The sequence below is a fragment of the Pleurodeles waltl genome, chromosome 5 (genome assembly GCF_031143425.1).
Source record: "Pleurodeles waltl isolate 20211129_DDA chromosome 5, aPleWal1.hap1.20221129, whole genome shotgun sequence".
NCBI classification, from domain to species: Eukaryota; Metazoa; Chordata; class Amphibia; order Caudata; family Salamandridae; genus Pleurodeles; species Pleurodeles waltl.
In genome coordinates this window covers 450,928,491-451,000,579 of record NC_090444.1, presented here as the reverse complement: position 1 = coordinate 451,000,579, position 72,089 = coordinate 450,928,491, and positions in this window count along the sequence as shown.

The following is a 72,089-nucleotide window of genomic DNA, read 5'->3' as shown; positions in this document are numbered from 1 at the left end:
CTCATTCCTGGAAGGTGTATGGTGGCACAACATCTAGACTTTAAACTGGATTCAATTGGTGTCATGTCTGCTCTGTCTTGGGGGATCTCATACAGGCAAGAAAATGCTGTGCTAGTGTGCTATGTGTAAGTAAGTGGTTTAATAATTGAAGTAGATAGTAGTCTACACAACTTTAGAGTTCTGGGCAAAGGTTTCAATAATTTTAACCTAGACTCAACCCATGGTAGCTATGGCACAGAGAAGGGTTAACTTATAGGGAATATGTAAATCATTTAGAATTACCTAAAAAGTTGAAATGCTGAAAAACACTTATAGAACAATCTCATAAACAAAATGACACAAAAATGACAAAAATCAAATAAGGATAAAAGAGATATGAATTTTGAAGATTTAGGAGAAAAAGTGCCCTGAAGTGCCCTGAAAAAGACAGATGCAAGCTAGATGTCCACGGTTGAAAATGACCTAGGTGCTATTTCAGATTGACCATGATGAAGCGCTAGTCTTTAGATTAAAAAAAATACCTTGCAACTCATTCCTCAAAATGGAAGTCAAAGTCTTTCAGCGGGCAAGGTTGCAGGCTGTATCTAGTAAAACCCTTGAGAAGTCAGACAGCCAGTGGACAAGGTCCTGCTCAAGCAATGGGCTTTGATGAGAAACTCTTTGAGAGTTAAAACTCCCAATTCCATTCAAGGGAAGTTCTCTAATTTGTCAGATTTTACCCCTAAACCCCGTCAAGATTTTAACCCCCATAAGTAGGCCCTCATTATGACATTGGTGGTAAGTACCGCTTACCGCCATGCTGACTGCCACCAACATACCGCCGCCGCAGCGGACTACTGCTACACATATTATGACCCACACATAGCAATCTGTCACTACACAGCCACACACACAAGTCCGCCAGCCCAAAGGTCAGTGATAACCTGGCGGTAGCAAAACCCACACCGTTACACCAACGGAACTACGCCCACAGCTTTATGACCCAATAATCACCACGGTGAACATTCAATGGTAGTAAACCATTGGAGCTACATACCACTGCGCTCAAAATACACACACACATTCAGAACAGCACTACATTGGACAATTTGAATACCACACACTTGACACCCATACACACACCACACCCACACACCCACACCACTATAAAACACACACCCACATTGCCCACAACTCTTTACAACTAAAAACAATTGCCAAAAGGGAGATAGCAAGGCCACAGACAAGACCACAGCCACTCACCACCATCACCTATACACCATCCACGCACCATACATCACACACCCCAACACATCACCCTACATACCCTCAACACCACCACTCACACTACACCCATGGCACCATAACGATACCCCTGGCTCTCAGAGGAGGAGCAAACGGTAATGGTGGAGGAAATCCTCCAGATAGAGCCAAAGCTATTCGGATCACAGGTCAAGCAGACCTCCATTGCAAGGAAGATGGAGCTATGGCAGACAATCATGGACAGGCTCAACGCCGGTGGACAATACCCCAGAACAAGGGATGGAATCAGGAAGAGGTGGAACGACCTACGGGGGAAGGTGCGTTCCACAGCAGCAAGACACCAACTAGCTGTACAGAAGATTGGCAGTGGACCCCCACCTCCTCCCCTACAACTAACAACATGGGAGGAGCAAGTCTTGGCAATCATGTATCCTGAGGGCCTGACAGGAGTGGGAGGAGGACTGGACTCTGGTAAGCCAACTCTCTATTACTATCCCCCCTACCTGCATGCCATCACAAACCCCTACCTTTACCCTCACTCTCATCACTCCACCACCTCACACACAAATCCCACCATCACAACCCACCCCTCCCATTACCAAGCCCTGCATGTAACAACAGTGCAGGGACCCCCATCACAGACCTACATAAACACCCATCACAAAAGTATGCACACTAGAGTGAATCACCTAGCCCACCAAATAACTACTCACACAAGGCAAAGCTGACAGGGCAATAACAACCATTCAGGACAACACACCCATGCACAAGATGACACACTGAAACAATAACACTGCATTTACATCCCCACAGGTTCCTCACCCAACGTCACCGCACAAAAACATCCAGTCCCCCCCAGAAGAGGCCCACAGTGATGACAGCAGCTCTGGATGCCTGGGTCTGGAAGAACAACCTGGCCCATCAGGGATCTCTGGTCAGTTGGTAACCCAGGCACAGTCCCATACCACCACAGAGCCTCCCCCTCAGGAAACACTAGCACAACACCCAACCAGCGGGCTCATACCTCTGTCCTCAGGACACGTCAATCAGCAGTGTGTCCACCACTACAGGGACCCTAGGCCACCCCACACACACAGGACAATTAGGGACCTGGGGTCAGTGGCAGTGGGCACACGGTTCAGGGGACAGAGGCACAGGACAACAGGGAATCTGGGAGGACTGCTGTGTGACAGGGGGAGGACAGGCCCATGGAACCGACTCTCCAGGAGGCACTCACCAACATCCTGGGAGCAAACAACCATTCCCAGGAGATGATGGGCCAGATACTGGACAAATTGCATGAGTCCCAGCGGCTGCAAGAGGGACAGTACCTGGGGATAAGGGAGGACTTGAAGGACATCAACACCACCCTGGTCACCAATGCCGGGGTGCTGGCTGACATGGCCAACACCATGAGGGAGGCAGTGGCACACCACCGGGCCCCTGACACTAGCCAAACTGATGAACAGCCTTCCACCTCTGCTGCCGCTAGTGGACAGGAGGCCCTGCCACAGGAACAACAGACCACCAGCAACCCACCACCTGCAGAAGGAGAACCACCCCGCAAACGGTCCCTGTGATCCAGGCAGAAGCCAGAGTCCATTGCCAAGACCCCTGCCAGGAAATAAGACTCTCCTGATTGTTACCTTTGTGTACCACTTTGTCACCCTGTCCACCATGAACTGCCATTGCTCCACTTCATATGCCCCCTTGGGCAATGCACCTGTGATACAAATAGACTGGACTCTATCCTGGATATTTCTCCACCATCACCCCAGCGCATTGCATATCCCCCTCTACTTATTAGCACTTAAATAAACACCATTTGAATAAATACAAATATGGAGTCTGTTGTTTAACAAGTTTTAAAGACTGCAATACAACTGTACAGTAATTAATACATAGGAATGACCTGTAGTTGGCTGCAGTCAACACACCAGGAGCGATAGTGGGGCACAAATATCTGCAAATAGAGATGCCAAAGGGTACAGTAAGTGGCCATAGAAGTGGGGAAATCAGCCTACCATTGACAATGTCAAACACAAAACTGGCAATGTAGAGTGAAATTTCAGTGTCTTACCTGTGTGTCATTGTAAGCATTGTTCTGTTGTCCTCATCCTCATCCTCTGCCTCCTCATCTTCACTGTCCACAGGGTCCACCACTGCCACATGCCCATTTCCAGCCTCATCCTCCTGCAGAAAAGGCTCCTGGCGACGTAAGGCAAGGTTGTGCAACATACAGCATCCCACGATGATCTGGCAGACCTTCTTGGGTGAGTAGTACAGGGATCCACCTGTTAGATGGAGGCAACAAAACCTGGCCTTCAGGAGGCCATATGTCCTTTCAATTATTCTTCATGTTCGCCCATATGCCTCATTGTAACATTCCTCTGCCCTTGTCCTGGGATTCCTCACAGGGGTCAGTAGCCATGCGAGGTTGTGGTAACCAGAGTCACCTGCAAATTTCGAGGGACAATTTTTAGACACACACTAACCATTAGGGTCCACACCATACCCATACACCAACACCTACTGGGTGGGATCCAGGGCTTACCTATTAGCCACACCCGGTGCCTCTGGAGTTGAGCCATCACATATGGGATGCTGCTATTCCTCAGGATAAAGGCATCATGCACAGACACAGGATACTTTGCATTGACATGGGAGATGTACTGGTCCGCCAGGCACACTATCTGCACATTCATAGAGTGAAAGCTCTTTCAATTTCTGAACACCTGTTTATTTCTCCGGGAGGGGGCAAATGTTATATGTGTACCATCTATTGCCCCAATTATGTTGGGGATATGTCCCATTGCATAGAAGTCAGCTTTCACTGTGGCCAAATCCTCCACCTGGGGTAAAACGATGTAGCTGCGCCATTGTTTAATCAGGGCAGACAACTCTCTGTTCAGCACTATTGAGAACATTGGCTGAGACATTCCTGCTGCCAAGCACACTGTTTCTTGGAAGGAGCCAGTCACCAGGAAATGGAGCACTGATAGCACTTGCACAAGAGGGGGGATCCCGGTGGGTTGACGGATAGCAGATATCAGTCAGGCTCCAATTGAGCACACAACTCTGTGATTGTGGCCCTGTCAAGCCCATAGGTGAGGATAATGTGCCTGTCTTCCATTGTTGCCAAGTCCACCAGGGGCCTGTACATGGGAGGATGCCTCCATCTCCTATTCATCCACAGCGGTTGCAATCTAGGGGGCAAACGGTGAGCAGCTGGTCAGTATTCCATTTTTCCAAACACTACACTGCATTGCATGTTGTGAATGTAACTGTATATTGTTGTATAGGCCCAAATGGTGCCTATGTGTACTGTGACGCAGTTAGGTGCCATGGCCTGCCCCCCACGGAATGGCATCCGCCTGTTGTGTATGGAGGGACATGTGGAAATGAGGTAATTCCGCTGACGTACTGCACCGTTGCGGGAGGTGGTCAAGAATCTCCATGCAACTCCTCATTGGATACCATTGGGCCCTATGGGTTACAGTGGCCAATGGTGATGTACGCCGGCGGTGACGTTACGCACCGTCGTGGACGTGACTGCCATTTATTATCTGTTCACTTACTTGCTACCTGACCTTCAACAGGAGAGGACCTACACTGCAAGTGCTGCTATGACATGTGTCTGGAACCGACCATGGCTCATGTCACGGGGGAGAGGGCCCCTGCCTTCACTGCTGTGGAGTTGGAGAGACTGGTGGATGGGTTCCTACCCTAAGTACCAAATGCTGTATGGGCCTCCAGACCAACAGGTGAGTACACTGTGAGCACGATGCATGGGGCATGAATGCATGGAGTGGTGTTTGTGAAGGCCTCATGTAGGGGGGGGTTGGTAGAAGGGCACTGGGCAGCATGCTGCATGTATGGTGGGCCAGGTCTGTACGTAAGGGGATGTGAGGGCTATTGTGGGCCATGAGTGTAACAGGCTGGATGGTCTGACTAATACCTTTTCCTATGTGTATTTTTCTGCAGGTCAGCGCCCATCAAAAACAGGGTATATGGCGTGCCATCGCCAAGGACGTGCAGATCCTGGGGGTCTACGGCAGGCGGGGCACCCACTGTCGCAAATGGTGGGAGGACCTGAGACGCTGGGCACGGAAGATGGCCGAGACCAAGCTGGGGATGGCCTCCCAACGAGGAAGGGTTGCCCTCATACTGGCGATGGCCTATCCGCAGCTGGATGGGCGCTAGGGGGCAACACAGCAGCCACAAAGGGGTGAGTACTTTGTCTCAATATACTACCTGCGTGTGGTGGGATGGCATCCGGGTGGGGGATGTGGGCCTGTCGGTGCCCCTAAGCCAGGCCGGACATTGCATTGTAGGGCCCATGTTGGGCAGGTCTGATATACACCTTTTCCAACAAAGCTAGTAGGCATCCACTACTGGGTAGGTGTCTGTGGGCCTCTCATATGCTGCAATTGGCGTTAGGGATCCCTGTCCATTGGCTGGTGACTAGCATTGTGACTGTTAGTGCATTGCCTAGTGCATAGGGCTGTTCCCTGTGTGTGTGTGTCATGTACACCAACTGTGGTGTTGTTGCCGCCATTGACCAACGGTATCCTTTGTCTCTCCCTCCCTTTTTGTTTTGTCACCCTGTCCTTATGTGCATTAGCATCATCTGGCGGAGGAGCAGAGGCACCGCCGACGGTGAGAGCTGCATCCCACAGGGCCCATGAGGCCAAATCCACCGAAGGTGAGGGCACCAGTGGGAGTGAGGGGAGGGGAGCACCACGGCGGAGACAGGAGGGGACTGTCTGACAGTGATACCTTCAATGATGGAAACTCCTCTGTGCCCACCCCAACAACAGGTACGGCCACCACCCCCGTACCAGATCTGCCCTCCCAGCAGCCCCTCAGTGTGCTTCCTGTGCCCGCTCACCCAGGAGGGTGGGCATCTCCTTCGCCCCAGGCACCTCAGGCCCTGCCCCAGTTAGCCCTGCTGCCCTGAGTGAGGAGGCTATTGACCTCCTGAGATCCATCTCTGTTGGGCAGTCAACCATTGTGAATGCCATTCAGGGGCTGGCAGCCCATTTGCAACAAACAAATGCATTCCTGGTGGGCATTCCCTCTGGTATGTCAGACCAACAGAGATCAATCCAGGCTCTGGCCTCCTCCCTGATGGTAGCCATTGTCCCTGTTTCTAGCCTCCACCCTCCAACTTCCTCTGCCCAGTCCCATTCCCATCAACCCCAACTTTTCCCAAGCACACAGGGAGACCCGCATGGACCCAGGACAACACACAAGAGTGGCACAGGCAAACACAGGCACCACACATCATCCCACAGGCACTCACACAAACACCATCCAGATGCAGACATACCAACATCCACTGCTTCCACTGAGTCCCCCTCCTCCTCCTCGTCCACCTCCCTCCCAGTCGCGTCTACACTCACACCAGCATGCACTACATCCTCATCCACTACGACCATCACGCCTCTCACTACACGTCCCTCACTGGCAGTCACCACCACCACATCCATGCACACGTCCCCTGTGTCCTCTCCCACTGTGACTGTGCCCCCTTCTCCCAAAGTACACAAACGCAAGCACTCAGACACCCAACAGCCATCCACCTAAAAACAGCATCCAGCCCATGCACCTGCATCCACACACAGCAGACACCTCCTACAACCACTTCCTCTTCCTCCACTCCCAAACCTTCACCCTCTTCTCACCCTATTGTCCCTAAGAAGCTTTACCTCTCCACCCTTGACCTCTTCCCTACCACTCCCCCGTCCTTCACATCAGGCCAGGGTGGTCAGAACCCAGGTGAGCACCTCAGCCACCCAGTCCAGTCCACAGCCACAGTAGTGTTTACAGCTACTGCAGGTGGGAGAGGATCCCGGGCACCAGGCAGCAACACTGACAGGGTGCCTGAACCAGGTGCATCAAGGAAGGGCAAGGAGTCACCACCAGCAGCGTCTAGGAAGGGCAAGGAGACACCATCAGCAGCATCTAGGAAGGGCAAGGAGGCACCACCAGCAGCGTCTAGGAAGGGCAAGGAGGCCCCACCAGCTGCAGGAGGGAAGGGCAAGGGGAACTCCCCGTCGGCTGACAGGAAGGGCAAGTGGCCTGCACCAGCAGGCAGGAAAGACAGGAGGCCTGGTGCTGGGACTCATTCGGAGCCCCCACCAACCATCGTGGTTCAGCCATCCGAGGCTGCAGGGGAAGGGCTGGAGCATCCCCCCACCACTGCCAGCACCGCCACCAGCACCAGTGCCAGCAGCCCCAGTGGGCAGACGTCCGAGGCTGCAAGGGATGGACTGGAGCCTCCCCCCACCACTGCCAGCCCGACACCAGCACCACCACTGCCACCACTGAGCAGCTGTCACTGCTGGCTGACAGTATGTAGTCCTGCATCCATGGGCTGTTGTGCGGCCTGGCCCCTGCAAATCCTGTGGGTCTGACACCCAGGTGAGAGACTGTGACCTTGCACTCCCCAAGATCTGCATCACAGGGCACAATGCCCCCTCCAGAACCAGTGGAGAAGCCATCCACTCACCCCATCCTTCCCAGGATGAAGCACACTGGGCACAATGTCCCCCTCCAGAACGAGTGGAAGAACCCATCCACTCACCCCATCCTTCCCAGGATGAAGCACACAGGACACAAATGCCCCCTCCCGAACCAGTGGAGAAGCCATCCACTCACCCCATCTTTCCCAGGATGAAGCACACTGGGCACAATGCCCCCCTTCAGAACCAGTGGAAGAACCCACCCACTCACCCCATCCATCCCAGGATGAAGCACACTGGGCACAATACCCCCTCCAGAACCAGTGGATAAGCCATCCACTCACCCTATCCTTCCCAGGATGAAGCACACCGGGCACAATGCCCCCTCCAGAACCAGTGGATAAGCCATCCACTAGAGAGACTGTGGCCTTGCACTCCCCAGGACCAAGGAGTGGGGCAACCACCCACTTGAGAGGCTGTGGCCTTGCACTCCCCAGGACCAAGCAGTGGGCATACCACCCACTTGAGAGACTGTGGCCTTGCACTCCCCAGGACCAAGCAGTAGGAAAACCACCCACTTGAGCGACTGTGGCCTTGCACTCCCCAGGACCAAGCAGTGGGCATGTAGCCCCCTCCAGGACCAGTGGTGTTGTACCATCTTCGGGCTTAGGTGCCCCCCATTCCCCATCCACCTATGGTGCCTGTGTATTTTTTACCTGATGTCCCTTCAGTGTTCTCTCCGTGTTGTTGCAGGAGTGAGGTGGGGCATTGGCCCATGTGATGTGGCCCTGTGGCCCACGGACATTGAAGACTGGGCAGTGTCCCTACTTTTGTAAAAATGTATATACAGTTGGATTTTGATGCACTTATTCACACTGTTTTATCATATTACACTCACTTTCTTCCAATCATTTTGTCCTTGCATTATTCCTAGGGGTCTGGGGTGGATATGTAATGGGTGTGCATCTGATTGTGTGTATGGTGTTGGTGTTGGGGATGGGGTTGTGGGTGTTGTGTGTGTGTGTGTCACTCTCTTTTTCCTCCCCCCTTCCTTGTGTGCTAGGCGGCAGTACTCACTGAGGTCGTCTTCGCTGGCGTTGCTGCTCATAATGCAGGAAAAGGCGAACGAACATCGGAAATATGTGCACTTCGGGCTCCATGGCATTGTGGTTATTCCCAGAGTCTCCACAGGTGAGTCCCTTCACTTCTGTGTTCTGTTTCCGCCATGCTTTTGATGTCATTGGTACCGCCCGGAAAAGGTGGCAGAAAGGCCTATCATTGTCACCCGCCTGGCTGTTGGCGGTTACTTCCGTGGTGCTTGTTGTTACCACTGTGGCGGTCGGGGTGTTAAAGAGGCTGCCTGTCTGAGCGGTTTCCACCGTGGTCATAATTCCCGGCCTTTTGGCAGTATTACTGCCTCTTTATCACTGACCGTCAGGGTTGTAGTGAGGGCCTTAGTCTCTTAAATGGAAGTCAAACTTTTCCAGCGTGGCACAACAGCAGTCTGTAGCATGAGAAGTATCCCCAAAGTTGATAACCTTAGCCACGAGGGTCACTAACCTGAATTTTTAGATGGCAAAAAGCCCTGAGAGGGACCAACTTGGTTTTCTTGTCTGTGAGGGTCAATGCTTGGTTGGATCAGTTTGGGTGGTTGGTTCCAGTCCCAAGTTTGGACAAAAAATTCTCTAAGTCACATGATTTCAGGTTGTAGGAGAAGTCCAGCTGGACACAGCTAAGGCTCTCAGGACAGCATTTATTGGTCTAGACTCACTCCAACAGAGGTTACCAGTAGGGTCCATTGAAGGTCCACTTTCATCTTGTCAACTGGTCTTTTTCAAAAAAAGTTATCTTGCCTCTGAGAGGGCCCAATAGCAAAAAGTAGCTCAACTAACTGACTCTTGGAATCAGTTTCTTTATCCTGGCTACAAATGCAGGCAGGTGCAGCCCTTCCAGCCTCAATGCATGTCTCAAACAGCAGGTGCATGCCTACTTTTGTTCTTCTGCAAGTCCAGAAACAGTCCTGAGGTGCTGGTGGTGAGGTCCATTTTATACATTTCAGTAGGCAGTGAGGGTTACTACTGGACACTATATACAATAGGTAAAGGTTCCTGAGGGCAACCTAACCACATTTTACAGCACATTCTGTTTGTCTTAATGCATAATGCAAACTACCAAAATAGTGAACTATTCTAAGGCAAATCCAAGATGCCTCGCCCTTCTGGTAGAATGAGAGAACAAGGTTCTACCCATGGAAAGAACCAGTACTCTCTTCCTAAGCTACTCCAAACTTGTTCTGAAACCAGCTGTCAATACCACTGGGATAATGTCAGGCTGATCACAGTGTTCTTTGGATTAATGGGATTCATTCTCCTAGGTTTTCCTTATACTACACTATGAAGGGGCAGGACTCATTCTTGCCCCTTTGAAGTATATTAAAGTCCTGAAACCTCCCAGCTGCTCTTCCTGTCTTGAAAGATGCCACATACCTTGCAACCATCCCATCCATCCCAACATACCTTAGCCATTGCCCTGTCCCAAGAGCAGTTTTTACATCTCAATAATTTTCAGCACTGTTAGGGGCAGTTGCTGGTATGCTAATACAAATTAGGCTCCAGAAGCTTCAGGCAAGGAAGATGTAATTTTCTAAAAGTTACCTTTTCTGAATATTTGTTAAAAATTTAACTTCACCATTGTAGTGTTTATTTAATAAATAGCGGTTGAACCATTTCTTTAGCTTGTCCAATTATAAGTTAGGACAAATTAATAGAATAATCTGCAGTCTTCCTGATAGGACTTTGAGGGGCTTTCAAATATGCCTGTGCAAAATGAAAATTACACCAGTGTAATTAAGATATTCGAAAATTATGAGTTGAGCTTGTTATGTGAAATTCTCAAAATTACAAATTTACTACACTTCTTGTAATTACGTACCAGTCGGCAGCAATCATTTACGGAAAATGCAGAGTAGCTTGCTATTGTTCAGGGTGCTTTAGAATTAGCAGGTTTTTTAAAGCATGAAATGCATCATTGCAACAAAAATTGATACTAGCACACATTTCACCCTAATACATAGCGCAAAATACCTGATTTGCAATTTGCATAATTATATGTAGTTTTGCCAAAATTTCATATAATAAGATTAAAGCCAAATACTTGAATTTCACAACCCCCTACTTCCCCAGTGAAAGCAGACTTTTGATAGTTTGTCACAGTAGAGGTGTGCCTGCATTAGGTCTACATGTTCCACCTTTAAATACTAGGCACCCTATCTTGTGAGATACGAACCCTACTAGGAGTTGACTATTAATATTCAAAAGGAAGTTTTTCTGCCCCTCCAGAAGGGTTATTTTGAGACGGGGTGGATGAAGAATTCCGCTTCGCCGGCAGAGTTCATGGAGTTTCTCCCACTCCGTGCTCAATGTGGACTGCAGAGTTACAAAAAACTCTACAAAGGTACACGGTGGAGAGTTTTTTCTCTCGTTAGCGCTTGCCAATGTGAACTTGGCGAGGGTGAGTGACAGAAACCCTAAGTAGGTGAGCGCGAGTGAGAGTCCCAAATGCGAACGATCTGCTGTAGAACGCTACTGCTCACGATGAGAAAGCTGCCACTCACTTTGTGGAAGCTGCCACTTGAGTAGATAATTTCCTTGAGCATCAGAAAGAAGCTAGAGCCCTCTTGTGAGCTTAGTGACTTTGTTTGCGCTGATTTTACAGCACGGGAGAAACTGCCACACAGAAAATCAGTGCAAACAGCACATATTACCCAAACTCTGCCGTGCAGAACTCCACACATCGTGGCAGGGTTGTTTGGCAATTCACAGAGTTCTGCGTAGCAGAGTTCTGCGCACTCCACCCAGGCAAAAATGTTACAGGTTGAACAGCAGGTTTAACCTGAAGCAGTCAGGCTACATTGGTGCGCTCAAGACCATGAGTTTCTTGTGACGTCAGCCGATGGAATAATATGTAATTCACAATTGACATTTAACTTTCTGTGCCACAGGTGTAGTTTCTAGAGCAAATACTGTGGCCTCACAAAAGAGTTAAATATGTCTTTAAGCATTTTTTGTTTTAGGGTTCAGACTGCATACACTGGGCACTAGACGGCAGAGCCTAAGTGTCCAAGTGTGCAGTGTCTAAGAACTTGCAGTTAAATTCAGCATAAAGTAGCATTTTCTCACACTATGCATTAAGGAGACTGTGACACACACACATTATTGACAATTGCAGTTATGCTGCAATGGAGGATCAAATTATGCAGTGTGATAGACTTAATCATGAGGCAAAAAAGACAAAATGTGTGTCAAGGAAAATCAAATTTGTTCTGTATCATTACATGGCTTTTTAACAATTCAGCAGTCATAAAAAAACACTTTGTATCCTAAAAATACAAACTTTCTTAAGGAAATAAAGTATTTCCATTCAGCAGATCATAGTAAATAAAGCTAGTCACAGTTAATGATTTATCTCACATGGAAGCACCGGAACAGGGTATTACTGTCCTTTTAAATATCCAGAGTGGAATAGATTGTGTAAAACACATACAATGTAGCACTTAGCAAAACACACATTTTATGTAACAAAAGGTTAGTATCATGTCAGATGTCAGGTATCCCACTTATGTTCTAAAAGTTGTATTCAGTCACTACAAGTTTTCTGGAAGCACCATTTTTCATTATGAACAGCCCTGTAAAATGGGGTAGTATAATTCATTTGTATAATATGCCAGTCTATCTAAGAGGCACGGAAGAAATCAGTACTTTTGGGACAGCATCATAAACAGATGCATCCACTCAGGGAGGCTCGGACTGCATCTGTATATGTACTTGAACTGTATATAGTTCATTCATTTAACCCGAAAGTTCTCAGAGTTGCTGCATAATGTTTCAACAGTGTAACTTATAAACAAAAAGAGGGCAGCCTTGCTTACTGTTTTCAAGCTGGTAATCACTCGTACTGGATTGCAACATACACTATAACTCATGCCCGCCTCAGTGTTGCACTCTTAGTAGTAAGTTTTTCTATTCCTATGCCATTGGCAAAGTGGTTTAATGAGCATGGTAGCACACCACAATTGACAAATTCAGGAGTTTTCCGTGTTTATATTCAAAGTACATCAAACCTATTGGCCTTCAGTCCTACACAGCAGGGGTTGGGTACAGGGTCTTATCAATGGCCAATCTGGTATCCAACCCACAGCTGGCAGCCAACGCATGCTATATATGACTTTTGTCTGCGAGCCCTTGCCAGGGGTTATTATAGCCTGAGGGTGTGTTTCTAAACCTTGGCTCCTCACTGAGGACAGCAAATCCTAGATTCACGAAACCTCATGACAAAATCTACTTTTTAATTGAAAATCTGATTAGGGCTCCCACCAGATCCAGGGGGCCTGGAGGTGCTCCACATCTCCGGGTCGTGGACCTAAATTGAACAATAGAAGCAAAAAGCTCCCTCCTCCAATGGGAGGCCTTATTTTTTAATTGAGGCCTGAGGTGCCACTCTGTCTACTATCTTTGGATTAAAGTGGCCAACATTTAAAAGGGGGTTAACTCTTTGAAACCCATCTGTCATCCTTTTGTAGCACAAGTATCTCAAAAACTGCTGAATGGATTTACACAAAAAAAAGCCAACCTTTACTTCAAACGTCCACTTTCATGCCAATTTTGGGTCTGTACCCTTTTTTTGCTGTAGCTGACAGCAAAATGTAATATGGGAAAACATATCTTTTTAACTCCCACCCCCACCTTTAAAACTTTTTCCTGCAAAGAAATGCATGAAATTCGGCATTCTGGGAACATAGATGTCTCCGTTTAATGATTTCCAAATTTAGTCAAAGTAGTCCAACATTTTAGATAACCATAACTACAAGTCACTGACTGATACTGTTTTGTATGTATGTGTATTGACTGATGATCTTTTGCTATCTGGTGAGTAACCAAAGAGCTTGCTGAAGGATTTTTTAGAGAATTTAATGATAATGACATCAACCTATAATTAATGTGAAGTGAGATTAATACTATTAAGTCAACCAACATAGTTACCAATAGGGAATTAGAGTGACAGAAGCAGGAATACCAAAACACTGTTTTATTGGATCCCAGTGCATCCATTTAAGATGATGAGATGTCATGTATATATTATGAATACCATATCCATATTTACATTTTCATATGACATGTATTTTAAATGGTACACTTTTTATTCACAGGTGAACTGGATTGTTTTCATAGAGATGTTTTGAGGCTTTAACAGAAAAGACAGTTATCAGCTACAGTGTATAATCATCAAGAATATGACTTGGACAAATCTGTGTTTTGCTTTGGAATCCCTTAACAGTGGCTGGGTGCTATAAATCTCCAGGCGATAGGGGCAATATGTAAATTGATTAGGGTGTATCTATGTGTAATAACTATAATCACGACAACTGCGTCGGAAAGTAACAACATCTTCCTGGACTTTGTGTTATGAGGTGTAGTTATCTTATGAGGAGATAGGTTACTCACTAGGGCTTAATATGTTCTGTGTTATTGTGGGCACAGGTGAGATATAGCATAATAGGGCTCTTTATTTATTCAGTGATTGTAAAGTATCATTTTTGAATCCCACACTCATTAATCTATTCTGACTTTAGGACTGATAAAATTCAATAATGCTTTTCATTCCAAAACAATTTATTGCAAATTGTTTTGATCTTGATGTATTGCACACCAATTGATATAGCCAACGAGGATGTATTTATATTTAATACTATGTTTGTGTCCAGTTTCGTTTGCCACTAAATTCAACAAGTTATTTTGCTTTATTGCATTTGAGATAGTTTACTGTACAAATATAATTAAAGCATCTCTGGTGGTTCTTAGCACGTCCACAGCCAGAACATGGTCAGACTGGAGACAAAGAAGTGTAAAAAAGAAAAACCACAAGGAATCGGTCCTTTTCCATCTATGCATCAAGGTTTTGGAACAACATCCCTGTATCCATCTCGACCATTCCAATGCTGCTCCTAGTGTTGACAGCACACCTCTTTTAAGAATTCTACATCACAGTGCATTGACAGCACGGTTATGCACCAGGAACCCAGCCACATATCACAGAACTTGTTTACTGCAAGCTTGCTTTTGAACCTATAAAATGTACCATCTTTTGCCTAGGTTCATGCCATACAAATACGACAACACATAGGCATACAGACACACACAGATAGACACCCACAGACATAGACACACACTCTCATAGACAAATTAACAGCAATTGAGTGTTTAGTATTTCATCAAAATACTTAGCTAACAGCTATCTAATTTTAGGATAACATATTTCTCTGAAAAAGACTTTGAATATACATTAAAAGAAGAAAAACAGTAGCGTCTTTTGTTGCTGTGTTTTGAAGTAACTTAATGAAAACATTATTCAAGCCATCACATCATAAGAATAATTATTTAATAATGATGTCATGATGATGGAAGTTAATGTTTTCAAATAACTAATGTTGAGGAAAAATGTTGCCCTTTGGAAGTGTTCACATATTTTCCATCATATTCAGTACAGATGGCATAAAGTTCATTTAATTTGTTTTGACCTGTGAGATGTACTCTAACCTAGAGGCCCAAACAGTGCAAAACATATCATACCATCCCTTTTTCTGCTGTAACTAAATACCTGCAGATGTCTCTTGACTCTACAACTCTTTTGGCAATTATGAGCTTTATAAAGTCCATATTTCTTCCCAGCATCTTGTGAGGGAATATGGTGGAACATGTTGGTTTTATGGAGGACTTGCTTTTTGAAAAACATAGGGGGTTATTCTAACTTTGGAGGAGGTGTTAATCCGTCCCAAAAGTGACGGAAAAGTGACGGATTTACCACCAGCCGTATTACGAGTCCATTATATCCTATGGAACTCGTAATACGGCTGGTGGTATATCCGTCACTTTACCGTCACTTTTGGGACGGATTAACACTCCTCCAAAGTTAGAATAACCCCCATAGTGATTTGCACCTGCATTTAAAATGTGGATATTTTTTTGATAATGAAAAATCCAGGAATACTTTCGTGCATGAGCGTTTACACAGATGTTCATATACATTTATATGTGCAAATGCTATGCTCTTACAACCTTTTTTCGTATTCACCCTGGGCAGAATGTTTTATCCTGTGTGCAAACCCTTTCCACCACACCTCTAATATCTTTTGGGGGTGTTCCTGTCACATTCTTGACCTGGATATGGATATTTCAAGTCCTTGACAGGAATAAATTACAGACCATTTCCTGGATAGAAACTGGGCAGAAATTGTTTTATGTCAGAATTTCTTCTAGCGTGATTTTTGATGCTACATTATGCATTTTAAACTGGTGGCAATAGTGCCAATGAATTTATGGTAAAGCCATACTTTCCATAAGAAAGTGATGGAGTGGGGATATTTGAATTTCAATCTCTTGGTAAGATGGTCAAACAGTATCCCCCACTGTTCTCATGGTCCTTTCAAGAAAAGAATGCAAAACATCCAAATAATGTGTCCCATAAAGAAACCACCTCTGTCTAAGTAAGCAATACAAAGGATTGCAGGTTATTTAAGAGCAAGGGAAGAAGGTGTCAGCATTTTCTGAAGTCAGGGAAAAATCTCCCTCAAACCAACTATGGAATGCTAATTAAAAGCACAATTGATGGTTTAGGAACAACCATAGCTCAATCCCAACATCCAAGACCAATCCCATAGCGGCCATTGCCAGGAACTGGTAAACTCCCCAAACTCACACTCTCACACAATTAGGGACACATCTGCTCATCCTTGAAAGTTGCATCATCCTAGAGAAATCAAACATAAATGCATATAAATGATATATAGAAGGTGGAGCCTATAATTGCGCGGCTCCAAAAGTCATTTTTTGATTTCTTAACTTTGGTACCACCCAACGAATTTTCATACTTTCAACAAAAAAATAGCACCTTTGGGTCATTTAAGCCATGTTTTGTGCAGATGAGTCAAGTGAGGTCCAAAAAAAGGGAGATCCCAAAAATACAATTTCCCACTTTAATCCCCAAAAGTTGATGTGTTCTTTGCTACAGAAAAAAACGGCTAAACAGAATTATACGAAATATGGCATGAAGTTAGAACTTTACTCAAGGGTTGCCGTTTTTAGTGTGGTGTAAATCCATTCAGAAATTCGTTTTTAAAGATATATTCAGGTTGGGTATGAAGGGAGTATTTGTAAGAACACATTAGTGCAGTCTGGGCCTTACGGATCGAAACATATCTGCAGACCAAAAAATAAAAAAATACCCAAATTCTAGGGGAGCTTTTTGGCCCATTGGTCATTTGGGATCAATGGAGCCAGTGAAGGATCTAATGATCTGAATAAATCTGATTGGCTGCCACAACATTAAAAGAAAATGTTGTGGCAGCCATTACAGGACTGAAGGTCCCTGAGTCCTGAGAAAAAAATAAAGGGTGCATAAGGGGACAGGGTGACAACAGCCTGAACGCTGGTCCATGTGTTTTGGGGGGGCCAGAAAGGGACACCAATGTTAAAACTGGAAAGGGACATTTTTAATTTTGTCATTGGATATCAGATCCAGTGCCTCAATTTGCAAACTTTAGAGATGCATTCCAGTGTGTATTTAAGGATCCCATTAGGAAAAATGGATACAAAATAAAAAAAAAAGATCAAAGGGTTGCCTTTCGACCAGACCTTTTGGCTAACCATCATTACACAGGCCATGTGAAGTGGGTTTGGCAGCAGAGGCACTAGTATTTCCCGCCTTGTATACCACCTGCTTGGTTCATCACTACCTAGTGCAAGTTTACAGGCTTAGTGGGCTCAGCTGTATGCTTCATGGGCTCAAGTGGTCAGCTGTGGAGAGGCTAGTCCCATCCCTGCTGCACATATCTGAAGGCTGCCTACAATGGGGATGTATGGCCATAGAGGCTGTATAGAGTTCAGGCCCTGTACATCACCTATGTCGTGTTCAACTTTGAGAGCACTGGTTCCACCCCATGGCATGCCTACTGCTCAATGAAAGCTCCCTCTGCAAGGATGCCACAGAAATATGGGACACCACATCCACTCTCAGTCCAGACCTTATTTCATCACCAAGACCAGGCCCACACCGCATCTATCCCCAGCATCAGCTGCACCACAACGCAAAGCTACAAACGTATCCACAAAGACTGCCACAACAAGCACAGAGGAGGCATTGTCAACATGTACAAGGACAGCATCTAGTGTACCTCCTTCAAGGAAGAGGTGTCTTGCTTCGTGGAACAACTAAACTTTCTCATCCAAACCGATGTCAGAACAGTCATCAAGGGAACTCTCACATTCAGACCCCCAGGGCCATCCCCTGCCTTCTGCAAGGTCATTGCTGACCTTATCGCCCCCCTTTGCCATTGACTCAACAGATTACATATTCTTAGGAGATCTGAATATCCATCTAGACGACCAGAGTGACCATAAAACCACCAACCGCCTAGATAACCTAAGCAGCATTGGACTCAAACAACTACTCACCAGCACTACACACAATGTCGGACATACCCTAGGCCTCATCTTTACAGCCAGTGATAAAATCAAGTTCTCTCACACAGCATAGCTCACAAGGACGAACCACCACGTGGTGCACTCCACCATAACCAGTAGACGGGAGCCGTCCACCACACCTCTACCTACCCTCATCTGCAGATGGGGAAAAGTCACTGAGACTCAATGGACCACTGCCTTCCAGTCCAGCAAACCCATCCTCTCCGGCAACATTGAACAAGATACGGTAAATCTATCCAAAGGGATCCTGAACGGCGCCAACAAAGTTGCCCCTGCAAGGAACTTTGCCTTCAGAAGATTCACCAAGCCCACAAGGTGGTTTACCCATGAACTGTGCGCACTCAAGTGAGAATGCAAAAGGCTAGAAAGACTATGGCTTTGTAGCAGGGACCTCACAGATCGCAGCACCTTCAAAGATGCTTTGAACAAATATCATCTCTGCCTCAGAGAAGCAAAAAAGGTCACCCTACTCAGCCACATTGAGGAAAGCACCAACCACCCAAAAGGAACTCTTCAAGATCGTCAAAAAGGTCTCTTGCCCAGCAGCCTCCAAAAGCACAATCCAACTCACTCAGACCCTCTGCGACTCACTATCTGACTACTTTAATGACAAAATCCCAGCTATCTATAGAAACCTTCACCCTCAACCCACCAGCATCAAACACCTTATGACTCCATCTGAGGACTTCCCCAGCCACCTGATCACTGACTGGAAGCCACTATCCATCCAGGAAACAGCAGTCCTCATGATTTCGACCCACTTCGGTTCACCCAACGACCCTTGCCCACATAACATCTTCAACCTGGGCCCGAGGGAAATCAGCAGCATCCTCTCTCCAGTTCTCAACACCTCCATCAGGACTGCTACCATCCATTTCCTGGATAGAAACTGGGCAAAAAAAAATTCTATCAGTATTTCTTCTGGCGTGATTTTGGATGCTACATTATACATTTTAAACTGGTGGCAATAGTGGCGGTGTATTTATGGTAAAGCCATAATTTCCATAAGAAAGTGATGGAGAGGTGATATTTGAATTTCAATCTCTTGGTAAAATGATCAAACAGTATCCCCTACTGGTCTCGTGGACCTTTGGTCATTGACTTGAAGAAAAGAATGCAAAATATCCACATAATGTGCTCCATGAAGAACCCCCTTCTGTCTAAGTAAGGAATAAAAAGGATTGCAGGTTTCCTAAGAGTAAGGGAAAAATGTGTCAGCATTTTCTGAAGTCAGGGAAACAGCTCCCTCAAACCAACTATGGAATGCTAATTAAAAGCACAATTGATGGTTTAGGAGCATCCATATCTCACTCCCAACATCCAAGACCAATCCCATGGCGGCTATTGCCAGGAACTGGTAAACTCCCCAAACTCCCACTCTCACACAATTAGGTACACATCTGCTCATCCAAGTTGCATCTTCCTACAGAATTCACGCACAAATAATGCATATAAATGATATATAGAAGGTGGAGCCTATTATTGCGTGGCTCCAAAAGTCATTTTTTGATGTCTTAACGATTTTCATACTTTCAACAAAAAAATAGCACCTTTGGGTCATTTATGCCAGGTTTTGTGCAGATGAGTCAAGTGGGGTCCAAAATAAGGGAGATCCCAAAAATGAAATTTCCCACTTTAATCCCCAAAAGTTGATTTGTTCTTTGCTACAGAAAAAAACGGCTGAATGGAATTATACGAAATATGCCATGAAGTTAGAACTTTACTCAAGGGTTGTGGTTTTTAGTGTGGTGTAAAACCATTCAGAAATGTGTTTTTGAAGATATGTTCAGGTTGGGTATGAAGGGAGTTTGTAAGAACACATTAGTGCAGTCTAGACCTTAGGGATCCAAACATATCTGCAGACCAACAAATTGAAAAAATAACCAAATTTCAGGGGTGCTTTTTGTCCCATGGGTCATTTGGGATCAATGGAGCCAGCGAAGGATCTGATGATCCGAATAGTTCTGATGGGCTGCCACAACATTGAAAGAAAATGTTGTGGCAGCCATTACAGGACTAAAGGTCCCTGAGAATAAAATAAAGGGTGCATAAGGGGACAGGTTGACAACAACCTGACCACCGATCCATGTGTGTTGGGGGGTCATAATGGGACATCAATATTAAAACTAAAAAGGGACATTTTTAATTTTGTTATTGGATCTGCAGATCCAGAGCCTTAATTTGCAAACTTTAGAGATGCATTCCAGTGTGTATTTAAGAATCCCATTAGGAGAAATGGATCCAAAATAAAAAATAAAAAAAAAGATCAAAGGGTTGCCATTCGACCAGCCCTTTTGGCTAACCATCATTACACAGGCCATGTGCAGTGGGTTTGACAGCAGAGGCACTAGTATTTCCCGCCTTGTATACCACCTGCTTGGTTCATCACTACCTAGTGCAAGTTTACAGGCTTAGTGGGCTCAGCTGCATGCTTCATGGGCTCAAGTGGCTCAGCTGTGGAGAGGCTAGTCCCATCCCTGCTGCACATATCTGAAGGCTGCCTACAATGGGGATTTATGGCCATAGAGGCTGTATAGAATTCAGGCCCTGTACATTACCTATGCCGTGTTCAACTTTGAGAGCACTGGTTCCACCCCATGGGAGACCATTAAAGGCAAATCACCATTGACATTTGACACTCACAAAGGATAGATTGCAAGGATAAGCCAGAGGATGCACCTCATATCCCATCCTGTGCTGCGCACAGCCAAAGCCTGCCAATTGATATTGGTGCTCACAGCTCGACTTATGAGCCCCTTTAGTCTGCCCCACTGTGTGTAGTTGAAGCCTGTCTGCACCCGCCCTCGTCTGGACCACGCCCAGTGCCCGGAACACTGGTTCCTACACCATCACCGAAACTCTGCGTCCGAGCTACAGGCCCTGGCCCCAGGAACCGAGACAATAACTGCTGCATTGCTTTCTTCTGGATCATAGTAGGATCCTTTGCCTGCCTCCAATGTCACTTCACCTGCATTATCGAGACCCACACTGCTCCTGCACCGCCGTCCCCCCAAGCCAGAGAAACAACTTCACTGCCTACTGCTCAATGAAAGATCCCTCTGCAAGGATGTCATAAAAATATGGGACTCCACGTCCACTCTCAGTCCGGACCTTATTTCATCACCAAGACCAGGCCCACACCTGCCTCTATCCCCCACATCAGCTGTACCACACCACAAAGCTACAAACTTATCCACAAAGACTGCCACAACAAGCACAGAGGAGGCATCGCCAACATGTACAAGGACAGCATCTAGTGTACAACCTTTGAGGAAGAAGCGTCTTACCTCATGGAACAACTAAACTTTCTCATCCAAACCGATGCCAGAACAGTGATCAGAAGAATTCTCACATACAGACCCCCAGGGCCATGCCTTGCCTTCTGCAAGGGCACTGCTGACCTTATCTCCCCCTTTTGCCATCGACTCAACAGATTACATATTCTTAGGAGATCTGAATATCCATCTAGACTACCACAGTGACCACAAAACCACCAACCGCATGGATAACCTAAGCAGCATCGGACTCAAACAACTAGTCACCAGCTCTGCACACATCGCGGGACATACCCTAGACCCCATCTTTACAGCCAGTGATAAAATCAAGTTCTCCCACACAGCAGAGCTCACATGGATGGACCACCAAGAGGTACACTTCAGCAGACAGGAGCCGTCCACTACACCCCCACCTCCCCACATCTGCAGATGGGGAAAAGTCACTGAGACCTAATGGACCACTGCCTTCCAGTCCAGCAAACCCATTATCTCCGGCAACATTGAACAAGACGCCGTAAATCTATCTAAAGGGATCCTCAACAGCGGCAACAAAGTCGCCCCTGTAAGGAACTTTGCCTTCAGAAGATTCACCAAGCCCACAAGGTGGTTCACCCATGAACTGTGCGCACTCAAGAGAGAATGCAAAAGTCTAGAAAGACTGTGGCTCTGTAGCAGGGACCTAACAGACCACACGACCTTCAAAGATGCTTTGAACAAATATCATCTCTGCCTCAGAGAAGCAAAAAAGGTCACCCTACTCAGCCACATTGAGGAAAGCACCAACCACCTAAAAGGAACTCTTCAAGATCGTCAAAAAGGTCTCTTGCCCAGCAGCCTCCGAAAGCAAAATCCAACCCACTCAGACCCTCTGCGACTAGCTGACTACTTCAATGACAAAATCACAGCTATCTATAGAAACTTTCACCCCCAACCCACCAGCATCAAACACCTTATGACTCCATCTGGGGACTCCCCCAGCCACCTGATCACTGACTGGCAGCCACTATCCGTCCAGGAAACAGCAGCCCTCATGCCTTTGACCCACTCTGGTTCACCCAACGACCATTGCTCACATTACATCTTCAACCTGGGCTTGAAGGAAATCAGCAACATCCTCTCTCCTATTCTCACCACCTCCATCAGGACTGCTACCATCCATATCCTGGATTGAAACTGGGCAGAAATTGTTTTCTATCAGTATTTCTTCTAGCGTGATTTTGGATGCTACATTATACATTTTAAACTGGTGGCAATAGTGCTAGTGTATTTCTGGTAAAGCCATAATTTCCATAAGAAAGTGATGGAGTGGGGATATTTGAATTTCCATCTCTTGGTAAAATGGTCAAACAGTATAGCCCACTGGTCTTGTGGACCTTTGGTCTTGACTTGAAGAAAAGAATGCAAAATATTCAAATGATGTGCTCCATAAAGAAACCCCCTCTGTCTAAGTAAGGAATAAAAAGGATTGCAGGTTTCTTAAGAGCAAGGGAAGAAGGTGTCAGCATTTTCTGAAGTCAGGGGAAAATCTCCCTTAAACCAACTATGGAATGCTAATTAAAAGCATAATTGATGGTTTAGGAACATCCATATCTCACTCCCAACATCCAAGACCCATCCCATGGTGGCCATTGCCAGGAACTGGTAAACTCCCCAAACCCCCACTCTCTCACAATTAGGTACACATCTGCTCTTCCTTGAAAGTTGTATCTTCCTACGGAAATCACACACAAATGCATGTAAATGATATGTAGAAGGTGGAGCCTATGATTGCGCGGCTCCAATAGTCATTTTTTGTTTTCTTAACTTTGGTGCCACCCAACGAATTTTCATACTTTCAACAAAAAAATAGCACCTTTGGGTCATTTATGCCATGTTTTGTGCAGATGAGTCAAGTGAGGTCCAAAAAAAGGGATATCCCAAAAATGAAACTTCCCACTTTAATCCCCAAAAGTTGATTTGTTCTTTGCTACAGAAAAATGGCTGAACAGAATTATACGAAATATGGCATCAAGTTACAACTTTACTCAAGGGTTGCGGTTTTAAGTGTGGTGTAAATCCATTCAGTAATTCGTTTTTAAAGATATGTTCAGGTTGGGTATGAAGGGCTATTTGTAAGAACACATTAGTGCAGTCTGGACTTTAAGTATCCAAACATATCTGCAGACCAAAAAATGTTTAAAATATCCAAATTCTAGGGGAGCGTTTTGTCCCATCGGTCATTTGGGATCTATGGAGCCAGTGAAGGATCTGATGATCTGAATGGATCTGTTTGGCTGCCACAACATTGAAAGAAAATGTTGTGCCAGCCATTACAGGACTCAAGGTCCCTGAGTCCTGAGAAAAAAATAAAGGGTGCATACGGGGCCAGGGAGACAACAGCCTGAACGCCGGTCCATGTGTGCTGAGGGAATCAGAAAGTGACACCCATGTTAAAACTAAAAAGGGACATTTTTAATTTTGTCATTGGATCTGCGGATCCAGATCCTCAATTGGAAAACTTTAGAGATGCATTCCATTGTGTATTTAAGGATCCCATTAGTAAAAATGGATCCAAAATTAAAAAAATTAAAAAAGATAAAAGGGTTGCCTTTCAACCAGACCTTTTGGCTAACCATCATTACACAGGCCATATGCAGTGGGTTTGACAGCAGAGGCACTAGTACTTCCTGCCTTGTATACCGCCTGCTTGGTTCATCACTACCTAGTGCACGTTTACAGGCTTAGTGGGCTCAGCTGCATGTTTCATGGGCTCAAGTGGCTCAGCTGTGGAGAGGCTAGTCCCATCCCTGCTCCACATATCTGAAGGCTGCCTACAATGGGGATGTATGGCCATAGAGGCTGTATAGAGTTCAGGCCCTGTGCATCACCTATGCCGTGTTCAACTTTGAGAGCACTGGCTCCACCCCATGGCACACCATAAAAGGCAAATCACCGTTGACATTTGACACTCACAAAGGATTGATTGCAAGGATAAGCAAGAGGATGCACCTCCTATCACATCCTCTGCTGCGCACAGCCGAAGCCTGCCAATTGAGATTGGTGCTCACAGCTCGACTTACGAGCCCCTGTAGTCTGCCCCCACTGTGTGCAGTTGAAGCCCATCTGCACCCGTCCTCATCTGGACCACACCCAGTGCCAGGAACCCTGGTTCCTACACCATCACTGGCACTCTGCGTCCGAGCTGGAGGCCCTGGCCCCCAGGAACTGTGACAATAACTGCTGCATCACCTTCCTCCAGACCATATTAGGACCCTTTACCTGCCTCCAATGTCACTTCTCCTGCAACACTGAGACCCACACTGCTCTAGCACCTCCGTCCCCCAATCCCAAGAAACAACTTCAGTGCCTACTGCTCAATGAAAGATCCCTCTGCAAAGATGCCACAGAAATATGGGACACCACGTCCACTCTCAGTCCGGACCTTTTTTAATCACCAAGACCAGGACCCCATGCGCCTCTATCCTGCACCACACCGTAAACGCGCCACGCTGCACCACACTGCAAAGCTACAAACGTATCCACAAAGACTGCCACAACAAGCACAGAGGAGGGATTGCCAACATGTACAAAGAGTGGACCACCTTTGAGAAAGAGGTATCTTACCTCATGGAACAAATAAACTTTCTCATCTAAACCGATGCCAGAACAGTCATCAGGGGAACTCTCACATACAGACCCCCAGGGCCAAGCTCTGCCTTCTGCAAGGTCATTGCTGACCTTATCGCCCCCCTTTGCTATCGACTCAACAGATTACATATTCTTAGGAGATATGAATATCCATCTTGACGATCACAGTGACCACAAAACCACCAACCGCCTTGACAACCCAAGCAGCATCGGACCCAAACAACTAGTCAGCAGCCCTACACACATCGCAGAACATACCCTAGACCCCATCTTTACAGCCAGTGAAAAAATCAAGTTCTCCCACACAGCATAGCTCACATGGATGGACCACCACGTGGTACACTCCACCATAACCAGCAGAATAGAGCTGTCCACCACAACCCCACCTCCCCACATCTACAGATGGGGAAAAGTCCCTGAGACCCAATGGACCACTGCCTTCCAGTCCAGCAAACCCATCCTCTCTGGCAACATCGAACAAGACGCCATAAATCTATCCAAAGGGATCCTCAACAGCACCAACAAAGTCACCCCTGCAAGGAACTTTGCCTTCAGAAGATTCACCAAGCCCACAAGGTGGTTCACCCATGAACTGTGCACAATCAAGAGAGAATGCAAAAGTCTAGAAAGACTGTGGCTCTGTAGCAGGGACCTCACAGACCGCACCACCTTCAAAGATGCTTTGAACAAATATCATCTCTGCCTCTGAGAAGCAAAAAAGGTCACCCTACTCAGCCACATTGAGGAAAGCACCAACCACCCAAAAGGAACTCTTCAAGATCGTCAAAAAGGTCTCTTGCCCAGCAGCCTCCGAAAGCACAATCCAACCCACTCAGACCCTCTGCGACTCAATAGCTGAGTACTTTAATGACAAAATCACAGCTATCTATAGAAACTTTCACCCCCAACCCACCAGCATCAAACACCTTATGACTCCATCTGGGGACTCCCCCAGCCACCTGATCATTGACTGGAAGCCACTATCCATCCAGGAAACAGCAGCCCTCATGCCTTCGACCCACTCCAGTTCACCCAACGATCCTTGCTCACATTACATCTTCAACCTGGGCCCGAAGGAAATCCGCAGCATCTTCTCCCCAATTCTCAACACCTCCATCAGGACTGCTACCATCCCTAAAGCATGGAAGCAAGCAGAGGTCAATCCACTCCTGAAAAACCTTTCGCAGACTCCAGTGAACTCAAAAATTACTACCCCATTTCACTGTTCACCTTCCCAGCCTAGGTCCTGGAAGAAGCCATCAACAAAAAGCTCCCCGGACACCTGGAAAAGCACTGTTGTGAGGTTAATTTAGTAGATTTTATGGGCATGTTATTTTAGCCATAGACTGGGAGCTTGTGCCCTTTAGCCTAGTAACAATTAATTTTATTTTCTGAGCAGAAGCTCTCTTCTGTGGGGATGTTTTTTTTTCTTCCTTCATCTCATACACTTTTAGCACAGAAACTGTTTTCATTCCTTTTAGTCGGACATTCTCGTTCTGTGCTTTGCCCAAGTCTGCTTCTAATATGTTGTCAGTACAAAGTGGAACACTGCAATCTTTGTCACCTATGAGACACATATGCATTCTTACATTAGGACAGGTTTCTCAGAACACCAACTGTTTTATTACAAAAACATCCCTCTGCCACTTATATGTTAGAGGGACAGTTTCAGCCAGAAAATTCCCACTGCATGCTGTCGCTTCACTACAGCTGTCTGCGGATATCTAGGCCCTCATTACAACTTTGGTGGTCTTTTGGAAAGACTGCCGAAGTTGTAGGTGCCAAAAGACCGCCAGTCTTGGTGGTCTAAGGACCGCCGTATTTGGTCTCACCCAAGGATTTCCACCCATTTAAGGGCAGAAATCTGACACTGTTGGCCTGACTGACAGCGGGTGAGAGGCGGTTCCACGGCCAGCACCACCACGCCAAAAGGACTCCACCCGCCATATTACGAGATGTAATATGGCATGGTTGTTCGTGCATGGCGGTGCGGCACTGGCAGTGGAAATGCTGACACCCACCCCCTCCCGGACGACCACCTTACCCAGACAGGTAGGTGGAGCGTACCAAATGGGGTGATGGTGTTGTGTGCATGTGTGTGGTGTGTGCATGTATGTGAAGCGATATGGGTGTGTGAATGTGTTTGTGTATGTTTGTGTGCATGGAGGGTGTACGTGACTGAATGGAAGGGGAGGTGAGGGTGTGTGTTGGGTTGCAAGTGAGTAGGTGTGTGTTTTGGGATGCATGTGAGTAGGGGTGTTTGTATGGGTGCAGGCAAGCGAGTGGGGGTGTATGTCAGGGAGAGTGTTTATGAGTGGGGGTGCATGTATATCAGTGTGAGGATGAGTGGGGGGTGTGTATGTCAGTGTGAGAGCGAGTGGGGGTACATGCATATCAGTGTGACAGCAAGTGGGAGTGCATATGTGTCACTTTGAGTGAGTGGGGGTGTTTGTATGTATGCATGCGGTTGGGTATTTGCAAGTGTGTGGATGGGTGGAGGTGTTAGCAAATGTGTGAACGGGTGAGGGGTGTATGCAAGTGTGTGAATAGATGGGGGTGCATGTGCCAGCAAAAGGAATGGGGATTTCTGTTGCCGGGTGCACTACCTCCAGGGTGTTCGTGGCGGGGTGACTGCCATAAAAACCCTGGTGGTTTGCTGGCGCCTAATATGGCCGGCGGTCTTAGGCCTGCCACCGGCCCAGAGGAGCTCACCACTGGCCAGGGCGGTCCGACCAGACCAGCAGGATTGTGGCAGTTTTTCTTTGGCCAAACCACCAGATTCGTAATGTGGCAGTCTTTAATACCGGGTCTGCGGCGGTAAGACCACCACGAGTGTGGCAGTTTTAAGACCGCCACACAGATAATGGGGGCCTTGATGTCTTTTCCACTTATATGGAAGAGTGCTCTCAGTAGACCAATAGCCCTCTTTGCTACTACCATATCCAGGCATGGGGGTTGGTGTCTTCCCAGGGAACCTGAAAGGTGGATTAGGGCTAACACTGCTGTGCTCTAGTAGTACCTTAGTGGCGTGGGTAGAAATTCCAACCCATAGCATTCTGACACTATGGTGGGGCTTTTCTTGTGTTTCACTTTCTTTGTCACCGCATTGCTATTATTTTGTTTTATCATCCTAATCATTGCAGTATATGCTATTTTATCTAGAACGCAGTTGATTCCATAAAATATATTGAACCAATTTCTGCTTCTGTTTGTCTGTGCACGTGTGAGACTAATGTAACTGAAAGAAAAGGATGAGATCTTTTGCATCACAATTTTCCTGAGAAATCAGAATCCCCCGGGCACGGCTGCCTCAAATAACCACCTTTTTTAGGTGCTAGTGAGGTACTGATAAGCTGGCCAGAAGGGTTAGGCTGACAGTTGTCACATAGGGTGGAATTGGACTCAGTTCTCCAAAGCCTTGTGGTGGTGCTGCCCGAATCCAGCAGTCTCATTTAGTTTAAGGAGAGACAAAAATGACAACACAACCTACTAGACTCCTCCAAATGTGGCTTCTGCTCCAACTACAGCACCAAGACCACCCTTATCACAGCAATGGATGACATCAGGACCATCTTCGACCATGGTGAGAAGGTGGCCTTGATTCTCCTAGACCTCTTTGCCGCCCTCAAATGAATCCACGCCTTCCTCACAGGATGCACCCAGAGGGTCCGCTTCCCACCTTTCACCTCAGAACCTAAGAGAAACATGTGTGGCATCTCCCAGGGATCCTCTCTCAGCCCCACCCTTTTCAACATGCACGTGATGCCGTTGGCTGAGATTGTTTACTCCCACGGAGTCGACATCATCTCAGTGGCCAATGACACCCAACTCATACTCTCCCTCTTCAAAGACCACGCTACCCTCAGAGGCAATTTCAGCAACGCCATGACACGTCTCTGAACTGCTTGAAATTGAAATGACAAGACAGGGGTGATCATTTTTAGTAGCAACCCCTCCCCTTGGGATGAGTCCTGGTGGCCCACCACGCTCAGACAGCCCCAATCCCTACGGACAATGCCCACAATCTCGGCATCATCATCAACAACATACTCACCTTCACACAACAGATAAATGTAGTGGCCTTCTCTAGCTTCCACAACCTCTGCATTCTATGGAAAATCTTCAGATGGATCCCCATCGAAACCAGAAAGACGGTCTCCCAAACCATAATTACCAGCAGACTAGACTACAGAAAAGCCCTCTATGGTGGACTCCCCGCCCAGCTCCTCCACCGCCTCCAGACCATCCAAAACACAGCAGCGAGACTTGTCCTGGAGCTCCCCAGACAGACGCACATTACCTCCCACCTCAAAGGCCTTCACTGGCTGCCTGTGCACAAGAGGTGCAAATTCAAGGTTGTCACCATCACATATAAAGCCTTCCACAACATCAGACCCAATCTCAGCAACCACAGACTCTCCTTTCAATGCCCACCAGGGAATTTGGTTCAACAACTCTCTCCCTCTCTCAAGTCCTGAGAGTTTGAGACAGCCTCAGCGGAGGGTGCTCTTATTCCCACCTCTCTGCCAAGATATAGAATTACCTCCCCTCCCACCTATGCACCTCACACAACCTCCTCGACTTCAGGAGAAAGCTCAAGACATGGTTCTTAGAGGAGTAGCTACTGATTCACAGCACAGATCAGCTATTGGTGTAGGTTGGTGTAGGTTTGAGAACAGCTTCTGCATACACAATCACTGGTAAAATAACAATAACAAGACTTAATATAAAAATATGATATAGTCCGTGCCGGCTTTATGTGTATACAAGCCATGTCCTGTGATGCTTAAGTTGTCTACAAATGTTTTCTACAGAGACTGTAGCTATTCCCTACTAGTTACAGCTTAATTGTGTGCACAGCAATGGTTAGAATCAATGTATAAAGTGTAAAAATACTTCCACATTGAATGTGACTTAAAAAAACGCGAACTGCACAAAAAACACTAAATAAAGGTATACATGAAGCCATCGTTTGGTTGTTCATAACACTGTAGAATATTTTCAAAAACAGAAAAGTACACTTAAAGAGCCGTTACAGCTACAAAACTGAAAACACCATGAAAATTCACTGGTTATGGATAAGTACCCCACCATGGGCTGCTTCTGACCTCACATTATTACATCAGTCATGACATATTAAATAGGATAATTGATGGCATCTCAAATAACAGATTGATGACATCACTTATGGCATCATTCACAACCCTACACTATGAAACTTAACATTTAAAAAAAAAAAGAAAATAGGAGAAAAAGGACCTATGGTCATATGCTAAATAGGATTACTGTCTGCAATGCATGGGTGCATGGACCGGAAAAAAGTAGTTCATGAAGACACATTATTGCTGCAGGGATTAGCTATCTTCTAAAGAAGACAACAATTCCTGCTGCACAGGGAAAAGGATGCAAACAGCTGTTGTTGGTAGCTAAAACACTTAGCAGTGCAAGATCTGGCTTAAATCCAAAGTCTGTTGCAGAGCCCCAAGCACTCATACAGCCACTCCCACACCCCTTGTGTGATTGGTTGCAATGCAGGGAAGTCTGCTACAGGGCCAGGCACAAGGCCAGGCCCTGGGGCCAACCCCCCAATGTTCATGTGTGGTGGCAGTTAGGTTAACATATGGTAATTAAATATTTGATATCATTGAAAAAACAGCAATTCACTGAAAAAAGCAAAGGTCACAGGAATTATATAGTTGAGAAAGAAAGAAAAAAAACATTAGAACTGTACAAAAAAACATATATATATATATATATATATATATATATACTTGGGAAATAGATTTAAAAAAATACTTAGAAATGCACTATCAAACCTAAGGATGTAGATGCTGTGAACAGAAAGCAGAAAGGTTCGGGGTGATCCATCAAGGGGGAGCTAAGGAAAAGGGGGTTCAAAAACATTCAGTTCCCATGTTAATTCCCAGAGGAGATTTGAACATGACTACAGTCCAAATAGTTGGATGGAATTAAATAAATTTGGCTAAAACTCGTGCCCTACGGTAATTATAACTTGCACTCTTGCATTGCACTACAAATCACCCCACAAATTACAGCACTCATGACACCTTCGATAACATCATTGATAATATCAATGTAACATTTGCAGTAAAATGCTTGACGAAACAACTGTGCATGGTGGGACCATGAGTTATAGTTGCATTGGGGCACAAGTTATAGTTGCTTGAGATAACTCTAACTATAACAGGTGAACTTCTATGGTTTTGTGTGTTTAAAATGTGAGGCTAACTATAATGTCCCTGTAACCTTTGGTCTTTTAAGTGAGTATATATATGTATAATGGCAAAGGCGCAATTTATAGTTATCTTAAGGCGTGAGTTTTAATTAATTCAAATAACTATAACTGTTGAATTTCTATGGTTTTGCATGAGTAAATTCAGAATCTAACTATAACATCCCTGTAAGCCTTGTTTTTTCAGTTGTATGTTTTTTTTAATGTATAGTAATATAAATTGCTACACATTAATCCAACCACCGATGCGCACGCAGCAAAGCCCTTATAACCACCTAATCCTGCGCTGCACACTGCCTTTGGCCGTGCGCAGTGGGGGTTGGCCACACGGCCTGTCTCTGTCAGTGGATCTGTGAGTGGGTGCGTGAATGTCTGAGTGGGTTGGAAAGTGGGTGTGTGAGTCTATGACTGAGTCTCAGTGGGTGCATGAGTATCTGAGTCGGTGCGTGAGTGGGCACATGAGTCTCAGGGTATGTATGAGTGAATGAATTAATGTATTAGTGAGTCTGTGGATGTTTTATTAAAATATTTTTTCACCATACGCTATATTCATGAACTATTCATAAATATTCTTGAATATTCTATAATAATTCATGAATATCGAGCATGGTAAAAAAAAAAAATCATTTTAAACCCATAATGTGACACTCAGACACCCGTATATCACACCCCTAGAGTAAGGGTATCTCCACCCTGACCCATTATACTACTTTTCATTTAATTTTCCAGGCTTGGGGACTATGTCCTGGGACATTAAAAAGTTGGCTACAACTTTCTGGTCAGGTTGTGGTCAGCCAAAATAAATGCTTCTATTTGTGCATGCATTTGCAAATAGTTGCAAATTATTTGTGAATCCTTCGCTCATCTACACATCTAGATTTATTTTTGTTTAACTATCTCAAAAACTACTGAACAGATTTACACCAAACAAGAAAAAGGCTTCTTTCTGGACCAAAAGCTACCTTTCTGCCAAATGTGGTGTAATTCTGTTCAGCAGTTTGGGCTATAGTCATGTTCAAAATCCACTTCATAGATCACCCCAAAACATCCCATGCATAACAAGACTCTCAGAAGCACTTTTTTGGGAAAGCTTTGTGAGGATTCATCAAATGGCGCTAAAGATACAGGCAAGTCAAAAAATGCTTTTTCTATGGAAACATGGTGCTAACTATACCTACCTACTGGCATTCCCCAGTATATAAACGTAGGTGTTTTTGTTCTATTTCCTAACTATATTAGACCCTTTGTATGTTGAAGGGATGGATATATATATATACATAAATATATATATCCCTATGTATATATATATATATATGTTCAAAAACACCTTTTCCTTCAAAACAAAAAAGGGTCTGATGATGACTATAGACTGCAATATTGTGTAGTTTATTTGTGCTACTTTACATATCTGATGAGTTTCAGCAACACCTGCAGCCATGGATAGTAAGTCACCATTTTTTGCACAAATGTACACTTCTGCTCTTGTGACATTATCATGATCATAGTGAAAAAACTTAACATCATAAATCACCTGGACCCTCCTTACATTATACAATTGCGTTGAAAATATATTGAAAATCATTGAAAACTTCATAGAAAAAGTCACTGGGTTAATCTCAAACTACGAAAAAGAGAGTAGTGGTCTGGGTAAAATGTCATTCAATACATAATGTAAATATTGTGCATAATTTAGTGTTGTGTAGGCTCTCATTATCCTAATGAAACTACTGGACCTCTGGTGGCAGAATCACTTGCACTGTGAGGGACTGAGTCTGAACCCACTACAGGTGACCCCTGTCAGTCTAATTCAGGTTTTGCTCCGGCTAACTAGCAGTGCCTCATCTCCACCCAAGAGTAGGAATGATTGGGCAGGCGAGCGCATGACACAATTGACTCCTCGGGGAAATCGTGGTCACTCAGATCGCATCCGTTACTGTTAGGGTTTGTACACAGCAAAGAGCATGTCCCCTCTCACTGCACTAGTGGGTTCTGTAATAGCTCCCTTTTAAACTTACTATTGAAAGCCTTTCTTGTTATCTCACCTTCCCCCCCCCCCTAGGCTTCTGTGTATGTTGTTTAATGTGCTGTTTTGTTTACACATTGGGCCTTGCTTTTACCAAGGCTTCTTTAAAATACTCCTCCCTAGGCCATGTGTTAATCCAACTCATTTGTATAATAACTGAAACTCTGCACACCTTTCAAGAACATGTGCAGCATGTGAGGACCACACCCAGCTCTTCAAACCACACCCAGCTCTGCACACCTTCCAAGAACATGTGCAGCATGTGAGGACCACACCCAGCCCTGTCTATAAAAGGCATCCCCCGAGCCTCACCCAGTGCTCGTCTACCTCCCGCTTACCTGAGAACAGATCCCTCGGCGCTGGCACTCCTGCTCTTTACAGACTTTCATTGACTTCAATGGGCACAGCTTCTGGCTCTTCCTTCTTCCGGTTTCCGGTTCCTCCTTGCTTCAGCCTCTCTCCTATGAGTAACCTGCAAAAGAGAAAGAAGACAAGGTTAGACTGATCAGTATCTCTTGCCAGCAACAAGTAAGTGCAAAACCTTTTATTACCTGAAAGAACTTTGACAACAATTTCTGGATTCGTGTATAGACAATTTGAAACGAAATACCTTCCACGAACATTGTGATTCAAACTCTTTGTTACAAGAATATTTTGCAGAACTTTGTGAAGCAAACATTGTTTTTTTCTCATGGAACTTTTAAGAATCGAACAGTGGAAACCATTAACAGCAAGGCAAACAGTAAATCAAGGACTTGCACAAATTACATGCTGTATTTTGATGTAAAAGTACAGTATTTGTTTTATAAAAGATTCTGGAAATATGGGAAAAGTGAGTGTGCTATTGGGAATTTAGGCTTTAGTTATATTATGATGAATGTTTGATATTGGTAATTCTGATAACGGTATTTGTTTAATGTTTTAGAAGCTTTACAGTAATAGAAAACACATCCCAGAGCAGTAACACATTCCAAACCTGGAAACTAGAGACCAGGATCCAAGAGGTACTTTTAGAAGAGAATTTCTAATAAATAAAGGGATAGTCAGGAACCCATTTAGGAATAGGTTGCACTTATCTGTTCTTTGTTTATGTTTCATTAGGCACCAGTTTCTACAGAAGTCAGAAAGGGCCGCAGATTTGTGCAGCACTTCAACAGTGGAAACGCAAGAACGGTGTTGTCTCTTTTTTTTATTTTATCCACTTCCCCCCTTCCCTTGAGCTTCTGTTCTTAGTGCACTGTTTTAAAAACTAGTGTGCTGGAACAAGCAGTTTCAGGGTGGGGTCGGATTGTCTTCAACCTCCATCAGAACTGAACAAGAACTCAGGTGAGCTGGGCTTTGACAGAAGCACAAGCCTTAAAAAATTTCAGTTCTGGTGGACGATGAATACCGGGGAAGAAATAGAGGGCATTGACGTCACGGATATGGCGCAGGCCCTAAATGAGGACTTGGCTCATAATGAATCAGTGTTTGGCATCTTGCAACATATGCAAGAGGAAATAGAGAGATTAAAGATGGAGAATACCTCATTAAAACAGGGTTTAAGCAGGTATAAATTTAGGGGATCTCAGTGGAACACAGCTTCTACGCCTTTGTTTAAAACCTCCTCAGAGACAGGGGCGCCATCAAAACATACAACTTTGCCTTCCCCAGTTGAGGTTACTGTTAATGTTCTTAATGTTGTGCCCTTAGCAGCAACTGAACGTTTTCATGGAGATAGTAACAAATTCCATGTTTTTATCAATCAATGTCAATTACACTTCATTTGTAAGCCACAACAGTTCCCTACTGATGATACGAAAGTGGCATTCGTCTTGTCTTATTTGGGTGGCACAGCAGCCAATTGGTCAATTCCTTTCGTGGATAGAGATGATCCCATCCTCCATAATTGGAATCAATTTAAACGTACCATGACCAGCCTTTTTGCAAAACACACTTTCATGCAGGCAAGTGATAATGAGCTTTTAAATCTTAAACAAGGTAACAAGGATTTATTGACCTATCTCACTAGTTTTAATCGTTTACTCACCGAGACACAGTAGCCAGAAGAAAAGCGTGTCTCCCTTTTTTATAAAGGTTTGAGAGATGAGTTAAAAGACGCGCTGGCTCATATCGTTGATTTGCCAAAAGACTATTCGGACTTTGTAGATTTAGTTGTGAAATTAGAACATAGACTAGGAGAAAGAAAGGGAGATAAATACAAACTGGAATCACGGTTAACTTTTATTAAACACGAGAAGAAAGACACAGATAATAAACTCCCTGAACCAGAGCCTATGCAAATAGGGACACTCAGAGGTCCACTCACATCAGAGGAAAAAGAAAGAAGGAGAACATTTCAATTATGTTTATATTGTGGCAGGGCAGGTCACTTTGCCAGAGAATGTCCAGTAAAGCCTAAAACTCCACGAAAGGGTGCTGTTTCCTCCACCTCCTCAACTGAATCGGGAAACGATTAAGCTCGACAAGGGGAGAGGTTACTTGTTCGAGAAAACATCTTAATCAAACCTCTAATGCTGCAGCCTTCATGGTACCGCACATACCTAGACATTTCATAATTCAGGTCGTTTTAATTGTTACTACCCAAGTGAGGCATTCTCTCCCTGTCCTACTGGACTCAGGCGCGACAGGAAATTTTGTGGATAATAAGTTAGCTGAAATCTTAGGACTTCCTATGTGCCTAAAGCCTTGTCCAGAAGCAGTATGTGCAGTGGATGGGTCAGAATTGACCTCTGGATTAATCACAAAACAAACAAGTCCACTTGTTATGGTCTGTCAGAACGGGCACACAGAGGTGATTAGCTTTGATCTGATAGATACTCCTAATTTTGGTTTGATTCTCGGGGTACCCTGGTTAACAACTCATAACCCAAAAATTGATTGGGTGAATAGAACTGTTACTTTGGATTCCTCTTTCTGTAGATCCAATTGCTATCAAGAAGCAGGTACAGAACAGAGCACAGTATTACACTGTGCTAGTGTTACACAAGATGAACCAAGTCTCCCTCCTGAATATTCTGACTTTAAAGACGTCTTTGATCCAGTAAAGGCTAGTGTGCTGCCCCCACATCGGTCTTATGACTGCCGTATAGATCTTATCCCAGGGGCCCCTTTACCTAATAACAGAGTATATGCTTTGACTGACGAAGAAACCAAATACTTAAGAACCTACCTAGATGACCTACTACAGTCTGGGTTCATCCGTCATTCCACATCTCCGGGGTCATCTCCACTCTTTTTTATCCCGAAGCCGGATAAATCCCTGCGCGCGTGTATCGATTATAGAGGACTAAATAAGGCTACAATAAAGAATAAATATCCTCTTCCTCTAATACCTGTGTTGTTGGATCAATTAAGACATTCTACTGTATACACTAAACTAGATCTGCGGGGAGCTTACCACCTGGTCCGAGTAAAAGAGGGGGATGAGTGGAAGACAGCTTTCAAGACAAAGTTTGGTTTATTTGAGTACACAGTAATGCCCTTTGGGTTATGTAATGCCCCTGCGGCCTTTCAGTTCTTTATAAATGAGGTCCTACACGAATTCCTGGACGTTTGTGTCATAGTATACATAGACGACATCCTCATTTACTCTAAGAACTCAGAAGAACATACCCAACATGTTCGTGCAGTATTATCAAAGTTAAAAGAAAATCATCTTTTTGCTAAGTTAGAAAAGTGTACTTTTAATGTCAACAAGGTGGACTTTTAGGATACTGCCTGTCACCTCAAGGAATAACTATGGATGTAAAGAAAATCAGTGCTATTGCTGATTGGCCAGAACCATCCTCTGTAAAAGATATTCAGAAATTTCTGGGTTTCGCCAATTTTTATAGGAGGTTTATTGCACATTTTGCAGACATTGCGGCCCCAATAACTACCTTGTTGCGGAAAGGGCAACGATTTCTTTGGACTGATGAGGCGGCACACGCCTTTCAACTCCTAAAACAAAAGTTCACTTCAGCCCCAATTCTGAAACATCCTGATCATGACTTGCCTTTTTTTGTTGAAGCGGATGCTTCACAAGTAGCTTTAGGAGGAGTTCTCTCTCAACGAGATGCAGTAGATGGCCAGTTACATCCAATAGCCTTCTATTCTAAAAAGTTAATGCCAGCTGAACAAAATTACACTGTGGCTGAAAGGGAACTACTAGCTATCAAAGTAGCCTTTTCAGAATGGAGGCACCATTTAATGGGAGCCAAGTACCCAGTTACAATCTTTTCTGACCATAAGAACCTACAGTTTTTTGGATCACTTAAAGCACTAACACCACGTCAGATGCGCTGGTTAATTTTTTTTAGCACATTTGACTTTGTTATAACCTATAGACCAGGTGCACAACAAATTCAATCTGATGTGTTATCTAGATACGGACATACCTCAGACATGAAACAAGATAAAATAGGAGAACCCATTATTCCTCCCCAAAAGTTATTGGCACCAGTACAACAGAAGGATTTCATCACAGATCTATATAATGCACACATGCAAATAGCACCTCAGGATTGGTTAAAGGATTCCCATAACACAATACAACGAGGTTTATTGTATCACGACAACATGCTGTTAGTGCCCACCTCTGAATTGCAAACACAGGTGATAATTTGGCATCACGCCTCACCGTTGGCAGGTCATCCTGGTTGGGTAAAAACCCTGGAAAATGTGCAAAAACACTTTTGGTGGGGCACTATAAGAAAGGACATTAAGCAATTTGTCACTACCTGTCCAATTTGTGCAAGACATAAATCTTCTCATAAGGCTCCTGACGGCTTGTTAATACCAATGCCAACACCCAAACAACCTTGGCACACTGTGAGCGTAGACTTTATTGTAGGTTTTCCACCTGTAAAATCCTTCATAACAGTGTTGGTTGTAGTGGATTTTTTATCTAAAATGGCACATTTTGTACCATTACGGAAATTACCCACGGCGGCAGAATTTGCCGATATTTTTATAAGGGAAATTGTGCGTTTACATGGTTTGCCAAGCAAAGTGGTGTCAGACCGAGGGAGCCAGTTCAACTCCAGATTTTGGAAAAAATTATGTGAAAAACTGAAAATAGATGTGGCCTTATCCACTGCTTTCCACCCAGAGACAGATGGACAGACTGAACGACTGAACCAAACCTTACTTCAAACGCTACGTTGTTTATTGGCTGATTATTCTAGTGAATGGTTGGAAGCTCTCTCTGTAGCAGAGTTTGTTTATAATAATACTGAGCATTCAGCTCTACTTTGCTCACCATTCTATTTCTTGCAGGGGTATCATCCAAGAGCTATACCCATTTTGTTAGAAGATTCCCTGTTACCTACAGTAACGGATAGACTAACGAGGTTAGGTGACATACAAGACAAAGCCAGGAAACATTTATTAAAGTACAAGGAAAGCATGAAAAGACAAGCAGACAAACACAGGTCTGAGGCCCCAATGTACAAAAATTGGTGACAAGGTATGGCTCTCCACAAAGAACCTAAACATAGAGGGATCCCGAAAGCTGCAAGCACGTTTCATTGGACCCTTTAGTATAACTGCCATAGTAAACCCGGTAACAGTAAAATTAGATTTACCCAAAAGAATATCCAGTACATACTACATTCCATGTGTCCTTGCTTAAGCCGTACAACTCAAAAACCCGACCTGAACCACCACCTCCACCCATACCAATTAAGGGAAATCTGGAATATGAAGTGAAAAGCATAAAAGACTCAAAAAGAATTAGTGGACGTCTGTTTTATTTAGTAGAATGGAAAGGATATGATGAATCTGAGAATTCATGGGAACCAGCATCATATGTACATGCCCCACAGCTGATTAGACGGTTTTATTTAAAAAAATCCAGGAAAACCCCGTCCTGTAGGAGGGCCTTTGAGGGGGGCAACTGTTAGGGTTTGTACACAGCAAAGAGCATGTCCCCTCTCACTGCACTAGTGGGTTCTGTAATAGCTCCCTTTTAAACTTACTATTGAAAGCCTTTCTTGTTATCTCACCTTCCCCCCCCCTAGGCTTCTGTGTATGTTGTTTAATGTGCTGTTTTGTTTACACATTGGGCCTTGTTTTTACCAAGGCTTCTTTAAAATACTCCTCCCTAGGCCATGTGTTAATCCAACTCATTTGTATAATAACTGAAACTCTGCACACCTTTCAAGAACATGTGCAGCATGTGAGGACCACACCCAGCTCTTCAAACCACACCCAGCTCTGCACACCTTCCAAGAACATGTGCAGCATGTGAGGACCACACCCAGCCCTGTCTATAAAAGGCATCCCCCGAGCCTCACCCAGTGCTTGTGCTCGTCTACCTCCCGCTTACCTGAGAACAGATCCCTCGGCGCTGGCACTCCTGCTCTTTACAGACTTTCATTGACTTCAATGGGCGCAGCTTCTGGCTCTTCCTTCTTCCGGTTTCCGGTTCCTCCTTGCTTCAGCCTCTCTCCTATGAGTAACCTGCAAAAGAGAAAGAAGACAAGGTTGGACTGATCAGTATCTCTTGCCAGCAACAAGTAAGTGCAAAACCTTTTATCACCTGAAAGAACTTTGCCAACAATTTCTGGATTCGTGTATAGACAATTTGAAATGAAATACCTTCCACGAACATTGTGATTCAAACTCTTTGTTACAAGAATATTTTGCAGAACTTTGTGAAGCAAACATTGTTTTTTTCTCATGGAACTTTTAAGAATCGAACAGTGGAAACCATTAACAGCAAGGCAAACAGTAAATCAAGGACTTGCACAAATTACATGCTGTATTTTGATGTAAAAGTACAGTATTTGTTTTATAAAAGATTCTGGAAATATGGGAAAAGTGAGTCTGCTATTGGGAATTTAGGCTTTAGTTATATTATGATGAATGTTTGATATTGGTAATTCTGATAACGGTATTTGTTTAATGTTTTAGAAGCTTTACAGTAATAGAAAACACATCCCAGAGCAGTAACACATTCCAAACCTGGAAACTAGAGACCAGGATCCAAGAGGTACTTTTAGAAGAGAATTTCTAATAAATAAATGGATAGTCAGGAACCCATTTAGGAATAGGTTGCACTTATCTGTTCTTTGTTTATGTTTCATTAGGCACCAGTTTCTACAGAAGTCAGAAAGGGCCGCAGATTTGTGCAGCACTTCAACAGTGGAAACGCAAGAACGGTGTTGTCTCTCTTTTATATTTTATCCACTTCCCCCCTTCCCTTGAGCTTCTGTTCTTAGTGCACTGTTTTAAAAACTAGTGTGCGGGAACAAACAGTTTCAGGGTGGGGTCGGATTGTCTTCAACCTTCATCAGAACTGAACAAGAACACAGGTGAGCTGGGCTTTGACAGTTTCTCTCAGTTACATTAGTCTCACATATACAAGGACAATCAGAAGCAGTAAATGTTTCAATAAGGTTTTCATGAAGCAACTGCATCTTAGATCATAAAGCATGTACTGCAATAACTAGGATGATGAAGCATGACAGGATTAATATTGTGACAAGGAGAGTATAGCATAAAGATAACGCTACCATATTGTCACCAGAATCATTAAAATAATTCCTACCTAGGCTATGTTATAGCACAGCATGTTAAGCTCTACTTCTGCCCTTCAGGTTCCCCTGGGAAGACTTCATCCCTCATACCTGAGCAAGAGGCCTGCAGTCTACATAAGCAGCTGTAACGAAGGGCTCAGCAATCAGTACACAGTCGTGGTCATCTGGTTGGAATCTCCCTCAAACATACATGGGTCAAAGTAGTGTTTTTATAATAAAACAGCTTATGTTCTAAGAAAGGATCCCTACATAGAGTATGTATGTTTCTATGAACACTAGAGGCAAAGCATTACTACGTTTGGTGGCAACCTATCTTACTACAGCCTTGAGAAAAGCACAGAGTGAAAGAAATATGTTGTTTAAGAACACAGTGCTGACCTAGGCAAAGAACTAGATAGAGGGAATAAAACAAGACCGCAAAATATGGCTATTGTTAAACTAATAATCAAAGCTGAATAAAATATGCTATTTAAAGTGCACAACGGCAGGCCTAGTTCGCTAAAATAACATGTATGAAGCTATAACTAAAATGCTACACAACACCCTCTCCTTGCCGGTTCAAAGGTGGTTCAAAGCCTAATTATATATAAAAACTATTAAAACTAACCTAAGGCATATATAAAAATGTCAATAATGACAAGTTACGAGAACACTTCAGCATGTGTAAAAAGGACAATTTAAAATGGCAACTGTGGCGTAAAACAGGACGAATTTCAAAAGTCAGAGTCATTTTTGAAGTTGCCAATCGAATCCAGGATAATTTAGGACAGAAAATCTTCCACTTCAGCAGGTGGTAAAGTAGGAAATTCATCACCAAGGAAAACCAAAGAGCATTTGTGTTCCAAAGCCTGAGCTCCAGCCAAGGCAGCAGCATTCTGTGGTGTGTCCAACAATGAGTTTAGAGCTGCACCCTCCATGAAGGTCAACTCATAAGCGCATGTCTGTTAATAAGCCCTCAGCGAGAACATTAACAGATCAGCGTCCAATAAAAGCAAGCGCTGCGTAGAAAGTCAAACTTTCAGTGCATGTTCGAACGAGCACCAGAGGCGCCGAAACGCAGGTTGCACACAATGCAAACCCGGTATGAATGACAGAGACCAGAAACACTCCAATTGTTCCATGAGTGTCGCTCCATAGTACTGCATCATGCATTCACGACACAGCTGCCCGGTTAGGAGTGTTTTCATTCCTCCTTGTTGCAGCTGGACATCCATTGCGCAGAAAAAGTAGCAATAGCAAGATGCCACCCGAAAATACTGGAGAATATTGAGTGGATGGCTAATGGTATCAAACCGAATATAGAGGAAAAGGTGAGAATGTAACCAGAACCAATAGCCTTAAGGAAATTTGTGATTCCACTGGTACTGGACGCAGTAAATATTTGTCCCAGGAGCTCACCAAAGTGTCTTGGAAAGTTAATACGTAAAAGGGACTGTATCTTTGCTGATGACCTTGCCAACTGAAGCACATAGGTCTCACATGCAGATGTGCGCGCCACATGTTTTTTGGAACAGTAAAGCCTTGAGTCTGCTCAAGTTGTTAAAATTCACATTTGAAGTAGCGATATGGGGCCAAATCTCAGCTACTTCCCTCTGTCTTGTGGGAGGAAAAAGAACATTACCGCAGCATGTAACAATCTTAGAGACCGAAACAACATAAACTATTCCGGCTTGCATCCCACAACAGTTTTCACTATTGAGGAGGACATAACTGCCATTTGAGAGCACCTGGAAAGCAGGTCTAATCAAGGGGACTGGAACTCCCTTCAGATAACAAGCCAAGTTCGCTGTCAAAGCGCTGCACGCCCCGTGCAAGGAAAGCTGTTTACAAACCATTGAGACATTTGTATGAGAAGGGTAGCTCCCACACCTCATGGATGTAACTATCTCCTAGCCTTTCATATCTGCCTACTGGAATGTGTTTGAAGCAGGACGTGAATTGAAGTGTTGAAAAAGGCAGATTAATAACCCCGTGTATTAAGCACTCAGCAGAAGGTATTTCGGACACAGTAAAAGGCAACTTTTCTAACTTCTCAATATTTAACATTACATAAGTTGCTTCTTTCTTAGCCGTTAGTTCTTGCTGTCGCATTAAATTAAATGTCGAAAATATCTCCCTTGCGCTAACATTTTGCCAGGGAACGCGACCTGCCTTCAATGTTTGAAGTGTCCAACCCAACTGCATAATGGACCTTAGTTGACTCTGTCCATGGTGTAAAGATGACACATCACTTTGTATTATGTCTATTGCAGAAGAAACGATATTGTTTAAGGTATATATCCAGTCGGACAGGGTATTAATTCCATTATCTACAACAGCTAATGCCTTCTGTAGATTTTCCTGATCTGTTTGCCTTAACCGGGCAGCAGCTTTTTGTTGGGAAAGTTTCCAAATTTCATTATAGACTGCACATAAGAAGCACTTTCTGCATTGTTTTCTGGGGCCTAACAGGAAATCCTCTAAGTCAGTGTTATTAGACAGGAGACTGAGGTGTTCTCTAACAGCATCTAGTGAGGAACTCTTCAACCATTGCTGGCATAGTTTCCTACAAGGTATGTTGTTTCTATACCAGCATGTTCGGAGGAGACATAACGAGGGTCAGGCCAACTTGTTCTAAAACATCCCATGGAGTTTATAAAATGTTTATGACACCCATTGGTATCTATTGGCAACAATAACCAGGACGTGACAGTGAAGCATTAAATGTACCATTCTGGACCCATTCATCAAGCTGATCTTCAGTTGCATTTGCATACTTTTGCAATTTGTAAAATTTTGTAGGGACAGAAATACTGGGTGCATTCAATTCCTTAATCTTTGCTAAGCCTAAACAACTTGTTGTACAATTTCATTTAAAAATATCATTTGGACAGGTATCAGGCATGTTCTAAACAAAGCTTCCTTCTTCCTTATTTGCCAATTTCTTGTTCTCCACATGCTTTTTAAGTCAATCGACTTCAGCCAATATTCATAGCCTTCCATAGCCAACCGGAAAACAAAGGAATCCAAATAAATGAATTTTGTATCTGTCAATATATATGTACATTTTCCATCAAGGGCAATTTGAAATAATATGACTCAGCATTTTTAACATTGTGCCCAGAAAAATATGCAAATTTTTCAGAATATGTTTTAGAACTCGCTTGTGGTGGAGTTGGACAATGTTCCCATTGTGTGTAATTAAAAATAGTCCTTGGGGGACATGTTCAGTAAATGAAATGGTACCTACAATAATAATAGAAAAACATGCCACAATAATTATTTTAAGATTGATAAACATCCTCACTTTCAAATACAGTAAAATACTGCAATTCAGTCATCATAGAATCAACTGTTTTCCCATCCCAGTCATCAGAAACAACTCTTGGAATTATTACATTGTTCATTAAAAGTTTAAACACATATGGTATTTGAATGACCTCTGTGGAGCCGTATATATCAAATGTGACTTTATCCCAAACAATCCCAACAGGAATTGGTATAGCGGAAATGTTCACGGAAGACAAGTCTCTGCGGACCTTGTGAGAAGAAAAATTGGGTTTTAGGACCTCATTCACCAGTTGAACTGTTGATCTTTCAGGAAGAAAATGACCATGTTTTAATAGAAAGAATGTTATGACAAAGCCAATCCAAAGGAGGAAAGCTAAGACAGTCAAGGAAAGCCACATATAATTCCATGGGAAAATAAACTAATTTGTTTTAAGCCAGTTGATCAGCTTACGTGTTTTGGGCAGTTCAGAAGTAGAGGAGGCAAATGAGTTCGAAGAAGTGTCATTTATGTCGGCAAAGTATCCAGAAGCAGTTTGTGCAAAAGCTGGAGCCATATTCATAGAAGGAGAACTGGTAGGGGTCTCCCATGGCAGCGCATAGTAAATGATGGCATCTGTCTGTGTTGAAGTTGAATCAAATCGATCAGTAATTTCTGTGTTGTTTGTTGTAACAGATGCCAGTGGAACTAATGCAAGATCATTTCCCACCCTCCCCAAGCTCAGAGAAGTGTCAGTGTTGCTGCTCAAAACTTGTAGAAGGACATCTTGACAGTAGTGAGAGGCATTTGGGAACTACTGATTGCTCCTCTTGGTCTGCTGTGCGGGATCGGCCACATGGTGTAACTTGACATTGTCGATAGATAAAAAAGCGGTTTTCTTTAGCACCAGCCAACGGTGGTAGAATGACAGTTCTAGTATGGTGTATTCCCAAGACTGGGACCGGCCCACAATAGGAAGAACCAAACTCCTTTTTCACAGTAACTTTTTCACGTACTAGATCCCCAACTTTTGGAATCCAGCCGGTGGATGTTATTGGTACATCCTTAATTCCTGCGGAGGCAGCACTGGCAGAAGTGTTGTCGTCACGGAACTGTTGTAATTCCTGCAAGACAGTGACGTTCATTTATGTCAAAAGGTGTTTCTGCCAGGACCATCAAGATCTGGACCATATATTAAATTTCCAAACAGGCACTCGTATGAAGTATGACCCCCCCAGGGACCTTCTAGACAGATTATTAAGTGCTCTCTGGACTCCATAAAGGTGATGGAGTTGGACCCTCAACGAAGCCATGGCGTCCCTGAATGCCCTTGAGGCAAAAGCCAGGCCATGGTCCGAGTGGAAAGCCTCAACTGCATATGTGCTGACAAATCTTTAATAACCGTCCGAGCATCAGCCGATCATTGTGGCCACACCCATAGAAATCTGGAGCAAGAGTCAACAGTGGCTAAGATGTATTTGTATTCACTGTTGGGTGTTAGGGGACTACAATGGTCCAAATACACACATTGTAAAGGTTTGTTCGAAATTAGGAGAGGTGTCTGCGGTGGGAGTTTGACGGTTGAGCCTTTAATTTGTTGCCCGATGTCGCAGCAGAGGACATAATACTTGGTGTGCTTGTATAGACCTGGCCACCAATAACAAGCCTGCAACAATTATATTGTAGCCACCACACCTGCATGGGCAGAAGCAACTCCCTCATGCGCTGCTTTAATCAACTCTGGTCTTATGACTTTGTTGGGAATTACTTGAACTCCCACACCTGGTATTTTCACTTCTGCATCAAGGAAACCTCCTATTCGGTATAACTATTTAGCAGGAAATGCTTTTGGATAGTGCATGCCTTCAGCCGTAGTTTTCATGACAGCCCATATGTCAGTGCCCGGTTTCATTCCAGAACAAGTTACTGCAGCAACAGCAGCCGTAGCTACTGCTGATTTGGCTGCTTCATCAGCCAGTGTATTTCCAGCAACATGTATTCCAATGCACTGGTGTCCAAGTGTATGTACAACATGGACGTTTGGTAGCGCTTCCTTCAGATCCAAAACTTTCCCCCACAGAAGTCTGTGTTTGATGGTGTTGCCTTTAGAATCTTTGAACTCATTTTGGCGCCAGTAATTCAGGTATTCATTGAAGGACTGGACACAGTAATAAGAATCACCGTCAGTCAGTGTTAGCTGTGCAGGATCTGTGTGTTTCAGTGCCATCACTAGAGCCTTTAGCTCTGCTAATTGTGCTGTGCAATCCCCTAGGGTTTGTGTGAATGTGCGCTGGGGACAAAATGTATTATCCTCCATGTAGTCACTTACGACTGCGCAAGCAGAGGAGTATTGATGTTTTGTGCCTATTGCAAGTTGTGCTGAGCCATCGGTGTACATGACTAATTAATATTTATCAATAGACAGTGTATTTGCCGGAACTGGGTATTCTACTTCATATTGCAAAAATTCTTGAGTTTGTAATTTTGGGTCGAAAATATAGTCAACATCAGTGGCTGTCAAAGACGTTGCCCATTGAATCCAACGTGGATGTAATGCTTTAATGTTTGGAATGCTGGCTTTGGTAACAGCCTCAAGGGCTGGGATTGGAGATACGACAATAAAACATTTCCCCTGGGCTTGTGATCTTTCTTTAATGGCAGCCATCTGAACAGCAGTGAACATTTTCTCAGGTGGAGCAAAACGTTGCTCTGCTGCTGAATACAAATGTGATTAGTATGCAGTCGGGACTGTCTCACCCTCATTGAAAGTTACATAGGTGAAACCAATGGCACCAGCAATTACGCTGATGACCAGATATTTTTTGTTTTCTCTTGTGTGTAAGTGTTGTGCTGCAAGCATGTCTGTTTGCAAAGCTCTAAGAATGTGTGTTCCAAAATTTACTGGAACAGTCAAGACGTATGAAGTCATATAAAGGTTTTATGCGAGATGCGTAATCTGGAATGTACATTCTGGCAAAATTTAGGACACTCTATAGTGTTTGTAGTTTTTAATGGTATTTAGAGGTTGTAATTGTGCGCATTTTTCTCACAATTGGGGCATGTGCTCTTTCCTTCACTTGATAACTTGTATCCCAAAAACAAGATGCAAAGGAAGGCTATTTTTGTTTTCTTGAAATTGAATTTATAGCTGAATTCGGCAAATCCTACAACAATGCGGGCTACCCATCTTAGATGTTGCAGTAATTCATCATCCATGTGATAGATATCATCTACATAGGAGTCTGAGTCTGAACCCACTACAGGTGACACCTGTTGGCCTAATTTGGGTTTTGCTCTGGCTAACTAGCAGTGGCTCATCTCCATCCAAGAGAAGGGATGATTGGGCAGCCGAGCGCATGACACAATTGACTCCTCATGGAAATCAGGGTCACTCAGATCGCATCCGTTTCTCTCAGTTACATTAGTCTCACATATACAAGGACAATCAGCGGCAGTATATGCTTCAATAAGGTTTTAATGAAGCAACTACATCTTAGATAATAAAACATGTACTGCAATAACTATAATGATGAAGCGTGACAGGATTAAAATTGTGACAAGGATAGGAAAGCATAAAAATAACTCTACCACATTGTCACCAGAATCATTAAAATAATTCCTACCTAAGCTATGTTAGAGCACAGCATGTTAAGCTCTAGTTCTGCCCTTCAGGTCCCCCTGGGAAGACATCATCCCTCATACCTGAGCAAGAGGCCTGTAGTCTACATAAGCAGCTGTAGCAAAGCTCTCAGTGATCAGTATACAGTTGTGGTCATTTGGCTGGAATCCCCCTCACATACATGGGTCAAAGTAGTGTTTTTATAATAAAACAGACGATGTTCCAAGAAAGGATATCTACATAAGAGTGTGTATGTTTCTATGAACACTAGAGACAAAGTGTTAGCACGTTTGCCGGCAACCTATCATACTGCAGCTTTGAGAAAAGCACAGAGTAAAAGAAATGTCTTGTTTAAGAATGCAGTGCTGACACAGGCAAAGAACAGCTAGATAGAGAGAAATAAAACAAGAGCCCCAAAATGTGGCTATTGTTAAAATAATAAATGAAGCTGAATAAAATATGTCTAGGTTAAAGTGCCCAGCGGCAGGCCTAGTCAACTAATATAAGGTGTATGAAGCTATAACCAAAATGGCTACACAACACTAGCATGCTTTCATGGCATTCCTTCATGTCTCAAATGTATCACTACATTCTTAGCACATCCCGCTCTACAGGGCAAAGTCATTATGCATTATCTCTTTGAATTAACGAGGGAAACAAATCAGATATTTGTACGTTGCCATAGACATTGGACTAACATGTTAATAATGGACCTGCGTATATCTCTTCAGGCCAGTTTAGGTTGGGTCTGATTGGCCCCATTGCAAAATTATATATTGAATATTATTATCATAATACATTGAACTGTGATTCAACCCCTGTGTGCATTAATCACATTTCATGCTGTAGCCTTTCTGACTGTCTTGATTCAGTTATCCCAGTAAACAAAACAAAGGAGAGAACAGTGCTTCGGATACTTTCCCAAAATAAAAGACACCTGTGTCAAGTTTAATCATACTAGCTGCCAGCTACAGTACTTAGGAGGGAACAACCAATTTACAAGTGTGTGTACGTGTCTTCTTCCATGTTTAAACCCATTGGGCTCTTTGTATTTATCTCTATGATGTATTTTGATTCTAGCTTTCTCAGTGCTTTCTCCCTATCTCCTTCTCTAATGTATATGGAATTCAATCACAAAGTACATCAATTACAAAGTACACTAGATCAATTGTATTACTGGTGCAGTTCTTCGAAGTGTCTAACCACTAGATATGACCTATCTTTATTCCTAAAGGCTCAACAATGCTGTAATACTCCTTTGTGTACCTACACAGAGTACATCAGGAATATCAGTTCCTGAAAATATCTCATCTACAAACTAAGAAAATGGGGAGCTGGGGCAAAATGCTTCTTCCCCATTCATTTTTCCATAGGAAATTTGGACACAGCTACATCTCAAACTGCTGAATACCAGATTTGGCAGAAACCTAGATCTTGATCCAGAAAGAGTGTTTTTTTGTCATTTGGTGTAAATCCGTTCTGTCACTCATGAGCAATTAATGCCCAAAAACTTTGTATATTTCACAGATCCACTGACCCTACAGATCTCAAGGTGAGATCTGATTGGCTGACATCTCATCAACAATTATGTGACAGCAGCCATTTTAGGATTTGGGACTCAGTCCTTAGTACTAAAAAAATGTTTAAAAAAACACAAAGGGGCAGTGTAGGGATACCCTGACCCCCAAGTCCTGGTGGTGTGAGGTTATTTGTATAATTGTTTCTGCAAATTTTGGTTACAATAAAAGAAGTGGTCTACTGCGTGTTTCAATCACATATCCCGTATTTAGGTAGGAGGAGCATGTGGCCCCCCTCTCTAAGCCTCTAAGAGGCCTCAGGAGCCCCATTCCCAGGGCAGATAGATCACTAAAAGGGAAGGAGCATACAGCCATCCCTCCCTGAGCCTAAAGGGGCCCCAAGTACCCCAAATCCCTAGGGCCAAATCAATAAATGTAGGAGCCTGAGTGGTCCCCATCCCAGGGAATACAATGGCCTTAGGGAGCCTGGCCCCGGAAGCCAGCTCATTGGCAATATCCCAGGGTCCCTAACACTGGGAGACAGGCTATTTCCCTAACAGCAGGCACAGGGATAGTACAATATTCTCACAAAGCTGCTCCTGACCAGTGGGAGAACAAACCATTTCCCTGCCCACGCTCTCGAGCAGGGAAATATACTGAATTGCTTCCACCCCATGGATGTAAAAGAAAACTGCTTTCATGGGATGAAAGCAAAGTAGCTCCCCCTGCACCCTGCTTCCTGGGTGGGCACAGGGCATGTCACTTAATTTAAAAAAAAATAATAAGCATGTGACCGGATCCTGCAGGAAGCTGCTAGGGTGGCGGGTGACCTGGGGCTTCCCCAAAGAAAAAAAAATGTCCCAGCTCATGGGGCCACTGGCAGGGAGCCGGTGAGACTGTGAGACTGTGAGGCCCTGGTGCATTCCCCCTGACCCGTAATAAATATAATTGGTGTGTGTTCTGGGTGGAACAAGAACTCCCAGATAATTGAAAAAACAAAAAGTCAAAATGTGAACAATAAATGAATGACCACAGGTACTCATTTATTATTCACTGTTCCTTCAAGGAGCACCCCATAATCCCTTCTGAGTGCTATTTACACATTTTTTATATTTTGGTGATGTCCCTAGAAAGGGCAGGGAACTCCCATTTTTTATATTGTGGGGAATTGCAGGGAGTTCTGCAGCCCCCAAGAAGAGATTGTCAGGAAGTCTCAGCGTAAGGCCTCCAGGATATCGCACTTATATACGTTGAAACTTTATAAAACAAAAAACGGAGAAGGGAAGAAAGAAAAAGATACATTAACAATAGTATTGGATTATAGTAATAACTCTGCTTCATTACTAAGAAGTATGAGAAAACATTGGGGTATCTTACTACAAGATCAAGATCTAAAAAAGCATATTAAGAATAAACCAGAGGTATCATATAGAAGAGGAACAACGCTTAATAATGTTCTTTGTCGTAGTTATTTAAATATAAAGACAAAGCCTAACTGGTTGGATACTCACAACAAAGGTTTTTTCAAATGTGGAAGTTGTTCGATGTGCAGATGGGCTTGGCAAGCAAGGAAGGATTTTCAAGGATTTGGAAATAAAGGATATACTATCCAGACACATATAAATTGTAATACAACATTTGTAATTTACATGCCAGTTTGTAAATGTAAAAAGATATATATGGGTAGTACTATTCATCCCCTTAAGGCGAGGATTTCAGATCATTGGAGAGCTATAAAACAGGATAATGAGCGTTATCCTATTGCCTTACATATGAGATCATGTATAGCACAGGGCGCTCATAAGGATTTTAAGTTTTTTGGATTTGAGCACATAGAGAGAAACCCATGAAGAGGTAATAGAGAACTAGCATTAAGAAGAAAGGAATCCATATGGATCATGCATCTAAAAGCAGTGGAATGTGAATTAAATTAAGATTACGAATTAGAATATTTTCTGGGAGAACGATAAAAGGGAGATGGAATCTGAATTTTTATGACATCGTATGACATTTGACTTTTAACATTAGTAAGATAAGGGTCAAAGGATATTATTAGTTTAGGATTATCGATATCCGGACTTTAAATTTCATAATTCATAAAGAGTAAGGGCTTATGAACGATGGATGAGGCAGCTTGAACTCGTAAAAACAATTATAGCGTAAAATGGTAAACATAAGAATAGTCATTGTTGCAGAACACACATACTTTGATAATGAAACAATGTGTATTTGGAAGTTAGGATATCAAGTATATTTTTAATGATGAGATGTTGTAATAACCCTGTCTTTCTGTTCGAGACAGATGGATTAGTAAATAAAGAAACGGGTTCGAAGTGTGCGCATAAACGCGTAAACAAGGAGTGGAGCTAGTCTGCTCTCTATGTTCAAGGACAGGCATATAAATGCAAAGAGAGAGAACAGACTCTCCTTGATAGAATCGGTGTACTCGTGGGCCTAACGGAGCAAACCACATGTACGCTGTTGATTTGGATACTTTCTGGGACCGATTAAGAATAGTTTTTAAGGTAAACTCGGGTTTTGATACTGATAATCTAACTTTGCAGAATACACTTCCCAACCAGATTATATTGGGGCATCCTAGACAGGAAGAAAGGTATATTACGAATGCATAGGCGGCCAGATAAGCGGTACGAGGCAGGGAGTGCTATACTAATATGTCATTAGCGATAAGGGATAAAGATAAGAACTACTAAACACTGACTTTATATTTACAGACGGTGACTGGCACTATAATACAGAACAGTATAAATAATCAGAACGACAAATGTAATATACCAAATCAACACTAAGAAAAATCAGGTATAAATCCTCTCTATCTACATAATAGAGGTAGATTATGTAATAGCACCACTTCACAAATAGGAATAGGTTTTTTATAATTTTAAGATTTCCACTTTGGTTTCTAAATAACATAGAATCTCTGTGCTTTTTTAAAAATCACGAGTGGTGTTAAATATTCATGTTGTTCAAAATTACGGCTCTCACTTTTGGCATTGGAACCATTAAGTCACACTGCATGATAAAGGGAGATGGAAAATATTAATAATAATGTATGTATATTTATAAATTTTATGTTGGATACTGTTTGTTCTAGAAAGTCCTGAAGAAGTCGAGGGGTAATCCCCAGACGAAACATGTGTTGACTGGGACTGGAGCAAGTTTGGATTGAAAGGTTTATCAAGAAGAATAAAGATGAATATAAGTCAAATATTGGACTCTTTGAATTAAGGACTTTTGAATGTGTATTGCTATAACCTTAACTAGCACCCTTGCAATGTACTGCTTATTACCCCACATACTACATCACTCATGACATCTTCTATGACATCAATGGAAACATCACTGCAACATCTGCAATTAAATTATTGGTGAGAAAATTGTGCAGATTGTATATAGACAGTGGGTAGTGATAGTTTGGACTACATTTTCATAGGAAAAGCATTTTTTGTGGTTTGCTAGGAACTTTGGTGCCGATTGATGAATTTTCATGAAACTTTCCAAAAATAACAGATCATCCACCTTAGCTCCTTCCTGGAAAGTTTCAGGGTGCTCCATCATATGGGGCCTAAGAAAAAGGGAATGTCCCAAATCAGATTTTCTCAACATGATTTTACATATGAAAAAGATATGATCTGATTGGCTTCCACCACAACAATAAAGTCCCCTGTCCTATAAAATTGTTTTATAAAACATATAGCGGAGCCCCCGAGGCCTAGTGAGGGCCAAAAACATACTCATTTTTTTATTCAGCTTCGCAGATTTGCAGAGGATACATTGTAGCGTTATGACACTAACCTGTTCTTTTTTTTCTTCCTCAGACTGTGCAATCCTGAAGAAGTAAGATGCAATCCCAGAAGCTAGTTCCACCTAAGCACTAAATCTGACAGAAGAATCAAACTGTGCCAATACTCAGGGGAAGTGGATAAAACAAAGAGACAATGTCCTCTGCTAGTCTGGTCATTCTGAGTTTAGGTAATTCCTTCCCATCAGTTTGTTATGGAATGTACATGTCTGCATCTAACAAATGAATCTGAAATGGATAAATAGAGGGTATTTCTGATACAAGAGATAAAGAATAACCCCTTTTACCTCCCCTAAATCCAGTTTATTAAGACTTCCATCTTTCCCACTTAAGACTTTGGTGTTAGGAACAACAGTATATATGGTTGATAATCCATCATATTGGCCCTCATTATGACTTCAGCAATCAAAACAGTTGAGCACCGAAGTCACGCCGGGCAGGAGACCTCCAGTGATGGCGGTCTTGAGACTACCATATTATGACTCCTGGCAGCTCTCTGTCATAAATTGGTTGGAGAGCCGCCAGCAGCCATATTGGCGGTCTGTGGATTACTGGAGGTTGCTCTGCTGGCACCACCACGTCATCAAAACACCTCCCGCCATATTGCAACTTTGTAATCAGCAGAAAGGTTGTGGTGATGGGGTGGTGCCGGCAGATCAGTACCCATGGACCATATTCCCTCCCAGATGAGCACCGTAAGCAGATAAGGTGATTGTCTGACAGAGGATGGGGGATGGGGGAGAGGGGGTGTTGAATGTTGTGTGCATCAATGGAGGTGTGAGTATGTGTGAATGGAGGGGAGAGTGTGTGCATATGTGTGCATGCATTTGTGTGAATGCGTGTCAGCGGGGGTGGGAGGTGTTGTGCACACATGTACGTGTGTGAATGTGTGTGCGTGGATTTGTGAGTGTGTGTGTGGTGTGTGCATGCTTGGATGTGGGACGGAGGTACTTGAAGGTGTACTTGAACAGGATTTATGAATGTAAAGTTACTGGTTTTAGCTTTTCACCCTGGGACCACCCCAGCACCTGTGACAGAGATCTCACTATGGGAAACAACAGGAAAGGTATTATGGTATATTATTCTTTAAAAAAAATTAAACTATATTATTTTTAAATCTAAATAAACATTTTAATGTTAAATATTCATTTTTCATGAAAAAATAACAACATAAAATGTAACAATGTAACAGCACATTAACTACTTATGTGTATTAAATAATCAATTAAGTTAAATATATTAATTTAGTTTATAAATAATATTTCAAGCAATAAGTAAAAAAAACACAACCATACTAACATGTTTATTTGTATACAATACGTAGTAAATGTTGTTGCATGCTATCTGTTTAATATTTTTACATTTTATTTTTACTTATATAAAAATATATATATATATACACACACACACATATGTATATATATATATATATATATATGTATATATATATATATATATAAAATCAACATATATTCACACTATTCAAATGTCAAAATATTTTATTGATTTTCATATTAGTTTATACAATGTGCTATTTCATTTGTCATGTGGTTCCCATTATGGTAATAAAGGGTGGCAGCACCACCGAGTATGGAAGACTGAGTCAACTCCACACCACTTTGGAAACTGTCTGCCTAACACCTGGCTAGCCTGCATTGCCTTACCCGACACTAGAAAGGAAAATGTCATTTGTGGCAAAATAACCTAATACTCTGACTCCTCAGGGAAGTCATGGAAACAGATCATTTCCATTTCGCTCAGTTACTAGGTGAGTCACACATGCCAAGGCAGAACACAAGATACTAATTGGATTTCAATGCATTTGTTGCAGCAATTGCAACCTAGTATAAAAAGCATGAGCTACATTAATGAGGCAGATGAAACATAATATGGTGATCATCATTACAACCAGTGTAAAGGGATAAACAACCCCATCATCTTGTATTATTCTAGAAACTCTAGAGATTCCTGTCCACACCCTATGTCTAGATCTGAGAGCATAGTGGTGATAACCCTTCTGCCTACCCGATCTAAGGGAGTAACAAAGGAATAGGATGGCAAGGGTCTGCCTGTTGCCTAGATGGCAATCCTCTCGGGGAGCTGAAGAGTCAGGATCAGCAAAGCTGTCTGTAGTATGGTGTGTGTCCCAGATAGCCCATGTCCGGTATGCTTTCTGCCCCCCTTAGGCCTGCATGTTGTTTATATAATAACCCAGGCAAGGTTCTAAGAAAAGGCCAGGCGCACTGATATGTCTAGAAAATGGGGACTGACGCCTGATTTGCTAAAGTGGCAATACAAGTTAGCTTACACATACCCTACATGACAGCCTTGAGCGGGGCACAGAGTGCATGCTGTAAAAATGACAGATAAAATATGTGGCACAAAAAACTATGGGCCTCATTCTGAGTTTGGCTGTCCGAGGACCACCATGTTGGTGGTCAGACCGCCAACAGGCTGGTGGGGAGGACCGCCAAATTATGACTTTGGTAGTGATGCATACAGGAATCCCTCCAAAGCACCAACAGTACTGCAGTGCGGTCAGAACACCGCAGACGATTAAAGGCACCAGCGGGCTGGCAGAGACCAAGTTTCCTTCTGACTTATTACGAGGTTCCAGACCGCCAACATTTCTGCTGCAGTTGGACCACCGAGGAAACTGAGGCAGAAGCGTACTGTATAAAAGGAGACACTCACCTCCAGCAAGCCATCCTCACCAGGAGCCCACATGGAACCACAACTAGACGTCATCATGCTGCTCCTGCTCACCGAAAGACAACAGAGTCTTCAACGACAATAGCAACAGTAAATATACACACTCACATGTTTCAGTTGTATATTGTGACATTTGGTACAGTTACATAACACACCATAGGGAGGGGGCTGCAAGGGCAACACTCACAATGAACAGTACACTGACACTCACAAACAAAAGCAAAGACACCCACACATACACAGCACACACACTGCGGCCAGCACACACACACCACACATCAAGAACACACACTTATGCACTGCAATACAGCACAGGCCCAGTCTCACACAACCCCATAGAACATAACAGCACAACAGCACCATAACCGCACCATCATAAACACATTGTCAAGCACACACAACTAACACTGGCCAGGGACTCATCACACATACAACCCGATGTACAACCAACAGGGAACAAACACTCACAATTACACAATCATACAACTTAGCAATCGACACACATCACTCACACACACAGTGCATCATACCTGTCATACCATGCACAATACATGCACACTCTCACAGTCAAATCACACAAAGCCACATACCACAACAACAAACATGTCAACACAAACACCACACAATACCATCACAACAACATGTCTGTAACATACATGTTGGACCTGGCCCTTGTGGCAGGTTCACTCCCTGACTTTTTGCCAAATTCATCCTCTTTTTTCTGACCTCTCGCTGTTGGCTCTAGGACTCTGAGCACTTCATCACTGCTGATCAGTGCTAAGGTGTAAGTGCTCTCCCATCTAAAGTTGGTATGATTGGCTTATACCTAATTGGCATACCTAATTTACGTATAAGTCTCTTGTACAGTGGTATCTCTATACCCAAGGCCTGTAAATTAAATGCTACTAGTGGGCCTGTAACGCTGCTTGCTCCACCCACTGAAGTAGCCTTTCAAACCTGTCTCAGGCCTGCTAGCGCAGGGCCTGTGTGTGCAGTTTTCTGCCACAGGGACCTGGAATCTAAATTTACTTGCCAGGCCCAGAACTCCCCTTTTACTACATGTAAGTCACCCCTTAGGTAGGCCCTAGCTAAGCCTATGCGAAGGGTGCTATGTATGTAGAAGACAGGACATGTGCCAGGTTGCATGGCCTGTCCTGGTAGTGACAAACAGCCTAACTTGGTGTCTCACTGCTGTGAGTGCTGCCTTCACATAGGATTGCATTAGAAATGCCCTGCTTTATGTGTAGGGGGTATTGTCTGATTGATGAGGGGTAGCGTAGGCATGTTTGGTATGGTTGTAATGGTGGTAAGAAATGCTGCTTACTGGTGTAGGTGTATTTTTCATTACTATTACAGAAATGCCACTTCTAGAAAGAGATCATTTCTCTGTCCCTATGACTCTGATGTTTTGCAGCTTGACTCCAACCTACGTCTGGGCAGAGTGACAGTTGGGCTTTGTGCATACTTTTCAAACAGCCTGTACACAGGGAGGGTGGAGGTGTCACAGAGGTGCATCTGCATACTGAATAGTCTTCTTGGGCTGAGAGAAGGGAGCACACCTGCATTTGTAAAGGCTGTGCCCTGGCCTCACACAATAGGGTTGTTTACTCCCAGCTGATGTTTGGAGCCTGTGCTACAGGAGAGAGGGGGCACTCCCAGAACCAGTTATAACTGGTTGGAACCTCCTCTCCCCTTCCATTGTAAAACACTGTAAAATCTGAGTATAAGTACAGGAGAGTTTTCCCCACAATTTGGAGACACTTTGGAACTTTCTTAAAACTGGACACAGAGTGCTGGAGGAACTCACCAGGAACCGCGATGGACTGCTGCTGCAGTGCTGACCTGTGACCTGCTGGGTCATATAGAGTAACTGCCAACTGCCTGCATTTACTGTGTGCTGGCATGATGCTGGGCTCTGCCATACAGTACTCCTTTGATTTTGTCCCCCAAGGGCAGCGTGCTGTGGCCCCTGACCCCTGCATCCATTTACAGCCTGAAGAGTCCTTCATTTTTTCCCAGTGCTTTTTAACGCACTTTTTGCTGATTGCCCTGCTTCTTCTGAGAAGCTAGCATTTAAAAGCGCTTGTTGCCGAAATTCACCACCGTGACCCGGGCTTATTACAAGGCTCTAGCACTTTGGAAAGTGCCTCGCTGTGCCCTGTTTCACCGCCGCAACCCGGGCTCCTAAAGATTCCCAGCACGTCAGAGACACGCTGCACCCTGTCCCCCCGGGGCACCTTCAAGAGAAAGAGAGAAGCGAGTGCACTCCTATCGTGCCCCCGGGATGAAGAACGCTCCAAGGAGCACCCCCGGGGCACAAGCAGGCACCTGCTTCGGTGCCTGCACACCGTCGCTGCCCGGGCTGGCAGATCAAAGTGAAGGAGACATTGGGCAGGGAGAGTAGCCTCATCCGAGGCGCTCCACCCCACCGGAGCCCTTGTGTGTGCCGTATTTCTTCCGTGTCGGCCCCACAACGATTGTGGGTCCCAGGAGGGGCCCAGTCAGCATAGTTTGAAGAGCGGACAGGGCAGAAGCCTCATCGGAGGCTCCCCGCGCTGCAGGGTCTCTCCTGGTGCTCTTTCTGCATTGTGGTCCCCCCCGAGTGGAAGGGCCAGTGGAGGCCCAGTAGGGGTCCCTGCGATCGTGGGCCCCAGGAGGGGCACGTTACAAACCCCCTTCCTCCCTAATTGTGTTTCTGGACTTTGGTCCCCTTCGTGAGGGTTGGTGGAGGCCCGGGGGCCCCCCAGAGATCATGGGCCCCAGGAGGGGCCCGTTCTAAAATTGGGAGGGGGTGCGTGGCATCCCCCTCAACCGCAGAACTCTTGGGAGGCCCCTGTTTGGCACAGAGGAGCGCCAGGGGCCCCATGTTTGTTCGCCTGGCACTGGAAGTGCCCCTCTTCTTAAGCAGGCACTACTAAAAGACAAAATATAGGGCATATGTTCTTTTTAGAGACTTTATTGGTTTATATGTTGCTTACCTGTTTTAGGATATTTCATATAAGTATGCTAATGTTCCTTGTATGAACAAAACATGCTAATATGTTTTTCTGACTTGCCATACATTTTATAATGTTCCTAATATTGGCATTTATGATATTCCTATGACAAGTGCATTGGTGTTGTAACGTGTTTCCTGACTACTGCTTATTTTGCAAAATACTAAATAACCTGTGTGTTATATGTGATTACTGCTAGTTCTGCAGAGTAACTAATGTATAACGTTCTGACAGCTACTAAGGTAGCTGGATATTACTGACAAGTTGTGTTTGGTCTAATAATTGTGTTGTGTACAATACATTATATTTTCATATAACTTGGTGCTGTGTTTCCTTTGTGGTGGGGATAGTGCGTCACATGCGCTGTGTGTGTTGTGCAAACGCTTTACACATTGCTTCTGGGATAGGCCTGACTGCTTGTGCCAAGCTACTAAGGGGGTGAGCAGGGCTTATCTTGGACGTGTAACTCCCTTGTCCTGACTAGAGTGGGTGTGTTCTGCCTGGCTTATGTGCATACCATAGCCAACCGGAAACCCCATTTCTAAAAATACACATGCCCATCCCACAACACACACCCTATCCCTGGGGCTCAGAAGCCCTGCACACACACTCAATCATAGCATTGTCACACACCAGCTAAGATACCTATCTCACACCCACAATACCATGATATCAATGGAGCTATCACACTAACCATCCCATGACAAGGTGACCTGACCACATGATACTGGATCCTTATCCACAGCAACATAGTCAACCGACAACTAAGCTATGGGAAATAGATGTAACATAGATTTCTGCATGTGACATACACAAACTTAACACACACTAACAAATTGGCCTGATGCCATGTACCAGGCAAGGAAACTTATTGTATAGTAAACACAAGACAGAATGTGGCACACAAGCCATACCCACTTCATGTCACCAGTTTACAACCTTCTCAATGGAAATTTGCTAACATGCAACTACTCTAATTGGCATAGCTAAATGTTAGAGGATGAAAGAGTCAGAACACATGTCACCTACACATGTACAAATAGTGATGAAGAAAAGGATTATAAATTATTTTTGGACCACGTCATCTAAGTCATTGTTCTGAAAACAAAGTATAGGACTCATGTAAGGGCCTAATGAGCTCACAGCATTTACTCAAACACAACCACAGGTAGTATATCTACTCTTTCAAGTCAATGGACACCTGCCATCTGTATAAATGTGGCATACATACAGTATCATTCAATTATTCAATCAATAGCCCACTGAATGAGTGGCAACATCATTATCATACATCAGACGACTAGCCTGAGATCTTTTTGGGAAAAATTCAGAGAGACAAACCACATTTGAGGCTACCATGACAGGTACACCTACCATGATGCAAGCCAAATGACTGAATACACATACCATACCACTCATGTGTTTGTGAACTACCACACCTTCACCACATGTACCAATGTTGGGGACTGTACTTCAATGTGTTCCTTGGAGATCTTTGACACTTTGCACTTACCAGATTCAATCAATTAACCAATCAATCAAGGCATTTGTAAAGCGCACAGCTCACCCATGAGGGTCTCAAGGCACTGGAGGGGCTGCTACTGCTTGAATAGTCAAGTCTTGAGGTGTCTCCTGAAGGTAAGTAGGTCCTGGGTCTGTCGCAGGTTGGTGGGAAGAGTGTTCCACATCTTGGCGGCGAGAGATCGACCTGCTGCCTGCGGTCATTCTGTGGATGCGTGTGATGGTGGTAAGGGAAAGGTCAGCGGAGTGAAGCTGACGCGTCGGGGGATAGAAGGAGAGCCATCTGTTGAGGTATTCTGGTCCAGTGTTGTGCAGTGCCTTGTGAGCATGGGTGAGGAGTTTGAACATGATTCTCTTGTTAATCGGGAGCCAGTGCAGGTCTGTCAGGTGGGCTGTACTGTGTCTGTGGTGGAGGATGACAAGGATGAGGCGTGTGGAGGTGTTCTGTACACATTGCAGTCTTTTCTGCAGCTTGGACGTGGTTCCTGCATGGAGGACGTTGCCGTAGTCCAGTCTGCTGCTTATGAGGGCTTGGGTGACCATCCTTCTGGTTCCAGTAGGGATCCATTTGTAGATCTTCCAAAGCATTTGGAGGGTGTTGAAGCAGGATCAGGAGACGGCATTGACTTGCTGGGTCATTGAGAGAGATGAGTCCAGGATGAATCCCAGGTTTCATGCGTGGTTGGTGTGTGTTGGTGCGGTTCCCAGCGGAATAGAGGGAGGCGGACTCTCTGGCTTCTGCCGGCAGTGGAAGGAGGTGATCCAGTCCAGGGCTCTGTCGAAGATTCCTGTGTCATTGAGGCATGTGCATAGAGTGTGGTGGCAAATTGTATCAAAAGCGGTTGAAAGGTCCAGGTGTACGAGGGCCACAGTTTCCCTGTTGTCAAGTATGGTTCTGATATCGTCGGTGGTGGCAATGAGGGTAGTTTTGGTGCTGCGGTTGCTGCGGAATCTGGATTGGGATGGGTCCAGGGTGTTGTTCTCCTCAAGGAAGCGGGTCAGTTGTTTGTTGATGGCTTTTGCCGGGAAGAGGAGCAGGGAGATGGGGCGGAAGTTCATGAGGTCCTTTGGGTCCACCTTGGGTTTCTTGAGGAGGGCGCTGATCTCGGCATGTTTCCAGCTCTCCGGGAAGGTGGCAGTCTCAAAGGAACTGTTGATGATCTTCCAGAGTTGGGGTGCACGGACGGAGCTTGCTTTGTTGAAGATGTGGTGAGGGTAAGGGTGGGATGGTGAGCCGGAGTGGATGGTGTTCATGATTTTGATGGTGTCGTCGTTGTTGACATGGGCCCAGGAGAGCAGGAGGCTGGTGCAGCAGGAGAGCGGTGAGACTGTGGTGTCGGTGGTTGATGGGGGGTCTGGATATTGAAGCTGTCATGGATGTCTGCGATCTTTCAGTAGAAGAAGGTGGCTAGGGAGTCGCAGAGGTCGTGTGATGTCAGGATGTTGTTGATGTTGGCGCCGGGGTTGGAGAGTTCCTTCACAATGTTGAAGAGCTCCTTGTAGCTGTGTGCGTTGTTGTTGATGTGTTCTTTGAAGGTAGGTCTTTTTGCGGTTCAGATAAGTTGGTGGTGTCTGTGGATGGCGTTCTTGAAGGCTGTGTGGCCATCCGGTGTACGTTCTTGACACCACATTTTCTTGAGTCTTTGGCATGTTTGCTTGGATTCTTGGAGGTCGGCGGTGAACTAGAAGGCCTTTCTGTTGGTGCATCTGTTAAAAGGTTTCTTGATCAGGGCGAGAGTGTTGGCACAGTCACTGCTGTGTCGTGTCGGTGGTGGGTTCCGGGAGAGGGTGGTGATCAGCTGGTCTTCGGTGACCTTGTTCTATCTGCAGTGGGGAATCCGCTGAGGGAGATGGTGTGTTGTGGGTTTCTCAAAGAAGTGGATGCAGCGGTGGTCGGTCCAAAGGAGTTCGGTGGTGTGGCTGAAGGAGACGTGTTTGCTGGTGGAAAAAATGGGGTCAAGCGTGTGACCAGTGGAGTGGGTGGGTGTCGTGACGAGCTGCTTGAGGCTGAGGTTGACGAGGTTGTCAAGCAGGGTGATGGAGTGCTTGTCGTTGGCGTTCTTGAGGTGGAAGTTCAGGTCCTCAAGTAGTATGAAGTCTGTGGATGTTAGGGCGTGTGTGCTGATGACGTCGGAGATGGAGTCACTGAACTGCTGTCTGGTTCCTGGGAGTCTGTAAAGAAGGGTCCCTCTGAGGGTGGCATTTGGATCGGTGTGGATCTTGAAGTGCAGGTGTTCGACAGCACCTAGGGTGTTTTTGGTGCTGGTTGTGATACTGAGAGTATTCCTGTGAATGATGGTGATGCCTCCTTCTGGTCTGTTGGTGTGGTCTCTACGGGTGATCTTGTAGCTGTCCAAGATGGCTATGGCAATGTTGGGCGCTGAGGAGGGGTTCGTCCAGGTCTGGGTGGACAGAGCGGGTGTTGATTAGGGTGCATCTGAGATGGTTGTGTTCTGCCTTGGTGGGTGGGTCGCTGGTTTGGAGGCTGGTGAAGGTGCAGTTCTGGCAGGAGAAGGGTTCGTGGGTGAGCTGCGGGGTGGATTGGTGGCAAGTGGAAAGGCGGCCGGCGATGAGCGCATGGAGGGTAGTGTCAAGTGTTGCAGCGGTGGGGAGGGTGAGAACCAGGGGTTCCAGCGCTGGACGCAGTCCAGGCTAGGACGGCGCTGGGGTGCTTGCCCTAGCCAACAAAGGGGGCGGAGCCGCGGGGTCAGCAGTGGCGGGAATGCAGCGCGAGAGAGAGGAGGGGGTGGGCCGCAGGGGCAGCAGCAGCAGAGGGGGAGAGCGAGAGTGAGAGAGAGAATGGAGTGAGGGGAGAGAAAAACGAGGAAGAGTGTAACACAGAAGCAAAAGGAGCACAATAGGGACAGACACTCAAGAGAAAGAACAACAGAGAGCAAAGCAGAAAAAAAGGAGGAGAGAAGCAGAGGGCAGCCTAGTAGGAAAGTAGAGCTCTCCCACTAGACACCAGCGATGAGGTGCAGGCAGAAGTCTGCGGGTGGAGGAGGACCTCGAACTCCTGACAGAGGTCAGGAGTTCAGAGGAACGAGTGCTCTACTTGCAGCATTTTTTAGAACCCTCCTGCGCTTGCTTATTATTATTATTCTCAGAATTACCTTTAATCTGTGGCTTATTTGGTCGCCCACCCAGACTATCCCAACCTATACTAGAATAAATCTCTGTGATAATCTTTAGTAGCTGAAGTTCCTGGTCAATTTGAGGAATATCTCAGAGCCTCAGGCTTATTGCCAATGCTGCTGCTTCCCCTTTAATATTTCCTAAAATAATTGAGGAGACTGGTAAAATTGCCCATTAATTTTATCCACAAATTCAGGGCAGGGACAGCCCTATGTTCATTTTGAACATATTTAAAGACCTCAGGTAAATTTGCCAGTGTCAGCGTACCATGTGTCATGTGGCACAGTCTTCTATTTAGGTAACCATCCCAAATGGCAAGCATATTGTGAGAATTCTGTGTTTGTTTAGGGTCACATATGGGGAAAAAGTGCTTCCAGCTAAATTGTTTTTTGCGCAATCCAAAATGGAATGTCTTCACAGTTGGTGGGAGCCTTACCCATAATTGCATTTATCGTTACCAGATTTATCCTGGGTGTAGCGAATTGTGGAAGAGCTGGGGGAACCTTCACTGGGGCAGTGTTTGGAGTCCACATTATGAATTGTACTAAGCGTCTGTATATGGGTACTAGATCATTATATAAGTGATGCAATTCTGCTACCAACATATTTTGTACAATTGGATGTGATGTGTATGTAGCAAATGCTGGCCATGTAGGTCCATTATTACTAAGGGCACCTAATCTAATCTAACATGTTGAATTACATGTGGGGGGAGCCTTGAAACCAGTTTGGGTATTCTTGTTATGTCAGTGGTATTCCTAGACATTGATAAGCTCTATATTGTGCAGGTGTGTTACTACAGTGTATGCATGAAAAGTATTTATATTGCCATTGCCTGCAGGAAAGGTGACCAGGAATAGAATGTTTCTCTTCTGTATGCATCGTGTGCACTGACCATGAATGAAACATCTCCAACCCCATTACTGAGCCCATTAACAAGTAAGTATTGTGTGACCAGTTGTCTGCAATTTACTAGAATTTCTGCCAGTTGTGGTTGTGCCATTTTCTAAAATACAAACACTTTATTGCTTTATAATAACAAACAATACCAGTGTACCCTCTTCCTACCCCAACGTCCGTAAAAACCTTTTCTTTTCCCAGATTAACCTCTTCCCTACCCCTCCTCCCCGTCCTGCATGTATGGGCATGGTAACAAGGACACAGACCAGCACCTCATGCAAACAGTCCATGGGACCAGTGGTAGTACCACCTACTCGTGGTGGTAGGGATACCAGAACAACAACCCTGAAGGGGAAGGAGGCAGCACAATCTGGAATGAAAGGGAATAGTCCAGCTGTGAGGAAGAGGAAGGAGCCTGCACCAGCTGGGAAGAAGGGGAAGGAGCCTGCACCAGAAGGCAGAGAGGGGAGTGTCCATCCACCCCTGCCAGGAATGGTAAAGGATCCCCACCCCATGACCAGGAGGAGAAGAGGCACTTTATGCCAGTGGAAGCTGACAGGCAAACCCCACCACCACCACCAGGAGCTGTCACAGGGCCCCCACCACCAGCTGTGGATGTGCTGCCATCAGTGAGAGCAGGGGCTGCACAGGAGCCTCCCCCAACCACCACCAGCATGCAGCAATCACAGAGTGCAGGAGCTGCCCAGGAGCCTCCCCAACCACCACCAGCATGCAGCCATCGCAGAGCACAGGAGCTGCCCAGGAGCCTCCCCTCACCACCACCAGCATGCAGCCATCAATGAGTGCAGGGGCTGCACAGGAGCCTCCCCCAACCACCACCAGCATGCAGCCATCACAGAGTGCAGGGTCTGACCAGGAGCCTCCCCCACAGTGCAGCCATCACCGCCGGCAGACGCCATGTAGTCCACCCTCCAGGGGCTACCGTGCAGGCTTCCACCTCCAGAACGAGTGAGGTATTCACCTACTTGAGAGACTGTGGCCTTGCACTCCCCAGGACAAAGCATAGGGCATGTTGCCCCCGCCAGAACCAGTGGGGAAGACACCCACTCAGAGACTGTGACCTTGCACTTCCCAAGACAAAGCAATAGGCATGTTGCCCCCTCCAGAACCAGTTGGGAAGACCCACTTGAGAGATTGTGGCCTTGCACTCCCCAGGACCATGCAATGGGCATGTTTCCCCCTCAGAACCAGTGGGGAAGAAACCCACTCAAGAGACTGTGGCCTTGCACTCCCCAGGACAAAGCACAGGGCATGTTGCCCCCTCCAGAACTAGTGGGGAAGACACCCACTTGAGAGACTGTGGCCTTGCACTCCCCAGGACAAAGAAATGGGCATGTTGCCCCCTCCAGAACCAGTGGGCTTGTTCCTGCATCTGGTTGAGGTGTCCCCATTCCCCTTGAAGTGCTTGCCTATTTGCAAACTGATGCCCCTGTAGTGTTTTATCTGGATTTGCTCAGGTTTCGAGTTTGTCCTTGGACTGTGCCCTGTGTCCATGTACGCCCTTTGAACTTTGGACTGGACAGTGTCCCTTTTCTATACAAGTGTACACATCTATGTCATGGCCAAATCGGATTATTAATTTTGATGTTGAACTGATTACAATCACTTTCGTCAATTCCTGTTGTCCTTGCATTATTCTGCCGATTTTCAGGGTCAAATTGTTTTTGTATTGCAGCTGGTTGTCTGTGTGGTGTGGGTGTGAATGGTGTGTGTTTTGCGTGTGTGTGTTACTCTCTTTTTCCACCCACCTTCTCTTGTGTGCTAGGTGGCTGTACTCAATGTCTTCACCTTCGTTGGTATTAGTGTTCTAGGTGGAGCAGAACGTGGAAGATCATCCGGAAAGACTTGAAGTTCGGGTTCCATGGTTCTTCCCTATGTCTCCAATGGTGAGTCCTTTGACCTTTGTGCTCTGTTTGTGCCAGGCTTTTGATGGCGTTAATACCACCCCGGAAAAGGTGGCGGTTTGCAGGGTCTTAATATGGTAGGCAGAACTTTGACTTCTGCTTGGCTGTAGCCGGCTACCGCTGTGGTGGCTGTTATTTCCACCCTGGCAGTTGGTGTGGTACATTGGCTGTCTATCGAAGATATCACTTCCATGGTCGTAATTTGGCGGTACTTACCACCAGCCTGTTGGTGGTATTACCGCCACTTTATCACCCAGAGCCAGGGTCGTACTGAGGGCCATATTGTCTTATCTGAGCTTTCATTTGTGCCCACCAAAAGATTCTCTGTATCAATTCTTGTGTGTTTTTAACCCCTTTCTGTCCATCCAATTAATCATCATGGCAAGCCGGAAGGACTTTTTCTTGTAATCTAAGGTCGGTATATACAATGCATCTTTATGATATGGTAATCCATCCTTGATCACTCTTTCAGGTGCCTTATGGAACCACATCAACATTTTCTCTTGTGTGAAGGCTTTTTGAATCCCTTTAGCCAAATCTGCATAATGAATGGTTAATAAAAACTTCTCCTTTGGGATTATCAAACTCTTTTCTGGAATCTCCTTAGATGGATTGACCTCTATCCGAGTCAGTGCATCCGCCTTGCCATTGAATGTTCCAGGTCGAAAGGTAATGACAAAATCAAAGTCTGCAAAATAAAGGGACCAACGCTGAGAAATAATACCCCTAATAGCGGCTTCTGAAGCGTCGGCTTCCACATAATAGGGCTCATCTGGATTGGGGTGTAGCAAAATAGGGGCTGTGATGAAGGAACCTTTCAAAAAATTAAAAGCATCTTCCGATTCTTTTGACCACTCAAACTTCACTCCTTTTTTCAACAAACAAGTGATGGGAGTGACGGTTTGTGAGAAGTTGAAAATTATTTTTTTTATAGAAATTGGCAAATCCTCAAAAACTTTGGATTTCCTTAACATTGCGAGGAGGCATCAATCTCTAACTGCCTTTAACTTAGCTGGATCCATACTGCCCCCTTCACGTGACAAAATAAATCCAAGGAATTCCACTCAATCCACATGAAATGCACACTTTTCCAATTTTACATAAAGATTGTGCTCCTGCAATCTCATGAGGTTGGATCGGACATGTGACACATGTTCTTGCAGATTGTCAGAAAAAATCAAGATATCATCTATGTAAACCACAGCAAATCTGTCTAGATATTCTCGTAATATATCATTTACAAAGTGTTGAAAGGCTGCAGGAGCATTACATAACCCGTATGGCATCACTTGATATTCAAAAAATCCATAACGAGTTCGGAAGGCTGTTTTCCATTCATCACCAGATGCCACTCGTATTAAATGATACGCACCTCGCAGATCTATTTTGGTGTATATTTTAGCATTTTTTACTTTTTCTAGGAGAACTGACACCAAAGGTAACGGGTATCGGTTGTTGATAGTAACCTGATTGAGGGTTCAATGGTCTATGCAAGCCCGGAGACCCCAATGCTTCTTGGGTATGTCAAACAGTGGGGAAGAGACTGGAGATTGAGAGGGGCAAATGAAACCATTGGCTAAATATTGATCTAAGTATTCTTTCAAATGTTGATTCTCCGCTTCTGTTAATGCATATATTCAACTACATGGTAGTATTGCTCAATTTTTCAATCGTGTGGTCGATGTGGTGGCAATTTCTCAGCCTCTTTCTTGTCAAAGACAATAGACAAGTCTTCATATTCTTTTGGAATTTCTGAACACAAATCATTGAAGAAATGGATGTTAAGCGGGCTGCCTGTGATTTTGTGGACGCCCCCACTTGATCATGAAAACAATTCTCTTTACGATAGGGAGAGTTAATTTCAATTGTTCTTTTACTCCAATCAATTTGAGGATTATGCTCTGTAAGCCAGGGTAGACCCAAAATCTATTAAAAATCCGGAGCATCTATTAACTTAAAAATGATCTGTCCCTGATGTCCACCAAACCCTTGCAACAGAATTGTCTCACTTTCATGAGTGATTGGACCTGAAGAGAATTGGTACCATCCACTGCTATTAAAATTCCCAAGGCAGTTTTCTTCACAAATCGAATTCCCATTTTACGGGTGTATTTAATATCACAAAAGTTGCCCGTAGCTCCAGAATCAATCATAACTGAGATTCCTTGAATTTCTTTATCTTAAATCATGGCTGAAACAGTTTGTACCAAATGCGGTGCAGCCATCTGTATTTGCCACTTGCTGTTCTGAGGGAGTTGTCTTGGCTTCTGCTTTCATCAGGCAACTCCTTCTACTGATGAAGCTTGTCTTTTCCCGACTGCCCTATCTTTGGTTTCTTGGGACATTCTTTATCAAAGTACCCGGATGCACCACAATATAATCACAGTTGATTTGCTGGTTGCGTTTCCTTTTATTCTTTGGACAATGGTCCTCGTATAGAACTAATCTGTATTGGTTCTTCCACTGCCACTCCATCTCCTACCCTCCTAGGGTCACTTCTTACTCGATCAAATCTTGGTGGGAGGGGACGATAATCTCTTCTCTTCTCAGCTCTCTGTTCAGTTAACTGATGGTCATTTGTAATACGAGATCAATTATTTCTGAAATTTCAGTGGGTCTGTTGGGAACTTGCGCCAATGCATCTTTCAATTAATCTTTTAGGCAATGATAAAATATGGCAGCCCTTTTTGACTCTGGCCAGTTGGTTTCTACTATGAGTTCATTAAAGTGAGCTAAATAGGCGACTAAGGCCCTCATTATGACCTTGGCGGTAAATTCCACTTATCACCATGCTGACTGCTGCCAACATACCGCCGCCGCAGTGGATTACCGCCACACATATTATGACCCACACATAGCAATCCGTCACTATACAGCCACACACACAAGTCTGCCAGCCCAAAGGTCAGTGATAAATTGGCGGTAGCAAAACCCACACCGTTACACCAACAGAACTACACCCACAGCATTATGACCCATGAATCACGGCGGCAGACATTCATTGGTGGTAAACCATTGGCGGTACATACCGCCGCGCTCAAAATACACATAGTCAAACAAAACTACACCACATTGGACAATTCAAACTACACAAACCTGAAAACTCATACACACACCACACCCCACACCCACACACCCATACCACTATAAAACACACACACATTACCCACAACCTTTTACCAGTACAAGCAAGTGCCACAAGAGAGACAGCAAGACCACTGACACACACCACCATCTCCTATACACCATCCACGCACCCCACATCACACACACCCAACACAGCACCCCACACACCCTCACCCACACTACTCACACAACACCCATGGCACCGCAATGACACCCCAAGTTCTCTGAGGAGGAGCTAAGGGTCATGGTGGAGGAAATCATTCGGGCACAGCCAGAGCTATTCGGAACACTGGTGCAGCAGACATCCATTGCAAGGAAGATGGAGCTATGGCGGAGAATCGTAGACAGGATCAACGCCGTGGGACAGCACCCCAGAACAAGGGATGACATCAGGAAGAGGTGGAATGACCTACTGGGGAAGGTACGTTGGACAGCAGCAAGATACCAACTAGCTGTACAGAGGACTGGTGGTGGTCCCACACCTCCTATCCCACAACTAACAACATAGGAGGAGCAAGTCTTGGCGATCATGCATCCTGAGGGCCTAGCAGGAGTAGGAGGAGGACTGGATTCTGGTAAGTCAAATCTCTATTACTATCACCCCCTATCTGCATGCCATCACAAACCCCCACCCCTAACCTCACTCCCATCACTTCACTACCTCCCAAATACCCCACCATCACAACCCACTCACACCAATACCAAGCCCTGCATGTAACACCAATGCATGGACACCACTCACAGACCTGCATGGACACCTATCACCACTGCATGCACACTGGAGAGAATCACGTAGCCTACCAAATAGCTACTCACTCTGAGGCAAGTCTGCCAGGGCAATAGCAACCATACAGGGCAACACACCCATGCACAAGATGACACACACAGAAACAATAACACCGCATTTATATCCCCACAGGTCCCCCACCCAACATTACTGAAGAGGAGGTACCAGCAACTTCCAGTCATCCCCAGAAGAGGCCCACAGTGATGACTGCAGCTCTGGACACCTGGATCTGGATGACCAACCTGGCACATCAAGAATCTCTGGACAGTCGGCTACCCAGGCACAGTCCCATACCACAACAGTGTCTCCTCCCTCAAGAAACACCACCACGGTACCCATCCAGCGGGACCATACCTCTGTCCCCAGGACACGTCAATCAGCAGTGTGTCCTCTACTACAGGGACCCCCGGCCACCCCACAAACACAGGACGATCAGGGACCTGGGGTCAGTGGCAGTGGGCACAAGGTTCAGGGGACAGAGGCACAGGACAACAAGGAAGCTGGGAGGACTGCTGTGCGACAAGGAGAGGACAGGCTCAGGGAACCGACTCTCCAGGAGGCACTCACCAACATTCTGGGAGCATACCACCATTCCCAGGAGACGATAGGCCAGATACTGGATAAGTTGCAGGAGACCCAGCAGCTGCAGGAGGGACAGGACCTGGGGATCAGGGAGGACTTGAAGGACATCAACACCACCCTGGTCACCATTGCAGGGGTTCTGGCTGCCATGGCCAACACCATGAGAGAGGCAGTGGCACACCACCGGGCCCCTGATACTAGCCAAACCAATGAACAGCCTTTCACCTCCACTGCCGCTAGTGGACAGGAGGCCTGCCACAGGGACAACAGGCCACCAGCGCCCCACCCCTGCAGAAGGAGAACCACCCCGCAAACGGTCCCTGCGATCTAGGTAGAAGCCAAAGAACATTGCCAAGACCCCCGCCAGGAAATAAGAATCTCCTGAATGTCACCCTTGTGTCCCACTCTGTCACCCTGTCCACCTTGAACTGCCATTGCTCCCCCTCCTATGCCCCCTTGGACAATGCACCAGTGATACAAATAGACTGGACTACAACCTGGACTTACTCCAATCATCACCCCAGCCCATTGCACATCCCCCTCTAATCATTAGCGCTTAAATAAACACCATTTGAAAAAATACCTGTATGGAGTCTGTCAAATCATTTAACCATGTATTTGTTTAACAAGCTTTAAACACTACAATATAACAGTACAGTATTGTATATATAGGAATGACCTGTAGTTGGCTGCCGTCAACATACCAGGAGTCATAGTGGGACACAAATATCTGAAAATAGAGATGCCAAAGGGTACAGTAAATGGGCATAGAATTTGGAAAATTAGCCTGCCAGTGACAATGTCAAATACAATACTGTCAATGTAAAGTGTAATTACAGTATCTTACCTGTGTGTCATTGGAGGTACTCTCTTATAATGGCACTTCTGTCCTCATCCTCTGCCTCCTCATCTTCACTGTCCACAGAGTCCACTGCTGCCACACATCTCCAGCCTCATCCTCTTGCAGAAAAGGCACCTGGCGACGTAAGACAAGGTTGTGCAACATACAGCATGCCACCATGATCTGGCACACCTTCTTGGGTGAGTAGTACATGGATCCACCTGTTAGATGGAAGCAACAAAACTTGGCCTTCAGGAGGCCCAATGTCCTTTCTATTATTCTTCTTGTTTGCCCAAGTGCCTCATTGTAACGGTCCTCTGCTCTTTTCCTGGGATTCCTCACAGGGGTCAGTAGCCATGAGAGGTTGGGGTAACCAGAGTCACCTGAAAATATCGAGGGACAACTGTTAGACA